Source organism: Mustela putorius, unplaced genomic scaffold (genome assembly GCF_011764305.1).
Source record: "Mustela putorius furo isolate JIRA1106 unplaced genomic scaffold, ASM1176430v1.1 tig00000135_pilon_pilon_pilon, whole genome shotgun sequence".
Lineage (NCBI taxonomy): Eukaryota > Metazoa > Chordata > Mammalia > Carnivora > Mustelidae > Mustela > Mustela putorius.
In genome coordinates this window covers 5261410-5332998 of record NW_025421292.1, presented here as the reverse complement: position 1 = coordinate 5332998, position 71589 = coordinate 5261410, and the positions used below count along the sequence as shown (strand labels likewise).

At 41.2% G+C, this 71589-nt stretch overlaps 2 protein-coding genes, 1 long non-coding RNA gene and 2 pseudogenes across 3 annotated transcripts; 2 read left to right on the top strand and 3 right to left on the bottom strand.

Moving 5' to 3' along the window:
- Positions 1 to 36431: 36431 nt before the first annotated feature.
- LOC101673742 (spermatogenesis-associated protein 31D1-like) lies at positions 36432 to 42626 on the bottom strand. The gene is made up of 5 exons (XM_045074854.1): positions 42435 to 42626; positions 41462 to 41507; positions 40837 to 40897; positions 37880 to 40568; positions 36432 to 37721 (listed from the first exon to the last, which is right to left on the bottom strand). Exons 1-5 carry the CDS (start codon positions 42624 to 42626, stop codon positions 36531 to 36533), a joined length of 4179 nt encoding a protein of 1392 aa, XP_044930789.1. The 3' UTR covers positions 36432 to 36530.
- Positions 42627 to 43818: 1192 nt separating this feature from the next.
- LOC123390658 lies at positions 43819 to 44371 on the top strand (annotated as a pseudogene).
- Positions 44372 to 51267: 6896 nt separating this feature from the next.
- Positions 51268 to 54927, bottom strand: LOC123390657 (spermatogenesis-associated protein 31D1-like). The gene is made up of 3 exons (XM_045074853.1): positions 54896 to 54927; positions 54203 to 54781; positions 51268 to 54153 (listed from the first exon to the last, which is right to left on the bottom strand). Exons 1-3 carry the CDS (start codon positions 54925 to 54927, stop codon positions 52725 to 52727), a joined length of 2040 nt encoding a protein of 679 aa, XP_044930788.1. The 3' UTR covers positions 51268 to 52724.
- Positions 54928 to 55371: 444 nt separating this feature from the next.
- Positions 55372 to 57482, bottom strand: LOC123390648. Its single transcript, XR_006605193.1, has 4 exons — positions 57292 to 57482; positions 56323 to 56368; positions 55698 to 55758; positions 55372 to 55429 (listed from the first exon to the last, which is right to left on the bottom strand). It is a non-coding gene; the product is annotated as an uncharacterized LOC123390648 (long non-coding RNA).
- Positions 57483 to 58675: 1193 nt separating this feature from the next.
- On the top strand, positions 58676 to 59227 carry LOC123390656 (annotated as a pseudogene).
- Positions 59228 to 71589: the final 12362 nt, after the last annotated feature.

The following is a 71589-nucleotide window of genomic DNA, read 5'->3' as shown; positions in this document are numbered from 1 at the left end:
TTTAACCCACTGAGCCATCCAGGCGCCCCAGGTTTTTGAATATTTTAAATATCGTTCTTTCTTTCTGTCCTTACTGAGTCCCTTTGACCTTATGTTCACTTGTATTTTCTCTTTAATTTTACATTTGCTGTGCTGACTCAACTCTTCTCCACCTCATATTTCTATGCCATGCACATCAATTTCACAATATGTAGTTTTGTTGACTGTGTTAATAAACTGACTGTTAATTTATACAGTCTTCCAGGATGATAAATTATGGTTACCCAATTTTTAATTGTTTAGAAAAATATTGGTGTTCTAGCTATCACTAGCTATCACTAGCTATCATAGGGGTGTACCTGGAAACAATTTTTACCTAAGGGCATGACAAATGCATTTGCTTTTTAAAGACAAAAGTTCGGAAACATGGTGGTACTGTCTCAGACAAAGTTTTCAACTAGGTTTCTTTTGGATGAATGCTTTGAAAAATACCACATCTCCATAAAATGCTGGAAAAAAATTCTCACTTCAAAATGCTGAATAATGTTTATAAACCAAAAGACAGAAAGTGTTATGTTCAACAGCCAAACCTCCTGGTGACACAAGGCTAGCTCTGGACCAGGGCTGCACATTTAGCCCAAGGAAGAAATGCCTCTTCGGATGCTGACTCCCCAGCGTGGAATGTCAATGAGGATCATCTACCAGATGTGTGGATTAAGTACTACACAGAAACATTATTAAAAGTATATAATGAAACTTTTGGAACTTTTCTTTTTTTTCCCAGAAAAGTAAAGAGTGCTAAAGTTATAATAACTAAATATTTTTTAGTATATTACAGTTATACTAGAAATTAATACCTTTGTTAAATTCACAGTTTGAAAATAGGTACAGATTAACTGGGGCCATGTGCCTACTTCTGGCCTGTTGAATGTATTTCAAATTGTCGATAGCCTCTGAAACTGGCCCTGAAACTCTCTGCAGGCCATCTCTCTCCCTGCATCTTCTGGCCAGACTCAGAGGAGCAAATAGGGTATTTGGAGCAACCACTACAAGGGTACCTGGATCATCTGGTTGGCTAACTGCCAAGTAGTTAATTGATACAAATAAGAAACAAACTTGATCATGTTAATAAATCAACACACATTCTAGAATATAACTTACAAACACATACAAATAAGTCTATCCATAATATATAAAAATACATTCATAAGATCTATAATAAAATATAAAACTCCTCAAATATCATAAGGTAAAGAAATGTCTTGTCAAATTTGAAGGAAGAAAACCCATCTAGAGTGGCTAAAACTCAAGAGAGGTTTCTTTTCTAGGCAGCAGGCTCTGACAGCTCAGACTTGGTTAGACTTTCTCATTTGACTCTTGTAAAGCTCACGAAGCTTAGGTCTGATCCCCATCGTACAGTCCCTGTGGCAGGACTATATCTTACTTTTGAATTCCTAGTACTCAGTGCCAGAGATGTAGAAGTCTTTCAGTAAATGTGTCTGTAAGGAGTGACAGATGAAAACAAGAACTGCATCACAGTTTGAGAGGGCAGTAAAGGTGAAATTTGTTGGATGATAGAATTTTGATGGGTGGAGACTATAATGAGAAAAATGTTCCAGGCAAAGCAAACAGCATGAGCAAAGGACATAGAAACAGGTTTTTAGCAAGTTTGTATGATACGAGCCAGGCTTGAGGTTTCTGTAGATATAACAGTGAGGGGGTCTTTGGTATTTTATTTTCATATAGAAAGTCACACTCTCTCATGATTACTAGTGCAAGCCTTTGTCTATTCTTACTTACCTCCATCTTTAATGTGAGTGTGGGCTGTTAGTACATGTATGTGAATTTAGACCATAAGCACGGACAGCAAGGATAACATTCTAGAATATAAAATCATGTAAAATTATAATTTAAAAATGACAATGACATCTGTTTGTAGAAAACAAATTTGATGAGCATTTCAGTAACAGTAACTTTCTACTCTGATAACATAACTAAGACAAAGCAAAATAAAGTACCATAAAGGTTTTGTAGATTGCAAAATAACTTACCAGTAAGATTAGCATTTTGTTAAATGGCATGCTTTTTACTAATAAATCATGTGAAATCACAACTTGTACAAAGTGTATTTAGTTATCAAGTGTGTATTATGAATTAGGCACTATTCTGAGAGATACTTATGCACTGTGAATGAAATAAACACAGTCATTGCCCTATTTTGAGATTATTGTGTGCTAGGATAGATGTGTAAGTAAATAAACAAATGGTGTAAAATAATGGACTGTGAGGAGTACTATGAGAAAGAATAAGAGTATGGAAGTATATCATCATTGTAGACAGTTATTTGGACAGAATTATTAGAAAGGTCTTTTATTAAAGTGCCATTTAGGCTAAAACACATGAGGCAGAGCCAGAAAGGTACTCCGGGGAGATGTGTTCTAAGCAGAGTGACTCCCAGATGTCCTTTGTCCTAAAGACTGGTCAAAGTATCTGCCTTTCCTTCTTTCCTTCTCCAAATATTTAGTATGTAGATATAGTAGATAAATCGATGTGCTTGATGTTTAAAGAGATAAAAAGATGGGCCAGACACATTTCTTATCTCCAGGAAGTTCAGAATCAATGAAGGGATTGTAAATTTGAAGTTATGGCTGACAATTGTATGCTGGGGCCAGCATCCTCTGATTTGCCAGACTAGCTTGTTAAATATTCGAGAATTTTGTGGGCTGGTTGTTGTACAGTTAGGAGCTTGAAATCAGCCCTGGCAAGAGTATTTACATTACAATAATTGTCAATCACTACAAATCAGGGTGCTTTCTCCCCCAGAGCCTTGGTGGTTAAATAAATAGTTACCAGCACTTCACAGCTGACTTAGAAGAGGAACTGGGTTGTTCCTTGGCTTTAGGCTCTATTGTATTGTATCAGCTGTTTGAATGGAGTGTGACTTGAACAGAATAAAGGATTGCATTATATCTCTATTTCAATTTCAATGATGGCCTTGATAGAAATGCTTTCAATAGCATTTAGGATTGGAAACTTGAGACTATAAATGTGATAAGATCACAGACAATATGACCTTTATTCTCCACACTGCCTTCAGCATCCACCATACCTGGGGTCATCACTCACCTGTGTTTGCTTTCCCCATCACAAACTCCATCTGTCCAGTCCAGCTGCCTTTCTCACAAGTACTGTATAGTAGGTCCCATCTTTGGTGAAAAGCTCTTCCTTTACTTCATAAGCCCATTCTTCAATAGATCCATTTTTTCTTTCCTCATTTTCATGAGCATGCTTCACTCTTTCCCCAAGTCCTTACTTCATATTCTCTTTTGAATCAGCTGCTGGCAGCTTTTGTCTTCCTCATTTTATTAAATTCTTCCTGTAAAGGGCACCAAATATCAGAGGTGATTTTCAGCTTCAGGTGATTATCTTCCTCAGTTTTGCAATGGCATTTGACACAGATAGTGATTCATCCCTCTTGAAATATGTGCCATAGGTAAGAGGCACATTCTCCCGTTTCTCTTAGCTCACCAGCCGCTCCTGAATGTCCTTGGCTGTAAGTACTTGCTCCACATCCCAAATGCTGGAGATCCCCATGCTTCAGTTGTTAAAAATTTTTCTTCTCTATTTATGTTCACTGGTATCTGTGCATTGATGACTCTAAAACACTTCTCTCCTGACTGACCAATTCAGAGTTCCCAGCATTTGGCATCACAGGAAAAGCCCTTCTATAAACTGGCCTCTGCCTGGCTCTCCATCATCATCTCCCACTTTTCTCCTAACTCTCCATGTAGGACTTATTTTTTCTTAAAGAAATAAAGCTCAGTCTCTCCTCAGGACCTCTCATTTGAAATTTGCTCTATGTGGAACACTCTAGCCCTATTTCTTCTATGACTTACTGCCATATTTCACTCAAGGTTTGTTCAAGGTCACCTCCCTGACCACCACATCTAAAATGGTAGCACCATTACCTTACAGCAATTTAACTTCCTTTATACTACTTATTATAATAATATATCACATTTAATAGTATATATGTTAACATATTTTTAAGGTATCAGTCAATATGGTATTATCTAGTATATTGTATACCTACAGAGATGTGAAATCCTTCATGTATAATATAACCCAATGTAATATAATAAACCACTAGAACGTAAGGTCCTTCAGAACAGACAATTTCCTTCTGTAGTTGTATCACCTATAAACAGTGGCTGATACAGGGTAAGAACCTAAAAAATGCTTTGGGAATAACTGAAAAAAGACTACCTAAAAATCAGTGATGTTCTTCTACTCTTCTTATGTATTTTTTCATCCTTCCTTTGCCCCACCAACTTTTTACCATTGAAGACCCAACACTCACTTCTAGGCCATAGACCACTAATTTATGGGGACCAGGACTTGTGTCCAGATCTTTTCATTATTTTTAAAATTTCAAATATGTATTTTTTTTTCAATTATGATGCCACCTCCAATTATAATCTTTTTTAGAGGAAGCCCAATCATTTATTGTGTAGTTTCCCATTGGCAGTTTCTGGTCACAGGAAGATGCATTAAATATTTGCTATGAGCTGGCCACTCTACTGGTGCTTAATATCCAAAGACAAAGCACTGTTCTTATATCCAAGGAACTCTCTGCTTTACACCAGGATATATGCACAAAAATACTCCAATAATTTCTGACAAACTTTTGAACAACCTGTGCAGCAAAAACCTTATATTGTAACTTTCAAGATTCCATTTATAGGATGAATATCTAAACATCCACATGCAATCATACACACAAGTTTACTTCACACCAAGCTTGGTTGTACGCATACTTGATATTCATTTTTCTATTTTTTTGAGTAAGCTTAAGCCTGGATGGAACCACAGACACACCTGACCTCAGCAGAAAAAAATCTCTTATTGGCTTGTTTGTCAAATTTGAGCTTCAAAATCAGATGCTAGCCTCGGAAATAACCACCTCATTTGGAGGTGTTGCCACACAGCGCTTGCCTTCAAAAGACAGTCACTGGAAATGAAAAAGCAAAGGTCTTTTTAATTATCCATTTTTTCCAATTTGGAAAAAAAACGTTAATCCTTGTCCTGCACTTTGGGTATCAGCTCGTCCTTTCACTGACTTGGTTTATCTTTCCGTATACACATTTTTTCCAAGATTGTAGTTGGCCTGAGATTGACCTCACAGGTAATTTATTTTGCAAGCAGTTCATGTTTAATCTATGTGGCATGACAAATAGCTTTCATATTATTTAGCTGACTAAGATGGAAGTTTGAAAAGGAAACTCTTCGACAGGCCGTGTCCGCGAGCTGCTAGCGCATTTACTGTGTCAGAGTGCGAAGGGCAGAAAATGTCTGCGTGAGTAATACCACCGGCAAGCTCAACGTTTTAAAGGCTACTGAATTCTTTCATCCTCTGATGCTGCTAACTACGTCTCTCTCTCTCTTTCTTCTTTTTCTTTTTTGCTGCTAACTGTATCTTAGTAAGTATGGTGTTACCCTTCAGTATTTCAAAATCTAAGTGTTGATTAAATAATCTCAAGCACTCAGTATTGCTTTGTAAGAATTTACTTCAAAAGAATTAGGGACTCGAAGTCATCTTCATTCAAAAAGCACTAAAAGTTTTGTTATATAATTTAATATCTAACCTCTATAGTCTACGTTATAGTGGATTTTTTGGTTAACATTCTGAATATAAGAACTACACCAGAAATTGAAGGTTTAAAATATTCTCTTCACTTAGAAATGCAAGAAGATGGGGCGCCTAGGTGGCTCAGTCAGTCTGCTCAGTTCCTGGAATTGGGTCCTATGTGGGGTTCCCTGCTCATCTGGGAGCCTGCTTTGCCCTCTCCATCTGCCCCTCCCTCCAGCTTGAGCATGCGCATTCTCTTTCTAATAAATGAATAAAACATTTTTAAAATGCAAGAATAATGCTAAAATAGTAACGGTGATAATATATTTATACATGTATGAGGTACTCTTTCACTATATAAATTGTCTAGAAACTAAGAAATCCTTTGATCAGAGATGTATTTGATAACAATATAAAATTTAACAGAAGTAACCAATATTCCTTAAGTTACACCAGCCAATAAATTTTAAAAAAAGAATTATAATTAGTTTCCCATGGAATTTTGTGAACTTCTCTTTGGATACCAAGAACACTCTCACATTTACCCCCAATAGTTTGGGGCATCTATAAGTGTATCCTACAGATGTGCTCTACAGTGGGGTTCTTGGCCTCTGCTTAGCACCCCCATTTCCCTACTTGCTGATTGTTGCTCACTGTGGTGAAATCTCCTGTCACTGCTGATGCTGGAACAATGCATGTCATCGAAATTCATATCTGCAGCAAAAGTGAGAACCCCAACCTCCAAGTGTAAAAGAAAATTGATGACATCAAGGCAATTCACAGTACAAGCTCAAAGTCCCATAGAGATTTTACTCAAATGTCACCAATTTTTATCTGCCTTTCTTTGCAGCACAACTTGAGCACAAAAATTGGACCATTCTCAGAACCAACTACTTCCTTCAACCTCTCCAACCTCACACTGAAACAAATTTGTGCCCTTAAAATTCATAAAGGGGAAGATATCATGGTTAGATACCATAGTTTTCTAAGAAAACAATAAATAAACCTATTGATTTTTTTGAGGATTTTATTTATTTTAGAGAGAGAGATCAGTGAAGGGGGGCAGAGGAAGAGGGAGAGAGATGACCTCAAGCAAACTCCACGCTCAGAGTGAGGTCCCACATGGGTCCATTCTCACCACCCTGAGACCATGACCTGAGCAGAAATCAAGAGTTGGTCTCTTAACTGACTGAGTCACCCAGGCACCCTTCAATCTACTGCTTTTTAAGGGTTGATGGCTTATTTAAACTTAGTGAATAGTATTTTTACTGTAATACGGAAAAATACCTGGGGTATTGTGATTTACAATAAGAAATATGTATTTTGGTCATTGTCCTTGGTTCCTGACACACAGCTCTTTAAAATTTCCCAAGTGATAAAAGGCACAGAAGCATCTTTTGTTACAGTATTTAATCTTTGTTCCTGCTTCCTGAAATAGCACCAGAGTGATAGGAGTGAAATGGGTGTGTCTTGTTATTCACCATAAGCCTCTTTCAACCACATCAGAGTTTACATTAATGAGGTGATTTCTGGAAAGCTGCTAGATAACCACAGGATGGGCACTTGTTGCCAGGGGAACTGTGTATTAGAGGGTCAGAACTTTCAACTCTACCCTCTGAACTTTGAGGAGCGGAGAGGGGCTGGAGGTTGAATCTATCACCAGTGGCCAATGATTTAATCAAACATGCCTAAATAAAGGGGTTTAGAGAGCTTCCAGGTTGGTGAACACGTGGGGTGCCAGAAAGGTGGCGCCAAGAGAGGAGTCATGGAAGCTCTAGAGGCCCCTTCCTGCTTATCATGCCCATGCATATCTTCCACCTGGCTATTTCTGAGTTCTAATTTTGTATAATCAATTGGTAATCTAGGAGGTAAACTGTTTTCTTGAATTCTGTGAGCTTCTCTAGCAAATGAATGGATCCCAGAGAGGGTATAGTGGGAATCTCTGATCTATAGCCAGGGGATCTTAATAACCTGGACTTGACATCAGCATCTGAAGTGAAGGAGGAGGCCATCTTGTGAGGCTGGGTTCTGAACTTATGGGCTATGATGTACCTCTGGGTAGATAGTGTTAGATCTGATTTGAATTGTAAGACTTAGCTGGCATCACAGAGTTATTTAGTATAGGATAAAAAAGGGAAAACCACAGAGTTGGTGACTGGAATTCTGTGAGTAGAGTCTTGTAATAGAAAGAAATAGTATCTCAATTACTGTGCATTCCAGGTGGAAAGGAGAGATAAGAGATCTATAGAGAAGACTACTTTTAAACTATCTCAGTTCCAGAATATTATTTTATAGTTGCAGGAAAATCTAGAGGAAGGTTATCACAAAAACACATCAAATTCACACTATTTAACTGGTCTCTGGGCTGAATATCTCTCCTCCATTTTCAGTAAATATTCTTGAATGATGTATGGTCAGCTCTAAACTGGGTAACTGGTATGCACATCTTTAGTAGAGACAGGCTTCCAGAAAAACTCCTGAGTGGAATAGAATTTCCTCTCTCCCCCTCCCTTTACCCTAAAGTAAAACAAGAAGTTCTGCCAAGTACAGAAAATGAGGAGGATACAGAAAAATGTCAACACTTCCTCTGTGGTGTAGCATGCCTAACGTGGCCTGCGTGCTAGAAGACTGTAAATAGCATACAGACGTCGGGTAACTGAGCAAGCTGGGTGGGATAATGGTGAAGACGAGGAGTAGCTTGAGGATCCATAGATACCCTGTGATATCCATTGGCCCCACCAAGCCACCTCAAACACATGTATCAAAGGAAACAAGTTCATTTGCTATACAGGTATCATGTAGAAAGAAATCCATAATTTCATGCTAAAAACAAATGAACAAACAAAAACATTGCTGCCTATAGAGTCCCTTTTTAAGCTAACTTTTGAGTTTAAGGGGGAAAGGGTAGGCAGAACAATAGTGCACTGTTACTGTTCAAATCATTATATTCTAGAAGCTATTAGTAAAAGACTTCTCCTTTTAGTTTATTATGAACAGCACGTTTAACCAAAGGAAAGCAAGGAAGTTATCCCAGGCCTCTGGAGTCTTGAGCTAATATAAGAGTACTACAAAGAAAACAAATGAAACTTTTGGATTATGACATAAAGCAGAAAAAAAGGATATTTTATAAGCAAATTAAAGTTTTAAAGTAAGCAACTCAGATTATGGCTAATCACAAGGAATATTTTCTTTTTCTTGACGTGAGAATAGCTTTCTGGCAAGAAAACTCCATTAACACAGGGCTACATCAGATTCCACTCTGGAGTGGAGAAGCCAAGTAGCTTTCCTGGAGTACTGAAGTCCTTGAGGACTCAACAGCCCAGTTCCCATCCTATGAAGTTTAGATTTGAATATGAGGCATCAGTTTAATGCAAGTGTTCATTTACATTGGTTAATGATGAATCAGAATCATTGGTCATTAGTTTTCTTTTTCTTTCTTTTTTTTAAGGCTTTCTGTACATATAAAATTGACTTTGAATTTCATTCCAATTAAACTTTTTTCCTCCAAGAGTTGAAAGAACCCTGTGTGATCACATCAAATTATAATTGGTAACACAAAAACCTCCCCTAGGAATGGGAGGTGAAGTGAATACCCAAAATAGAGTTGAACTGTGAAAAGCTTTGTTCAAAACTCAGAGACAGGAATATAACCTTATTAATTGCCCCACATTATTCAAGTATTTCAGGCTTTCCTGTATTCAACCAAGGTGAGCTCTGCCAAATTTTACATTTAGTAAGAAAGCTTCAAATCCCCAAAGGCTCCTTTGACTGGAAAATTTGTGTAGATTTCAGTTTGCTGTGAAATACCACGTAAACTGATCTTCTGATCCCAGATTTTCCTGATACACCCTAGCATGTGATTTGAATGAGTGATTCCATTTGTAATTTAGTCAACACAAGCAATTAACAGACATAAAATGGTAAATGCCATCTTACACAAAGGAGGACTTGTGAGTTAGAGTGATTTAAAGTTCATGAGGTTTGCCTACCAAACCAGATGTTTGAAAATTATCTGTGGAGATCAATTTACTATGCACGTTAATTCTGGATGTAATTCATGTAAAGAATCTTAGACACATAATTATAAGAATTGTATTTATTTCCTTAAAATTAATCTATTGGCCACTTTATGCCACAGGTGGGCAAACTATACATATGAACCAAATCTGGTGTAGCTACCATTTTTGTAAATTAAGTTTAATTGGCACAAAGCCACACATTCTTCCCCCCCCCCCCTTTTTTGGTTATCTGTGAACTTTTTTGTTACAACAAAGTTGAACAGTTCTGGTAGAAAATGCATGGTTTAAAGTTTTTGTCTCTGTTTTGACATAAACAGATTTTGAATTTTTCACAGAGTTACCTGTTGTTTATTATCTTCCATGCCCTGTGCTAAATACTTCCTATATTTCTTTTATCTCACTACAGTTCTATGAAATATTGTTATTTCCATTGAATATATGAGAAATGAGAAGCTTTACAAGTTTAGGTACTTTGCCCATGTAAACACTGGAGGTAAGATTCAACTTCGAGTCTGATTCAAAACCCATGCTATTCCTTTTTGATCCATCTCTACTCTGTTAAGTCCATGGTCTTCCTCCTTTAGGCAATATGCATGATTGACCCTATGAGAAATAGTGCCAGTGATAAGCGTCTTAACCAACTAGACATGAAGTTAAGTTTCATATAGTGCTCTAAAGGGGAAAAAATAGCTTTAAAAGTTTCCTCAAAGTGTAAAGAGTTGAATTTAAACACTCAGATTAGTCCTGCAAGGTCTTTTTCAATGCTTTCCAGGCAGCCTATGTCTGGGAGTCACAATTTGGTCACGAATTAGCAAGTATCTTTTGGCAAACCATTGATGTGACTTCTCTAACTTGCTGCCTCTTCATCTTTTAAGAAGGAATAGAACTCCAGGGATGTGGAGTTATTGATAGGGAAAAACTGTACTCTGAGATGGCTAACCAAACCAACAAGGGAATTCCAGTCTCTGTCTCAAAGCCCTTCCGGGTTTTTCTTTCCTATCCTGCTTCCTGCACGCACCAAAAGTACCAAGTATGCGGAAGTAGAAGGGTATAAGTCCCACTCCCTGCTTGTGTTTGGGGCTCAGACCTTTGGAGAACAACCTCGTCTGAGCCCGCCGGTGTTAAATAAACCTTCGATTCTCCAAAGTCCCTGAATGCCGCTTGATTCTTCCACCAGGATCCAGTCCAGGTTCTGCAACATTATCACCAGAAAAGCTGCATGAGCGCTTATCCACCTTGTCTTCCCAACCAGTGCCTCTCTAGGGGTTACATCATGTCCACAGTGCTTGGAGGCTGTGATTCCCCTTTGTGGCTGAGATAAATGCCAACACACAAAGGTTCAGGCTGTTTTTCTGGTGATAGCACATTTCATTTAACTGCAGCCTCTAGCCAGTTTGGCCCCCATCTATGTGTTCTGAAAAAAAATTTCTTTCTTTTTTTTTTTTTAACTGAAAGCAGGGAAAAAAAAAACCCATAGAATTTTAAAGGAAAAATAATCTTGGAAAACAGTTAGTCCAACTCCCTAATTTTGTGAATGAATAAATGGAGGACACATCCTAAGGTAAGGATGTAAGGCAGGTTGTCCCTGACTCCAACTTCACTCACATGGAATAGAGCACAGAGATAGCCCCCCCCCCCCCAAAGAATCAGGTTATCCTGAGATCTACTAGTAATTCCAGGAACCCCTTCAGGGTTTTGAAGATTAAGCAAATATTTCTGGCTCACCAAGGATAAAAAGTCTGTAGTAAAATTACTTTGAAAAGTTAAAATCATTATATAACCTGAGATGATATTATTAGTAATAATCTATTCTATCATCCTCTCAAAAATACCATCTTTGTCATTATGACAAAGGGAAATTAAGTTGTGGAATTTTGACATAACTAATCATTAACTTCGTTTTCTTCAGACATGAAATTGACTTTAATACATAGCAAAAATAAAGTAAAATGAAATAAAAATCAATTTCTAGTAATTTTTTGCTTCTTAGTGAAAAGTCTAATTTATAAGGTCTGTTTATGGAAATTTTTATTTTCTTCATCTTTTCATCTTTCTTCACCCCTCCCTCCCACCCCAACCCTTGCTGTTCCTCCCTGTTCCTGGTCCCCTTTGTGTCTCCACCCAAGAGGGAAATATTTTTGAGCATAAAAATGGGGAGACTGGGATCAAGGGATTTCTGGAATTGTTGAGTTTCCATGCTTGAGGATTCTTTGCAACAGTGGCAAAAGTTCAAATACTAAATGATACATTTAAAAGTACATTGACAGAAATCAAGAGCATATTTTCACTAAATGAAAAGCACAGATCTCTTAAGTACATATTTGTCCATTTGGTTCCATTCCTTAGACCAAGTTCACATTGTTTTTTCAGTGTCTAAATGTGCACAGAGCTTCTAGCCAGACTGTGACACCCCACTTCCATGTTTCTTCCACAAATTAAGCCATCAAGGACATTTTCATGTTCATATTCATCATTTATGTCTCCTCGTGGTATTGCATTTGATAGTGGAAAATATTATCAGCACATTATTCTGGTTACTTTGGCAAAGTGAATTCTCCTTAATAGTATTCTATTACATACCCCATGTGAGACTGAGAGACTTGCAAACTTTTTTCCCCTCTTCTCCCTGAGTCATCTTGTCTGGCATTTCACAGTACATTCCAGAAGGCAAGACGGGGAGAGTAACCGCAACAGTAGCAGAGGCAATGCTTTGGGAGGAAACGCCTTTGTTTGAGGGAGGGGAAGAGAAAGACAGATGGGGGGGGGAGGTGGAGAGAGGGGGAATCAACACTGTCAGGAATTAAGAAAATAAGGAATATAGGTTACTCACTATTCATCTCCTTGAAGGGTTGTTCTGACCACTCAAAGAGTGAAACACAAAAAAGTTAAAGAGATTCAAGGGAAAGAAATTAGAAATAAAAACTGAAGGCTTGACCTTGATCTTGGTCTGTGTTCTACCTCATTATACTGGGTTTCTCCTTTGGGGCAGGCTAAGAGGATTAAAAACACTTGGCCTAATGGGTGTGTGTGTGTGTGCATGTGGACATGTGCATAAAATTCCCAGTTTAAGCTTTAGTCTTGGACGTTGTCATAATATTCAGCCTAAGGATTTTCCTACTGTTTTAATGACTGAACCACCCAGGCACCACTGCCACTCTTTTAAAAGGCATTATGCACAAATGCCATTTTCCTTTACAAAGCAATCTCCAAGTAAGGATGGCAGCCTCAACTCTTCTATTAAACTGGGAGCTATTAACCTAGTGTTTTTTTTTTTAAGATTTTTTATTTATTTATATGACAGACAGATCACAAGTAGGCAGAGAGGCAGGCAGAGAAAGAAAGGAGGAAGCAGGTGCTCTGCTGAGCAGAGAGCCTGATGCGGGGCTCAATACCAGGACCCTGGGATCATGACCTGAGCTGAAGGCAGAGGCTTTAACCCACTGAGCCACCCAGGTGCCCCTATTAACCTAGTATTTAAAGGAAAATCAAGAATGACTGTTTTTCTCACCTATCCTGTCACATGAAGCTACCATTGCCTAGTAGCAGAAAGTCTAACGGAAGGCCCATCATAACAGAAGCAAAGGTACACCATCTTTCAACATATTTAAGCTAATTATTGGATTATTTTAGTGGTGGATGGGTATATGGCAGCAGGGACAGGACAGAGAAAGGGCAGTAGAAGGAGCCTGGAGCAAAAACATACTCTCAAGCAGTTCCACGCTCCCAAAAGATGTCCAAGAATTGCACATACTGTCCAAGAAGTTTTTGAAACTATTATTCTGACATCTTTCTGACCTTATATTTCTATATTTTGAGTCTCACAAAGACAGCATTGTTAGAATTTCACCTATTTTATATTAGATACATTTTGTATAAAAGTAACATTACATTGTAGCAAAGCATTCAAAAACCTGGAACAAGTTCCAGGGTAATTGTTTAAATAGTTGCATTGCCTTGGGCTGTAGATCTGGGTCAGGAAGAGGAGGTAACTTTATCCACTGGCTTCATGGCTTCCCACAGTGGAGCGTCAGGTGACTATGGCTAGGCTGCCCCTAGTCATAGTCAAAGAGGTTAGTTATCCTCTAATGATTTTCCAGACATATGGAGCCTGTGGGCAATAGGACCCAGTGACAGTTGAAATGCACTCATGTGGATGGGGGAGGGGGGCAGAAATGTAGACAATGTTCTCGAACTTTCTAGAGTTTATGTTCTTGCTTATACTGCTTAGTGTGGGGCTAAAGAAAGCCTGGCTAATGGTATTTCAACAGGATTTGTGCTGTAAGGACCTATGTAGCCAGAGCAACTCCATCTTGGTTAAAAGCCATGTTGTTGTTTGTGCAGTAAAACTTAAAACTGACCCTGCTCTCCCCTCCGCCCCAACCCCGAGAAACTTACTTAGAAACAAGTCTGGGAAACCAGTAAAATATGGTCGGCCAGTTTCTAATAACAGAGCCCAAAATACAAGGTCAGGTCGGCCAGTTCCTGATAACAGAATACAAGGACGAGTCAGGCCAGGTGGAGACATCCAATCAGTAAAGCACCCGTACTGGCTTCTTAACTGCGAAAGAATGTAAACTCCACCTTTTGGGTTCCAAACTTGAGCGCCAATTCTGACCCGAGTAATAGGTTAGTTCAAACAGCTACTACAGGGTAAATTGTAATTCAATTGGCCACCTGCATGTGACATAACATGACATAACATGCAACTTTCTCTGTATGTTACAATCTCATTGGCCACATATGTGTGGCCAGGCTTTTGCCCTATAAAAAGTAGCCTGTAAGGGAGGGGTCGCTGTCTTCGGAGGCGGCCCTGACAGGTCAGTCAATCAATTCTTGAGGATGTAAAATGGGGAGGGGTCACTCTCTTTGGAGACGGCCCTGGCTGGTCAGTCTGCTTCTAATGCTTGGCATAAAATAAAGCTTTGTGTAACTTTAACTTTGTTTCAGTCTCGTTCCCCTGGCCAATCAGTCTGACTTCTAATACTTGGCATAAAATAAGGATTTAAAGAACTTTTACTTAGTCTCAGTCTCTGTTTTGTTTAATAACGGACCTAACAGTGCCATGCTCTGTCATCCAACGAATAGTTTTCAAAGCATTTGAATTGAATTTTTAAGCAGAACACCCAAATGGCATAGAATTAAGAAGAGGTAAAAATGTAAAAAAAAAAAAAAAAGTAAAAATGGTCTGCAAATGACCATTAGGCTGATTTAATTCCCCCACCCAACCTTCAAAAGGGAAAGGGGGCAGAGGAGAAGGAGAATGTTGTAGCATTAGGGAGTCATTTCTGAGTAAAGTTCCTTACTCTCTGTGGCAGAGCAGAGTTAGGGGTTTTTAACAAGAAAGTTGTAATTCAGCAAGAAGGAGGGGTAAGTGATTAGATGCTCAACTTTGATAGAGCTTTTAAATTATTTATAGCCAAAAGAAAGCAAGGTAACAACTCCCCCAAATCAAACCTCAGTGGTTTAAAATAACAAGCACTGGGGTACCTGGGTGGCTCAGTTGGTTAAGTGACTGTCTTCAGCTCAGGTCATGATTCTGGGATCTTGGAATCGAGTTCCATATGGGCGGGCTCCCTGTGCTCAGTGGGGAGACTGCTTCTCCCTCTCCCTCTGCCTGCCACTCCCCCTACTTGTGTGCTTACTCGCTCTCTCTCTCTCTGTGTCAAATAAATGAATAAAACCTTAAAAAAAAATAAAAAGACTTTAGTTATCATATGACTCCATATATCCTTTAGCAGGCTAACCTGTGTGTATATTGTTATGGTGGTGCCAGAGACATAAGAGGACAAAAGTGGTATCAGATATACACTTTTTAAAAAAAGATTTTATTTATTTTGTTTGACAGAGATCACAAGTAGGCAGAGAGGCAGACAGAGACAGAGGGAGGAGGAAGCAGGCTCCCTGCTGAGCAGAGAGCCCGATGCGGGGCTCAATCATGACCTGAGCCAAAGGCAGAGATTTTAACCCACTGAGCCACCCAGGCGCCCCTCAAATATACACTTTTTAATCCTCTTCTAGTATTAAGTTTGCTAACATCCCATTAGCCAGAAGCCATTACAATGCCAAGCCATAGCAAAGGGCATAGATACAAAGTGGGTTAAAATTGGAGCCCTCGGGATGGCTGCCATTTTGTCTGAGCAGACACCTGGAGGCAGCTTGTGGGCCCTCGGTTTGCCAGATGGGTAGGCTGCTGGCATGAGACAGCAGACTTAAAGAAATGGTTTCAGTTGAATGAGAAGAACTCTTGGCCAAGCAGAAGCAAGCCATGGAGATCTGTGAAATCACCCACTATTATGACTGGGAGGGCACCAGCATTGTGGCTGCTATTTAGGGAGAGAAGGAAACATTTTCTTTCTTTTTACCTACTGTGTGTTTAGAGCCATGTAAGAATGTTAGCTTTTATCATTCAGTTAACCCCTGTCACTTTTTTTTTTTTTTTTAGATTTTATTTATTTACTTGACAGAATGAGAGAGATCACAAGTAGGCAGAGAGGCAGGCAGAGACAGAGAGAAGGAAGCAGACTCCCTGCTGAGCAGAGAGCCTGATGCGGGGCTCGATCCCATGACCCTGAGACCATGACCTGGCCGAAGGCAGAGGTTTAACCCACTGAGCCACCCCGGTGCCCCACCCCTGTCACATTTCTAATGTTGGGGAGAATTATCTTTATTTTTTAAACTCTGAAGATGAATATGGGTTGAAATAATAGTTGAAATAATAGTGCAAGCAAATGGCAGAGTTGCTTTTTTCTGACTTCAAAGCTCATACTCTCTGCACTGTATTTTTTACCCTTTGAACCTGCCTCCTTCTTCAGCCATCATATTCTGTCTCACTTTTCTCTCCCTTGAAATATTTGAAAGATGCACCTCTTCCTATTGTCTATTTCTCATTCACCAGAGAAGAGTAGAGCATTGTAGTTAAGATGGGTTCTGAGCACAAATGGCTTGGTTCAAATCCTAATTCTGCTACTTTTCCTAATCTGTGTGATGTTCAAAAGTTACTGTCTTCTCCCTGCTTCTTTTTCCTCATCAGGAAAATGAAAATGATTGTGATAGTTGCATTCACCTCATAGAGCAGTTGTGAGGATTAAAGGCATTTGTACTCAAAGAAGATGGAGGAAAGCCTTGCCACTCAATAAATATGCAAACTGTATTAACTATTACTATTACTATTGCTAGTCTTCAACCAAGTGGAATCTAGAGTCTGTCAGTCAGACAGAAATGTTTCTGTCAAATGTCCCCCGTGTTCTTGGGGTCACTGAATGCAGTAATATCTTTTCAGGATCTGTCCTCCTTGGCGTCTGTGTCGTGCTTTGCCCAGATTCCCAGATTCACAGCATGAAACCCCTCTATTAGCCTCTCAGCAATTTGTTTTTCTCTGCATGCCCATTAGTGGTTCCTTCTTTGGGAGATGTAGATCAACATATCCAACTGCCTATACATATCTCCACAGATACCTCAGACCCAGCATGTCCCAAACTGAGCCCACTGTGTTCAGTTTCCAGAACTCCACTTTCTCTTTTCACTTGCCCCTTTTTGATGAACAGTCCAGTTAGGTCTGCCGTACCCCAAGTTTACGTCCTCTCTTTCATGCTCCTCATTTACTCTTATATGAAATCCTTTGTAGTTACTGTCATGCCCAGGTCTCAACTAACATCTTTTACTCAATTCCAGGTGTCACTTATTTAGCAAAGGTCTTAATAACTCCTCACTTGTATTCCTGTACTCACCTCCTCGTGGGCCACCTTCCTTCCTCCATTATTTACTCGGAATCTATTCTCTACATCGAAGGCAACATCATCTTTCAAAACTGTGATTTGATAAATATTACTGTCTTGCTACAAGTGCTTCAGCATAAACCCCAAACTCTTTTATTCAGGCATAAAATACGACTTTGGGGCCCACTAACTCCTCTAGTCTGATACCCACCCCTCCCTGTAGTCCAGACAGAAGGAAGGGTTAAATGAAGAGTTGGTTACATTTGGAAATGCAGGGGAAAGAGGCAAGTTAAAGTAATTAATATGTCTTCACCATGGGACACAAAAACCTAGATGATTTGACTTATCTTTATTCATTCATGCATTTCATCAACAAATATTTTTTCTATTGGCCGCCTTATAAAGCATGTTAGGGATCTATTAGTGTAGCAGTTAACCTAGGTGCCAGAGATATATTGTGAAACAAAGCAGACTGCTCTAACAGGGTAAGAATGACAGTAAATATGTAAACCTACAGTATTTAAGATAGCGACACATGGCATAGCAAAAAAAAAAAAAAAAAAAGTTAAAGGGGACAAGGAGTGCTGGCAGAGCTTATTGGGAGTTGCTATTTTATGTGGTAGGGTGACTAAGAATAGCTTCCCTGAAAAGGTGACATTTCAGCAGAGATCTGAAGAAAGCACGTGCGAGAGTAAGCCATGCAGGTATGTGGGGAGGACATATTTGGTGCGGAGAACAGCAAGTACAAAGCCCTGAGGGAGGATTAGGCAAAGGATGTTTGAAGAACAGAGATTAGGACCCTGTAACTACAGCAGAAATAGCAAGAGGAAAATAGTAAAAGGTAGGAATAGGGGTCATAGCAGTGTCTAGAGCCCGACCATGAAATCTTCAAAGCCATTCTAAGGATTTTAGCTTTTATTAAGAGGAAAATGGGGAGCTCTTTGCAGGGATTTGAACAGAGGAGTGATATGAGCTCTCCGGACTTGTCCGTTCATCTCCTTTTCTTCCTGGCACACTAATGACTTGAAGTTCCCCATTCTTACTCTGCCTCTGACTTTCTCTGTGCATGACTACCTGTGCCCAGAACTTCCTTCACACTCATAACTGCCTCTCCATCAATCTCCCACTAGATCTTCAGGTTCCATCATAGATATTAATTCTCCATGAAGGTTGGAGTAGGTGTCCTTTCCAAGCTTCCCCATGACATTTTCTTGGTCAAGATACTTCTGCAGGCAACAAACAGAAAACCAAATTATCAGTGGAGAACATCATAAGAATAGTAAATGCTTGTCTGTGAGATGCTTAGAGCTAGATGGTACCATCATGAGTTCAGCAACTTAGGTGTATTCACAAAGACCCATGTTCTTTCCATTCTTTGGCTTCACCATAATCAGGATATTGGCTTTCATCTTCCATCTTGTCCCTGCTTGTTGTAAGATGGCCCTCTCTTATCCTCACAGGTCTCAGAAGCCAAAGCAGGGACAAAGAAAAGGGATTCAAAATGCTTTCTCTTTTCAATGTCCTTGCCTTCTGTCCAGGGAGATCATCTTTCCCAGAAAGCCCATTAGAAGTTCCTTTGTCTAATTAACTGGGACTGGGCCATATTTATTATAACTGCTGTTCAACTGTATCCCCCCACATTGTATCATAATGCTGAGCCCAGATTTGACATATATTTTCATCAATTAATATTTGTTGACTAAAATAAATATTTAGTGGTTTTTATTCTCTTGGGTAATAGAATGTGAAGGTGAAGGGTAGGAATTTTATGAAAGTAGCACATTTCCCAGATAAGAACTGCTGACTAGAAATGAGTCAAAGAATTGCTAAATCATGTCGTGGTTTCACCTATGCTTGAAAATAGCAAAGTAGTTAAGTTCTAATTTGTATGTTAGAGTTTCCAAATAAAAATCCACAAATTCCCAAAGGATTGTAGTGAAGTTCCCATTATCAAAACCATGGAATTTAAACACGCTTTGAAGATTTTCTCCACCCTGGTTTCTGTTCCTTGATAATGATCTTCAAAAAGTCTCATTTCTGCTGAACTATAGCTGAACCTCATGGGTCTGCTGTAAACCATAATCCCTAAGACATGGGTTAGGCACAAACACAAAATAGCACCCAGAAAGAGAACCCTGGAGAGCCACTTGTTTGTGGTACAGTGGGAAATTTCTATATTGGTACAAGAATGGAAAATATTTGATAGCTTAACAAGGGATGTGGAATAGGATCAGTGACTTTGGCTCAAAAGAAGCATATTTTTGCAAGTATGCTTCTCATTAAGCTGGTGTCCAGTCATGTTCAGGTACCTCGACGTCTCCTTTCTAAACCATGAGTAGACCTACAGGTGTCCTTTGAAAAGGTTTGATGGCTACAGCTCCTTAGAGGCAGTCTCTAGACTCTGCCTTTTTTTCCCCACCCTACACCCCTTGTTCTGTCCCAGTGTCCCCAGTTCCTATCCTGTTCTGTTTTCCATCATCCCATCATGCCTCCACAGAAAAGGCCACTCAGCCTGATCCCGGCTTTAGCTCTAGATTCCCCCACAGTCCTGTGCTCTGGACTCTTGGCCAGAGCAGCTCTACTGAGATGAACCCAAGCTCTAAGAAATGAAATCAAGTTATAATATTCATTTGTCACTTTAAAGTTTTAGAACCAGCTTCTTTATCTTTTAGAAGGACACTTTGGGTCCTGCAGAAAGGGTCACAAATGGCCTTAGACCAAGAAAGAGAGAGACAGAGACAGAGAATGGATGCTGGGCGGGGTTGGACAGCTATGCTAGTCATGCCCCATCCAATAATGATGTACAGAAAGAAGCAAACCTGCTTGAATGCCAGAATTTTAAGAATATGTGTAGTAGCACAATAGAAAGAATAGCAATGAGAACTACCAGTACAAAGTGATGAAGCATCTTAGACCTATGACCATTGCATAATTGTGAACAAATACAGAAATGTGTATAATGAGTTTCTTAACTCTGTTACAAGAAAGTACTTCTAATGTAGATACGAACCAGATGGAGACAGATCAGAGAATCAACTTCTGGACAGACAAGGCATGAAAACCTGTTTCCCTATCCAAAATGAAGAATTTCACCAAATTTTCTACTTGCAAAAATTTGGATTTAGGACTAGGATTATACTCCTTATTATTTGAGCTTTGTGATTATAATATATCTGAGGATGTGTATGTGTGTGTGTGTGTGTGTGTGTGTGCACTTAGTGTTTAATGACTTAAATGTAGTATATTTATTCTCTAGTAATCTTTTCATTGACTCCTAAGTTAAAAATCATCTCCCTATACTGAGCATATACACTTGTTTTCAGGTATTGCTGAAGGGTGATGTCTGAACTTAGCAAGACCCAAACCACCATTAAGTGAAATTTCCGTGGCTCAGAGGGGGCTGCCTTAAAAACCTGCTTTTACAGAATTCTCATTTACCAGACTTTTTTCCTATTCATGTGGGCCTTAAGTTACAATGAAAAATTAACATACCTCATCTTTTGAAATGTAATCTGTGATAGCCCAAGGCATCTTATAAGGTTTCCTCTGATTTGTAAATTAGATTAGTGATTCTTTAATCAACAGGTAGTTCCTGCTTTGAACTAATTCATACTACTTTAAAAAACCTAAATATTTAAAATTATGGGGTTTTTTTTAAAGATTTTATTTATTTGACAGAGATAACAAGTAGGCAGAGAGGCAGGCAGAGAGAGGAGGTAGCAGGCTCTCTGCTGAGCAGAGAGCCTGATGTGGAGCTCAATCCCAGGATCCTGGGATCATGACCTGAGCCAAAGTCAGAGGCCTTAATCAACTGAGCCACCCAGGCGCCAAAATTATGGGGTTTTTTTGCTTGTATTGTTGTTAGACACAGGGTGCTTATACATTTCTTTGATATGGGAAGTCTTCATCACATGAGATCTTATTGAAACAGAAAGATTGTGTATTGTCTTTAAAGGATTTCTCTTAGGATTTTAACTGAAGATTAACAACGGATAGAGTGCATATAATATACACTATGTACCAGAAAAAAAATAATAAAATAAAACTTGACTTATTTAGGTATTTGGATTTTTTTTTTTTGACCTATTAAACACACCACTGCTAACAAAATTTTCATGGTCAGAGAGCTCTAAAAAGTTTTATGACAGCTCTTTTAAAACTGATACATGATAGTTTCTCCCCTTGCCTGCTTTTGTGCTGTGAAACCTGTTTTAAGAACTATTATAAAATATTTTATTGCTGTCATTTATCAAGTACTATCCAAATGTGATCCACATAGCTCAAAAAAGCCTCAATTTAGCTTGTAAAATGTTATGCTTTTCAATACGAATGTTTTCACATTACTATTCTTTTCTTACAGATATCTATTTTTAGCATGCTAACATTAGACTCAATTTTGTGGAACTTCTGATGTACCCCTATCTCCTCCAAATAAATTTATTTTTTTGGTTTTCACTCTAATTTCTGTAAAAATTCTATCATAAAAAATGAACTTTGTAATTGAAATTAACATAATTAAATAATTTTATTCAAACATTACCATGATCTGATTTAAAGCATTGTACAATAAATAAAAGCCAAACCTGCACACAATCCTGGAACACAGCACTCATTAAAAGAGCCAATACGGAGGGTATTATGCTTATCGAAATAAGTCAATCAGAGAAAGACAATTATCGTATGATCTCCCTGATTTGAGGAAGTTGAGAGGCAATGTGGGGGGTTTGGGGGGTGGGAAAGGAATAAATGAAACAAGATGGGATCCAGAGGGAGACAAATATAAGAGACTCTTAATCTCAGGAAACAAACTGAGGGTTGCTGGGGGGAGGGGGATAGGGAGAGAGTGGTGGGTTTATGGACATTGGGGAGGGTATGTGCTATGGTGAGTGCTGTGAAATGTGTAAACCTGGAGATTCACAGACCTGTACCCCTGGGGCAAATAATACATTATATGATAATACAACAAATAAATAAACAAATAGCCAATACAAAGTGAAACTGTCACATATCACTTAGCTCAGAGATGCTTTGTAGTTAACAATTTAAATAAATTGACCTAACTTCCTGGAAAATTTAATATTGATCTGGCATTAGGGAAATTTATTTACCTTTCCAGTTAAGTCATGTATCAACATGTCATAGGTGGTTTTCAGTGAATTCTCCCAGTAATTTGGTGAAGGATAGTTAGCAGTTAATTTTTGTTATTTTAGAAATTGTAGGACTTGAAAGAGTAATACTAGCTCTAACTGCACAGCCAAGTTTTAAAAAAATGGACTAAAACATTGATCTTCTGATATTTTTTATCAAGTTAATTGAAAATATTATTAGTTAAGTTGCATTTCAATTTGGAAAGAAGTAAACTAAAATTTATCTTGCTTTATGAAAAATACACTATTTCCTTTTGCTAAATGATATAGTTTCCAATTGAACTATTAGTAAAAAAGTCTGGGAAGAATATTTTTACTAAAAGTCTATGTGACAGAGTCTAGGGATGTGATTAAATAAAGTAAGTTATATATTTTTATGTTCCCTAAATAAATTGGTCCTAATCTAAGAAACTATAGGCACAAATATAAATTTAGTCAATTTATAGATTGAAAGAGTGAAAGTACTTGGTTTTCTGATTCAATAAATTAATATCTTTGAAGGTTTTTCAAAATGAAAAACTCCTTGCATAATTTCATATCCGTGATAATACAGTTTGAATATCAGATTTATAGATATTCCAGTTATGTAAAAATTATCCAATTGCCAGCCCATTTCTCTATTAGACATATTTTTTGTTACTACATGTGATTGAAAAAATTTCCCACAAAAGCAGTCTAGATTTTCTTTATGTGATATAAAAAATATAGTGTAAATGATGCCGTAAAGCAAGGGATTTGAATGTATCTGTCTGATAAAAAATATGAGCTATTTTTAACCTTGCCAAGTTCAGCCATGATTTTTGACCATATTATTTTGCAATACATATATTGCTTTAGCTTTAATTTAGAAGGACATTTTGTTCAGCATTCTTTCTTGACTTATAATATACCTTTCTTAATTTCAAAAACCTTAATTTTTGCTGTATATTTTTGAAAAAAAATCCTTTGAGTAATTCTAAGTGGTATTACTTTAGTAATGTAGTGGTTAATTCTCTGCACATTTGGAAAGAAACTATAAAAGCATTGTTAATTCTACTAGTTAGGGAGAAGATGTGTTCTAAGTAATGTTATTTTCTGGCAAACACAGGATTCATCAAGGAAATTTTTTATTTCAAAGCAGTGACAAATATACAATATATTTAGCAAAGTATCTTAAAGATATTTTGAATCATGTATTAACAATTGGAAATTTTTTACAGTTGGTTTTTGAACACCTTGTACATCTTCATAGTGAAGGAAGCATAGGAAATTGGTTTAAAAGAAATCTTCATGGGATGCCTGGGTGGCTCAGTTGGGTAAGTGGCTGCCTTCAGCTCAGGTCATGATCCCAGGGTCCTGGGATGGAGCCCCACATTGGGCTCCCTGCTCAGTGGGGAGCCTGCTTCTCCCTCCCTTTCTGTCTGCTGCTCTCCCTGCTTGTGCTCACTCACTCTTTCTCTCTCTCTCTCTGACAAATAAATAAATAAATAATCTTCAAAAAAATCTTTGTTATTTTCTAAATAAGATTTATCTTTATCACTCTCTTTTAACTTTGAACTTCAACAAATAATCCTGTGGACTTGAGATACTTGGGAGATGGGTTCCATTTCCATCAATATTTTACTCTATTATAGGATAGATAATTAGAAGGGATTTCAATTCACAAAAACACTAAATCCACATGCTTTATACCATTGCTAAAAGTATAAACTACTCATTGATTATGAAGCCACCTACCATCTTTCATAGACTAAAGAAAGGAGTAATATTCAGTTACTAAGACACATCCCTCACTGTTCATATTAATTTTTGCCAAATGTAAATACTCAGAACTTTTTATTTATTCTATTTTTCATATGTGCTTCTTCAATTTTTTTAAAGTGTGCTTCCCTTTTGAAAAATTTAAAAAATAATTTTTTGTTATTCCTTAAATTCAATTAGCTGACATATAACACATCATTAGTTTCAGATGTCAAGTTTAATAACTGACCAGTTGTGCAGTGTGGTGAGCACTGGGTGTTATACTCAGAACTTTTTAAAGACAGAAATCAATGATGGGAGGGATGTAGAAGAGGAAGGAAATGAAACAAAGTTTCAAGCAGTGTCTTAAGAGAATGGTAAAATTTTCTCAATAAAGGAGGAAGAAGGAATGATTTTGTTTAAGGGAGAGAAAAGCTATAGCCTCTCAAGGTTGAGATCCCAATCTCAGCAAGCTACTGTGGGTGAGTGTTGCCACGCAAGACGAAGGCTGGCGCTGTCTCTGATTGTGTTCAAGACCCATCTACAATGAGGTCAGAATTCAAGATGAAAGCAAATAGATTCTTTTGATGGGAAACTTAACATATGAGATGCTGTGGAGAGACTCTTGCACCCATGATTTAGGAATCCTATGGAGAAGAGAAGTACACAAACAGGAAGATGACGTTCAGAGATACCGGAAGATGAATGATGCAAGAGTCAAGAGCCCAAGGAGGGAAAGATTTATAGGAGAACAAAGAGGAGGTCCAAGCCAGCGGGGTAGTGGGCTTCACAAATTTGCTGAGATTCCTCCCAAACACTACTGAAAAACTCTGTGCCCTCTCACGTGTTAAACATCTAAAACTTTTCAACATAACCATAAAAAATTAGAGATAATACGATGTACAGCATATTATGAATATTGCCATAAAATAAGTGTTTAATGACTCTTCTGGATCTATGCAGTGGGATATAAAAAGAAGAGCAAGCTGATATCCATTGTTGTCTATTATAAAAACATATGAAATAGCTCTTCCTTAGCAGTTAGATATTTTATCTTTTTTTAAACTGAGTTTACATTTCCATTCTACTTTCTCTCACAGAATTTAATCCTAATGAATATGCCTTTATAACTTTAAAATCTTTTACTGATGATCTTTCCTGCATTTTCATAACAAAAACATATACATATACATAAGCTGAAATATAATTTTTAAATTTTATTTTGAGAGAGAGTGAGCGCACACATATGAGCAGGGGGAGGGACAGGAAGAGACAGAATCCTCAAGCAGATTGCACACTGAGCATGGAGGGGCTGGGTCTTCATCTCACCATCCTGAGATCATGACCTGAATAGAAAAGAGTCTGTCACTTAACTGAGCCACCAGGCACCCTGAAATATTATTTTAAATTACCTGTGACCTGTGAGGTATTTTCCAATTTTCAAAGATTTTATTTATTTATTTGACAGACAGAGTTCACAAGCAGGCAGAGAGGCAGGCAGAGAGAGAAGGGGAAGCAGGCTCCCTGCTGAGCAGAGAGCCTGATGGCGGGGCTGGATCCCAGGACCCTGAGATCATGACCTGAGCCAGAGCAGAGGCTTTAACCCCCTGAGCCACCCAGGCGCCCAATTTTCAAACAAATTTGAAAATCTAACTGAACATCAACTGGATGAAATATATAATGTTGAATCACTAAGATGTACACTTGAAGCTAATATTATCCTGTTAATTAACTGGAATTTAAATTAAAACTGAAAAAATAAATAAAGCATTAATAGATTCTGATGTTATTTTTTGGTATATAACTCAGAAGTGGTTCAGTGAATCGAGTGGCATTGCCATAGCAAACTCTTTGTATTTCTAAGTATTGATGTGAACAAAGTTTCCTACATATCAACCCATTTGTGTATCTATCTACCTAACATCACAGGTAATTAAAAATAATATTTATATTATTTATTAATGTATCTCAAACTCTTAGAATAATGTCTAGCATTTAATTTCTGCTCAATCATTGATTTTTATTAAAAAGCATTGGAACTGCAGATATACTTCATTCAGTTAAGGAAAGTGTCCCTCTAATATCTTGTTGCCATCCACACTTATAGAATGTAAAATCTCAAAAGTCTACCCTAATAGAAATGATGTACTTTGAATACCAGCCATGTGTCAGTGTGGGTTTATCAAGTGTAATACATGTGCTCTTCTGGTGGAGAATGCTGACCATGAGGCCAGTTATGCATGTGTGGGGACACAACACACTCAACTTTACTGGGAACCTAAAACTGCTCTAAAAAATAAAATCTAGGGGTGCCTGGGTGGCTCAGTGGGTTAAAGCCTCTGCTTTTGGCTCAGGTCATGATCCCAGGGTCCTGGGATCAAGTCCCACATCAGGCTCTCTGCTCAGCAGGGAGCCTGCTTCCTCCTCTCTCTCTACCTGTCTCTCAGCTTACTTGTGATCTCTGTCAAATAAATAAATAAATAATCTTAAAACAAAATAATAAAATAAAATAAAGTCTATTGGGAAAAAACGGTCATACAATCCAAATAGTAGGGCATTCTACCAAATACCTGACCAGTGGTCCACGATACTGCCCAGGTAACCAAAAGTAAGAAAAGTTTGAAAAACTATTACAACCAAAAGGAGCCTAAGGAGAAATTATGAGTAAATGTAATGTGATATCCTGGATGAGATCCTGGAACAGAAAAAGAACACCAGCTAAAGACTAAGGAAATCTAAATCAAGTAGGAATTAATAATAATGTATCAATATTTGTTCTTAATTATAACAAATGTACCATATTAATGTAAGATGTTAATAATAGGAAATGTTTATAATAGGAAATTGATGATGATCCTATAGTAACTCTCTTCAATTTTTCTGTAAATCTAAAACTATAATTTAAAAAAGCGTTTGTTTTTAAAAAAAAATCTAATTTTCCCAGCCAGTCCCAATTATCAATCAATCAACGAAATTTGAGTTAACTTCTGTCTGAAAAGGTCTACTTTTACCCTTCTTTTTAAATAATTGTGTTAGTCCTCCTCCTCCTTAAGGCAAGTGTCTTAATTTTGAATTTGAATTTCAGACAGCTGGTTGAGAAGGTTGGGTGTGGGTGGGTCGGTGGGGAGTGGGTGAGGATGGAAATGGCTCACAGGCTTGCCTAGGACTGGTGACCTAGATGGAATTGGCTGCTGCCATCTTTAGTACTTAGTACTGTTTGCTCAGCTTTGCCCATATGAGACCCTGCCGCCAGAGCACTGCATTCTCTGGAGGCAGTCCAAGGATGAAATCAGTGAGACCAAGACTTCTCATTAGTCTAGGCATTCAAAATATTTACATGAAGGACAAGATCCTAAATTTCTGCATCAAATTTTAATCCTAAGGAGATATGTATAAAGCAGAGAAAACCAGCATGTCCTGCTGAGACTTTCATCAATATTTCGAAATTAGTCCTTTATTTGCTGCCAGATGGTTTTACATCCTCTAACTCCTCCCCTCACCAGGACAATGTATTAGGAAGATGGGTAAGTGAAAGGTACAGCTTTCTTTTCTAAAGTGGAAGAAATGCTTTTGGGGAAAGGAGTGGAATTGAAGCCGAGTTAGGGTGAAACCAGAATGCCACCTGAGCTACAGAATTTGTGGGGCCCACAGCAAAATAGAAATGCAGGACCCTTCTTAGAAAATGATTAAGAATTTTTTTTTAAAGTCTACAGTTTCTTTTTATTTTTTTAATTATTTTTTTAATTTTTTATTTTTTATAAACATATATTTTTATCCCCAGGGGTATAGGTCTGTGAATCACCAGGTTTACACACTTCACAGCACTCACCAAAGCACATATCCTCCCCAATGTCCATAATCCCACCCCCTTCTCCCAACCCCTCTCCCCCCAGCAACCCTCAGTTTGTTTTGTGAGATTAAGAGTCACTTATGGTTTGTCTCCCTCCCAATTCCATCTTGTTTCATTGATTCTTCTTCTACCCACTTAAGCCCCCATGTTGCATCACCACTTCCTCATATCAGGGAGATCATATGATAGTTGTCTTTCTCTGCTTGACTTATTTCGCTAAGCATGATACGCTCTAGTTCCATCCATGTTGTCGTAAATGGCAAGATTTCATTTCTTTTGATGGCTGCATAGTATTCCATTGTGTATATATACCACATCTTGATCGAATGGATCAAGAATTTTTTTAAATTAATTTTTTTATTATGTTCAATTAGCTAACATATAGCTCATCATTAGTATCTGATGTAGTGTTCGATGATTCGTTATTTGGGTATAACACCCAGTGCTCATCACAAAATATGCCCTCCTTAATACCCATCACCCAGTTACCCTGTCCTCCAACTCTCTTTCCTCTGTTACCCTCAGTTTGGTTCCCGGAGTCCAGAGTCTCTTATGGTTTGCCTCCCTCTCTGATTTCTTCCCATTCAGTTTTCCCTCCCTTCACCTATGTTCCTCTGTGCTATTCCTTGGAGTGAAAAAGAAGGGGCACATATACTCCAATGTTTTTGGCAGCAATGGTTAAGAATTTTAAGGCCATCATAGCAGAGCATTAAACCAAGGGCAGGCCCTGTGCTCCTGCACTGGTCATACATGCCCATGAAGCCCGCCCTGCCTGAAGGCTTTCAACACAAGATATTTCAGAGGATAGTGAGTTTTCAGGAAGACTGCCTAAGGGGAGGTCTTGGAAATTGATTCCTTTACTATTCTGGGTATTCATTTCTCCCATGGAATGTCTGTGTATCCCCTAGAGGTCTATGAATCCCAGCTTGCAAACATGGTTTTAACCAGTTTTCAAAACCAGTTTTAACCCAGCCTGAGGTTTCCTACTAACTTGAATGACAAATTGAGAATGTTTGTCTAGTAGAAATTTTGGGAATCAAGACTATTTTGAGAAAATATGCTTTTAGTTCATTTGTCATAATTGCTCCCTAACATCAAAAAACTGTAAAAGGTTATTTTAGTTTCTTTTGCAGCCCTTGTGGAAAACACTATGGAGATTCCTGAAAAACTTAACACATAGAAATACTATATGATCCAGTTATTTCACTACTGGGCATTTACCCAAAGAAAACAAAACCACTAATTTGAAAAGATCTATGCTCACCTATGTTTATTACAGCATTATTTTCAATAGTCAAGCTATGGGAAGCAACCCAAGTGTCCATTGACAGGTGAATGGATAAAGAAGATGTGGTGTATATATGTATATATAAACCGTAAAATATAATTCAGCCATGAAAACAACAAAATCTTGCCATTTATGACAACATGGGTGTACCTAGAGAGTATTATGCTAAACGAAATAAGTTAGACAGAGAAAGACAAGTATCATATGACCTTACTGAGAGTAGAATCTAAAAAGAAAACCAACCAACCAACCAACCAGAAAAAAATAAAAAAGTAGAAATGGATCCATAAATACAGAGAACAATTGGTGGGTGTCTGAGGGGTGGGGGATGGGGAGATGGGCAAAATGGATGCAGGGAGGTCTATGCTTCCAGTTGTGGAACAGGTAAGCAATGGGATAAAAGTTTCAGCACAGGGAATATATGTGTTTTAGTAGGTTTCGAATGGTGACAATAGTTACACTTGTGGTGAACATAGCACAGTTTATAAACTTGTTCAATTACTTTATTGTATACCTGATACTAATGTACCCTCTGTATGTCAATTATACTTCAATGTGAGAAAAAAAGATTATTCAGTTTTTGAGTTATTTCTGTTGACAGCATGGAAAAAAATCATAGCTCTGGGCAGTCTAGCATGCATTCCTTACTTTAGATCTATGAAATCTGCAAAATAGGAAGGCCAACGACATCCTAGCAGATACCAAAGAAAATGGAAAAGTAAAAGACCTTGAGAAACCCTGTAAATATGGTACATAAGAAGGTCTTAAAATTTATGACCCTTATTAAAACATTCCAACATTAAACATTGATTTAAAAGCGTATGTTTGAAATATAAAAGAAAAAAAGAAAGCAAAACTAAGCAATAAAATAAAGATAGAGGTATATGAGAGTGAGATCATGGAATAAAACTGCCATTCTAAAGGGTCACTTTGACTGTGACCCAGGATTACTCAAAGAGGGTAGATGGCTCCTGAATAATTACAGGACACTGTTCTGCAGATATCTGAGCTGGTATCACTGGGATATGGATATATACTCGATGTGCTGAGAAGTTGCTGCCCTTTGGACTCTGGGCTTGGTGCAAATTAATTTTTCTCTGTTGGTCTCAATAAATACCCCATGAGTTTCATTTAAATAAAAAAAGCATAGGTTGAATTCTTTGTTGTTTAGTGCTTCAAAACTTAGAACCTCAAAGGATCAGGCACTGAACATTTCATCTGAGCTCTTTTAAAATGGGCTTCTTCTATTTTTCATCATGATCATGAAATTTTTGAACCTTATAATGTATATTTTGTGTGAAAATATTAGAGCTGGTCTAATTGTATCCTGAACTGCTTAGTCACGCTATTTTGACTCAAAAAATTTAGGAAACACCATTAATAGGAAAAATGCCAACTTTTCTTTCTTCTTATTTTACTCTTGAGTACTTAGGATCCAAGAGCTTATATAATTTATAAATAGTTGCTCAACACAATGAACATTTATTTAACATAAAAGCAATGTACCAAAGGAGAGCCTAAATCTTCCCAATCTGGACTCTGTTCTGCTGTCAACTGATGACTTTTCAGTAGGAGAATATGGTCAAAGCTGTTTTATACAAAGACTAATGTTCAGGATGATTTAAAAAGAGGTATTACTGGGGTTATTAAAATCTTCATGGCTATTCATTACTAAGATTTTTTTATTGATGGAATACAGTATAAAATGTTGAAATATTAGAACTGACAGAAACTTTACAGGTTTTCTGTTCCATATTCCTTCTTTTATTACAGCTATTTGGAGAGCTCTGTTCCCAATGCTGACATGGATTATGATTTCTGTGACACTGGATAATCTGGTCCCTAATTACTTTACTACATATATCTCCTCTGTTCTGTAAAACTTTATGTTCCTCCCAAATGGAAAGAAATAACATTACCTGGATGTGGTTCCTGATATCCCACCTCGTGCTTCTGTCCCTGTCATCTGGGGTGTCCTTGCCTTGAACTATACTCATGCAAGTCCTACCAGCTTTCATCTTTTCCATAAACTTATAACCTGTTTTGTTTGTTCATTTGTTTGCTTACTTTGAATATTGACCTTCTCTGAATTTCTCTTCTCTCTCTGATGAATTATTCTGTTCAGTCTTGTTTGGTACACAGAACATAGACTTTGGTATGAAGATCTACATTTAGGGTATAGTTCTGAGTATAACATCTGTAAATCTTAAAAGATTATGTTAAACTTTACAACATTGTTGCTGTGAAACCGAATTAGGTGGGATTTATGAAAACACTTTGTAATGTGAGAAGTTCTACACATATTCTAGCTATAGGAGGCAAACTGAAGACGCAGAGGAGCCAATAGGAGAGCTCCTCTTTGAATCCAAAACCTAGGAACCAGGAATGGTGTAAGTTTCAGACTGAGTCTGAAAATCTGAGAACCGGGAAAGTTGGTGGTAGAAGCTGTGAGTTGGGAGTCTGAAGAAGATTGCTGTTCCAGGTTCAAAACAATTTGATGGCGAGAGATTCCCTCTTACTCTGCCTTTTTGTTCTAGTCAGGCCTTCAGTGGACTGGGTGGCTCACACCCACACTGGAGAGGGCAGTAGGAACACCCTGACGGATGTGTCCAGAATGATGTTTAACTTGGCTCAGGCAAGTTGACACATAAAATGAGCCATCACATCCCATGAATCCAATGACCGATCCTATGGGTCTGTGCATCAGGAGGGAAATTATTTTACTGTAATTTGGCAGTCAGGATTTGGTTTGCCTGGGTGCCAACAGCAGAGGCAAGCCCATCATTTGGGACCTAAGTAAGGGTGTGAAAGGAGAGGCTTGAATTAATCTCACTCACACATAGAGTGCCCCTTTCAGACATAAGAAAGTCCCTTGTTGGGGAGAAAGGGAAAAAATTAGTGCATAATGGTGTCCTCTAAAATGTAATGTAATGTGTACTGAAAAGTAATCTTATAAATGACCTACCTCTCACTGCAAACAGAACTCCCTGTTTGACATCTCAAGCAGGTCAGGAAGCATTCTTGCTTCTTGAGATAAATGTAATAACATTTCCCCCCCACTTTTCTCTTTTTCAAATGTGCGTACATAAAAGTTCCCAGTGAAGATATAAACAAAAAGCCAATTTTCTGTATTTTCCCCATCTTTATGATAGTATGAAACTTTGACTTCATTCAAACAGCTTTAATTATTTCTTTCTCTTAAAAAGTTATTCATTTGTAAACCTGGTGATTCACAGACCTGTACCCCTGGGGATAAAAATATATGTTTATAAAAAATAAAAAATTAAAAAAAAAAAATAAAAAAATAAAAAGTAGATGAAAGACTTAAAAAAAAAAAAAAGTTATTCATTTGAAACAGGCTTTTGCTTGAAAGCTTTTGTCTCAAGGGAGCTATCCTACAGGAGTAAACAAAGAAACGTAAAAAGCTCTGCCTTGAAATGTCTTAGTTTATCTCTTCTCAGATTATTTCTCTTTGTCCTACTCAAATGTAGGGGCTTCCTCTAATCCAAAACACAGGACTGTTTGAAAGGAAACTAATACACAGGGAAGAAATCCTAAAGAAATGAAAATGACTTTACTCAGATATTTCTTTTTTGTGTGTGTCAAACTACCAACTATAGACCAGACATAGACATATTTATCAACCATTAGTGGATGAACAAATAAAATTGCCACTGTTTATGTTATTAATGAAGTACAAAGGTTTCTGTGTATTTTTTTTTCACAATAACACATTTAACATCTATGTAGTTCTCTGCAATTTGCAAAAAACTCTCTGAAAAGTCTCAGATCCCTAACTCATCTGACCCTTATAACAAATTCTTCTTCTGGGCTAATGTTTCTCTTAAGACATATCTTTTTTTTCTGATTAATACCTTGTTTATTATTAAGCTTAAGCAAGACAGACTCTTTAATATTGTCCCCAAAAGTTATTTTACCCAGTATCCTGTGCCCACTCAAAAAGTCAGAACTACTTTTTTGTTTGCTTGTTTCTGGAGAAATGTCCAATTGGATAAGAAAACTTTTGGGAACAATGACCAAGCAATGGCTAAATCTTTCAGTAAGAATCCTCTTAACTTGAATTACTTAAAAAATAATCAGATCCCTAGATTCTGGTTATATGAAACTGATTAATTGTCTGTATGCATTTGTAGGGTATTTGCCTTTCTGTCTTTTGCATTACTTTGCTGAAAGCCAAGTTCTATGAGTAATTAACTGCTAAAAAGTTAAGCAAATGATCTTTAGTGAGATGGTAATTGTTAAAAATTTAAAGCTAAATAATTTGTGTTAAGCATGTGTTTATCAAGCAACAGTTACTTTAAAAACTTTCTAGATTTGTTCCATTGAAATAATTGCCTAGCAGATGGGTTAGGTCTTCTCTGTTTTCCATGCTTTTATTCTTCCCATTTTGTCCAAGTTCCTGAGAAATTCTTAACTAGGTAAGAAAATTATTCACATTCTCAACTTTGCCTTTGATGAGGCTACTGTGTCTCATCTTTAAATCATGTTAATCTAATGCAGTTACATTAATATAGACATAAATAAAATCTGTAATATTTATTAAAATCTAAAATGTTATGAGCAACTATACATTTTCAGGTAACATGCCCCATGTCCTTATAAAAGTATGTGCATCTTAATTTATTTTTAATTTTTTCCATTTTATTTTATTATTTTCATCATCAGTGTACTCTCAATCCTCATCCCCTATTTCTTCCATTCCCCCCACCCATCTCTTTTCTGAAAACTATCAGTTTGTGCTTCTATAGTTAAGAGGCTGTTTCTTGGTTTGTCTCTTTTTTTTTTCTTTGCTCACTTGTTTTGTTTCTTAAATTCCACATATGAGCACAATCATATGGTATTTTCCTTTCTCTGACTTATTTTGCTTATCTTAGTACTCTCTAGCTCCATCCAGGTTGTTGCAAATGGCAAGATTTCATTCTTTTTATGGCTGAATAATATTCCTTAAGATATATTTTTATTGAAAAATTTCTACTCTTCCATTTCAATTTTACTCCTATATATTTTCCATAATAATTTGTTTCATTAAAAAATTTTAATTAGCCTATCAACCAAATTAATACCTACTAACGCTTTTATGTGTAAATCACCTTATTGGTTTTAAAGTAAAAATGGACATGATACAGTCTCAATATATGGTTTCACTTATTTGTGGAGCATAACAAATATCATGGAGGACAAGGGGTGTTAGAGAGACTAACACCAGAGACTATGGACTCTGAAAAACAATCTAAGGTTTTTTTTTTTTTTTTTAGATTTTATTTATTTGACAGAGAGAGATCACAGGTAGGCAGAGAGGCAGGCAGAGAGAGAGAGGAGGAAGCAGGCTCCCCGCTGAGCAGAGAGCCCGATGTGGGACTCGATCCCAGGACCCTGAGATCATGACCTGAGCCGAAGGCAGCGGCTTAACCCACTGAGCCACCCAGGCACCCATAATCTGAGGGGTTTGAAGTGGTGGGGGTGTGGGAGGTTGGGGTACCAGGTGGTGGGTATTATAGAGGGCACGGATTGCATGGAGCACTGGGTGTGGTGAAAAAATAATGAATATTGTTTTTCTGAAAATAAATAAATTGAAAAAAAAAATATAAAGGCGCCTGATCTATTTGACAAAGAAGTAAAATCAGTATTATAAAACTATGACCTATTTAAATAAAAATCTATGATACTCACATAGTGAATGTAAAATACTGAAAGTGTCATATACAAATGAGTTCATCAAATGGTTAAAAAGAGGTTCCAGTTTGATTGCCCTTGGGCTGAGGGTGTGCAATGCACATATTTGATAATTTGAATTTATGAGTGCCGGCACTTACAAATTAGAGATTTTCACATTGACTTTGCAAAATTCTTTTAAAAATCAGAACTCATAGTGACATAAGGCCCACATTCCTTCTGGAACTTCAGTGGGTCCAAAAGGAGGCAGGTCTATTTCAGACACATTTGTGCAACATTGAGACTCCTTGTAAGGCTCTAGATTGTTACATCCAGTCCAGCTCATTCATTGTGATCCTGGCCTCTGTATGCGGCTAAATTTTCAAACGTTGAGTTAAACTAATCACTGCTGTGGACTTTTGGAAGAGAGGGATACCACAGACCTGGATTCTCAGGTCCTAAAGAAGACAAGGAATCATTGGTTTCAGGGAATAGACAATAAGATGAATGAATAAAGCCCAAAGATAAGAAAGCAGAAGGTGTGTGTCCTAAGAAATCCAATTGGCTAAGTCACTCTATTGAATGTAGCACCCAAAGGACCTTGAGGAGGATAGTGACTCTAGTATACTCTTTCATCTAACTAACCTGTCCCTGAAATCATTACAATCTGTCAAGTCAGGACTTGCTTTTCCTGCTAGTCTGCTTAACCTCAAAAGTAATGCTCAGTGATTTCCACTCGAGGTGACTGACCTGCAGCGGGCATGATCTCCCTGGCATGAATGGTGCCTGGCAGTCAGAGCTACTACTAGGTAATATGTATGGGCCTCTATAGGGGATAAGTAAATAAGAATACCTTCTCATGTGGCTATTCCCATAGCGTATAAATAGCTGTCAATCCCTGCGGTTCTAAAGTTCAAAAAGTCTGTTTCTGGATTATGCTAAAGTTGAGAGCATTATAATTTAAATGTCTGAGTTTTTATTTGTTTAAAGAATGCCTTGGGATCACATAGCAGGAAAAATAATATATGGCAAAAAATTTTAAGTTTATACTTTATGGAAAAGTTTTTTTTGTATGTTTGTTTGTTCTTTGATTTTGCTGGCTTAGATCATTTTTCCAAATATTGAAGGATTATAGTGAGTTAAAAAAAGCACAATATCAAAGGACTATTCCTTTTACAAGGAGTGGTCCTTGTAAAATGAAACATTTAAGAACACAACACAAAAGGGGGATTTGGAGGAAACATGATATATATTTCCCAAGAGGTCCTGGAGATTGGTCACCTTTTAGAAGCCAAAGAAAGCAAGCAGTGATAGTGGAACTGATTTACCGAAAACCCATGCTCCCAAGACAGTACACAGAACAGACATCACTTTATTAGAGAAATATTTATTCCTCACAAGGGATTATTTGGAGGTATGAAATGCTCCACAATACCCTCTCATCAGAAATTCTGGAGAAGTTTTATGTCTAACTAGTAGAGACACATCTCTGCACACAGTGCCTTCAGGAGTCATGAGAGTGGCCGGAGGCCACTGGCAGCCTGATGCCCGCAGGTGGCCTTTGGGTGAGGGGCAGGCGTTCTAAGGGGCATGGAAGAGGGGATACTTCTGATGTGGTATCTGGTCCTTAAATGCCACAACGTACTGGGGCTGTCTGTCCTTGTTTCTGAGCTGTCTGTTACTTCCAGGAAGGCCTTGGCCAGCAGAGACAGCTTCTTGCTGGCAGGACCTGGTATTTGTCTCCTTACAGGCAGGAACCCTGTAGTTGAAAGGATACCCTGGGACAGGCTGTGTCTGGGCCTGCACTTGTGCTTTCTTCTGGGTTTTCCCAAACTTGGGTTGGGGAGGGAATGGGATGCTGAGGGCAGGTGCTGCATATTGCATGCCAGATGCCCCATTCTCTCCTCTTGGAACTTCCCAACAGCTGTCATGATTTTCTGAGCTTTGGGCATCCTGGTAAGTGCAGCTCGACCGTTAAGTAGGCCTCTGCTTTTCACAGATGATAGGGGACTGGGCTTCTCCTGGGAGTTTTCGTGCCTTTTGCATTTTACCCCAGGAGTAACCCACTGAAAAAAAAAAATAACCAATAATGCTTTCAGGAGGAGGCTGACCCTTCTGTGAAAGGCTTTTAGGAGACAGTTGACCCTTTTGTGATAGGATCTGGGAAGGCTGCTTCCCAGCTTTACCTTTAATACCGAGTCCTGAGTAGGGAACCTCTTCTTCAGTGCTGCATCTTTAGTAGGGAACCTGTCTGTTCTCAGTTGGGATGTTCCCAGTCCTGTATCACCTCCACCACGCTCTTGGGGCTTGGAAAACGGAGGCCTCGTGCTATCTGTGGCCGGTGGGGGATTCTTATTCTGGCACTTCCTAATGACAAGCTTGGGAACCCAGGGCTCCTGCTGTTGTTCCATAGGAATTCCTGTGTCCTCTGGAGGGACACACAACACCTGGGAACCTCTCTTGTCCCTGAGGGAGACCCTCGGGGCATGTGTCAGTGAGGCCATATAAGTCCAATGATCTGAGGCAGGGGGCAGGCCAGTGTATTGGGCTTGGGCCTGGCTATGCTCCCTGTCCTCCAGCATAAGCTTTAACTCATGCAAGAGCTGTTCTTTGACATTCAATGATTTAGGATCTTGCGGAACTGGTATGCTTGGTGGGATGGTGGTTTTGACTTGATGCTCATTCCCTTTATAATTTGGGAGCTAACTGGCTTGTTGGTTGTCAAGATGCTAGGTTGTGACTGAAGTGTATGAAATTCCTTGGTCCTGAATATCGTTCAGGAGTCTTCATCTTCATGCCTTGTTGCCCTCCTCTGCTACTGTTGGAGTTTGCATCCTTATACTTTGGCTCATTGTCTTGCCGGCGGCTTTGGGGGCCACCTGTTGGCTATGGTGACATGTTTGACAGGTTTAAGAGTCTGTCTCTCATGCTTCATTTTTGGAACATCCTCTACAAGCAGATGGATATTGGAGGATAATTGCCTCGGAATTCTCCGCTCTTCCTTGCCCACAGTTGAGGCCGCAGGGTGAGGATGATCCAGAATGGAGGCTGAATTTGCCGTTCCTGCTTTGTCTGCATGGAGAGATCTCAAGCTTCCTCTAAGGGGGCTGACGCCCCCAGGTTTAGAATTTGCTGCAGGAATCAGTTTGGTGGAGCAGGAAGGGCTACAGGGAGATGTGGCCTTTCTTGACTTAAAGATCTCTATGGATTCAAGGACCCTGGAGGGAAGGCCCCATAGCATCCTCCAACGAAACCTTTTAAGATGGGATTCCAGCATCTGTTGTACACGAGGTTCCACAAAGGGAAGCTCCTGGCAGGTATTCACCTCAAACTCTGATGGTGGCAAACGTCTTTGTGTAATTTCAGCCTGGGATTTCTGAGAAGGAAGTGATGTCTGCTGTATTGTATTCCATGAATGATGCACAGTCTCAGGGAGATGACCCTCACTGACTTCCTCAGATTTTTTGTGCAAATGTATTTTCAGGACATTTTCCAGTTTTGTCTGACCTACAGTCTCCACAGACACTGTGGAGCTGTTCTCTGATGGACTAGTAAGTTTACTCTCAGAATCATGGCCCATGTCCTTATCTGAAGAGCTCTCTAGGTCACTCAACAGATCCTCTTTTGGGCCATTCTCTGGGCTGTGTTCCTGTGTTCCTGACCCCTCTTCAGGTTGTTCACCGTCCTCTAGATGAAGCTTTTCTGAGTCCTCGTCACTGATGCTTTCAGTGTCATTCAATTTGCTCGGACTCTTAGGGATCCATGAGCGTCCACGAAAGCGCTGCGACTCAGGTAGCTGAGAAAGTGTACTGGGACGGCTCATCAGCGCGAGAGACTCATAAATCCTGCGGGGAATGCCCCACCGGTGTTGGATGAGCCTCTTTCGAAGGTGACTCTCAAGTTTTCTCCGAAGCTCTTCATTCAGAGGAAACTGTCCAGGGGGGATAGAGATGACCACTTGGGCCTTGGTGGCCTTGTGGCTGAGAGAAGGGTTAGGAGCTGAAGGACAGTAGTCCTCCTGGGATCGTTGGACGAGAGTGGGTAAACCCCACACACGTTTCTGTACCTTCTGCAACACGTTCCACTCCAGATGTTGCATTTCTGCTGGAGTGAGATTCTCCGGTTCGTTCCGAGGTCTGTGAAGACACACTCCACAGATCTTGATGTCAGGTAGAGGACCAGATGGCAGGATTGGGATTGGGGATTGAAGGTGGGCCTGGGGCTGGACAGGAGGGCTAGGTAAGGGCGGGGTTTGAGGCAGGAGTTGAGGCGGGTTCTCAGGCAAGGATGGAGGAAGTGGATGGGGAACTACTGGGGCTTCCTGCTCTGGGGAGGCATTCCAGATGCGATCTGAGGCATCGGCAGCAGGGAAGAAGGACTCGCTAGGTGGAGTTTGGAGACCCCAGAAGAGCTGGATGGGGGTTTGCTGTAAATGGCCCTCTTCCCAGGTTGTAGGATATGGGCGCTGCTGATGCATATGCAGCTCCTTTGATGTGTTTCTGGTGCTCCAGAAAGGAAGGGACGATGCCAAATCATGGGTATCAACAATTGTTTGTTTTGCAAAAGATCCCTTTGATTGCTTCCACAGGAGGAAGTCACTCCTCTTTTGCCTTTGTTTCTCTAGAAGTGCCAGGGCATCAGGACTGAGAAGTGAGAGGTCACCAGTCTCTACAAGTTTGGCTCCAGGGTCTCCCCTGGAAGAAGCCTCTGAAGAATGGAGGGCCAGGACTTCTTGACGGAAATCACGTGGAGCCAGGGTTGAAGGGAAGAAGCCTTTGGCGTGAGTTTGCCACCAAGGGAGGTCTAAAATTGACAAGTTGGAGGGGTCAATGCCTACGATTTTGGAGACATAAGGAGACAACCCACCAGAGCTATCTGGGGGTGAGCTCTGTGGAACAGGCTTCCTTGAGATGGAAATCGGTTTGGATTGAGGCACAGTTAAATTGCAGTCTGGCGCTGGTGAAGCAGACCGGGTTGGTGGTGTGGGATGACGAGCAAAGGTCTCAGTGGGATTCACCCTCTGAGACAACTCCGGTAAGGGGCTGACATCTTGGGAAAGGGTAGGGTCCAGAGAGAAGGTGGTACTTAGAGACACGGTCTCTGTCTGGACACTACGGCCCACTGTATGGGCGTGATGTGGTTGGACAGAAGGAAAGGCAAGGGGCTGGGGTGGGAAATGATCCCTTGGGAATTTGGAATCCAAGGGAGGAAAAGGCTTTGGTGGCAAAGGATCACCCGGTGGCGAGGGTGCAAAAAAGTCTGCCACAGGGATCACTGGGTTAGGTGAGAAGATGGAAGCAGGTGGTGGGGAAGGCTTAGGAAGAGGAGCTGATATTAGGTCTCCTGGAGGGACTGCTGAGAAGTCAGGGGAGCGAGTGAACGATGAAGTAGTCACAGGAGCTGTGGAAGTCAAGGGAGTCGAATCTTCCAGCGCCTGCAGGAACACCAGCTGATTGATCTCAGCAGTTGCGCTATTACACACCTCACAAGAGGGGTCTGGACATAACAGTTGACGAAAGTGGATGGTATCATGATGCCGGCCGAGGGGGCTGCAGGAGACAGAGGTACAAAGATGCAGCCTGGGCCAGAACCAAGGGAGGAGGACATGCAGGCCTGAAGAGGGAGGGGCCACCTGAAGCCTGCTGTCCCTTCACAGTGCCCCACCATTATGACTTCCCAGAGTACTCAGTAGCCTTCACCCCACTCTCTGTTCCTATGGCAACCCCCTCCCATGGCTATGACAGACTGCAGGGAATCCTGCAATTGCATAAAATGTGCTCTAAGAGGCATCAGGATAGCAGGGGAGAGACTGGTCACCTTCTTAAAACAGAGATCAGCTTCCGGGTGTCTTCCGCTTCTCTTCGGTGCCATCTGTCACCTGGGAAACCAGGAGAATGGGTTATGTAGTGAAAGTAGAAACATAGGCAATACTACAGGAGTCCTCCTATGGGACGGCCTTGGGCTCTTGGGACTCTGGAGGCCCTGATAATCCATAGGTGAGGGCAAATGGCCAGGGATGTGAAGCTGGTTAGTATCGTGCTTCACGTATAAACTATTTTCATGCAATTATCCCATATGATGATCAGACCAGGGGCCTGTGGTTACCTGAGGGAAGACTTCGAGTATCTGTGATGTCACAGAGCTTTCACAAAGTCAGGAGACAGAAGTTCTGACTCTTGACACGTCACACGGCCACCTATTGGGCAGCACTCATTGTCCAGATCCATCACTGCCTCATGCTCAGTAGTGGTCAGAGCAGGGAATCTGAGAAGGGTATTGCACTCTGGCTGCATTTCCATGAGCCTCTCCTCCCAGGCCTCTGCTTTCTGAGAGGGAAATGTACCTAGAGGCTCACATCCCCAGAGCTCATGGACTGGGCCCTCACGGAGAGGACAGCAAGGATCAGTCTTGGAGAGCTCAGGTGGAATAGGCAGAACCTTACCTTCCAGAGTCCCACCTTTCCTTCTCCTCTTGGCTCTGCCCTGACGCTAGAACAAAAATAAAAAGAATGAGGGAGGCTGGACTCCACGTCTTACTCTCCTCTCAGAAATGGAGACATTCTTTATCCAAGGAGGCTGTGACTTTCATTAACAGAACGCTGTGTTCCTTGCTTTTTTCAGTTTTTGAGGTGATAAAATATTTCCAATATTTGCTACTTTGAACAAGTCTGAGGACTTTGTCTGGGAGGTCCACACTTGGTATTCTCAGTCAGAATTCCTTTGTTCAAGGAGGACATAGAAAATGAAGGCTGACAGTCATGTTTGTGCTCCCTTAGGCGGGACCCTGTATCCTAAGTCATAGCTCAGACCCCACTCTCTTCTCAGAGGCTCAGGACTATTCTCCTCCTCAGCCCAGCATGAAGGAAAGCTTAATCGAGTGACGCTTGACCTGGGGAAGGGCCTCATGATCAAGTGCTGGGAAACTGTTTTTTTTTACACAGACCCCATACTCTCAAAGTAACCCAATCCAGGACTATGGATTCCCTGTGTTTGGGATTTTACCCAAAACCTGCCACCAAACCCAGGAGATTGTGAGTTTCAAGTAGAAACCTTAGTCCTTCCTTAACCCGTCCCCTGCCAGGCCTCTTTTCCTAGAGGAATGAATGTCTGTTTTTTTTAAAACGTCCCGTTTTAGGTGTTTCTCTGATTCTACCAGACTCGTTTTAAAATTTGGGATTGGGGGCTTCTGGATAGTTCAGTTGCTTAAGTGTCTGCTTTGGGCTCAGGTCAGGATACCAGGGTCTTGGAATCTATCCCCACATTGCATTCCCTGCTTAGCGCTCTCCGTGCCCCCCCCCACCTCTGCTCACTTGCTTTCTCTTAAACAAAATATTAAAAAACAGATTAATTGGGATTAGAAATGGAAACCGTAATAATCTATGTTGAGGCCTCCCACCCCCCGCAAATATTTCTTACCTTTTGGGTGGTTTTGGTTTTCCGAGTTGGTAATGGAATCCCCACCAGGTAGCACAGGAACAGAAGGAGCAATCCCAACCCACACAGGAAGGTGATGTTGGGATCAATCTCTAGGCATGTTGAGCCAAAGCTCAGACATGGTTTAGTATCGCCATTCAGAAATGGGAGAACACTCCAGTGTTTGAAGTCCATTGTCTGAATCACAAGACAGCCTAGACTGTGCGCACACGCTGAATATATATCCTCCCCAGGCTTACATCACAGAGCAGGGTCACAAAGAGTTTCTGAGGGTGAGGTAGGTGACAATTGAACAAGGTGTGTCCCCAGCCCCTGCCCCACTCACTAGCTTATGAAATTTATGAAATTTTCTGTTTGTTCCATGTATTATGCATATATTACTTGGGTCCCCCTTTAGTGTTTGAGACCTTGACTTGGGTCTTACTAGTTCCATGCCTTGAATGTCTGCAAGGCTACCTGGAATTTTTGCTTGTCCCCTGATATTTATACTCAGGATCCCACAGGTCCTCAGACACATCTTTCATATGTAATGTGTTTGCCTGGGACACCTGGATGGCTCTGTCAGTTAAGTAACTGCCCTCAGCTCAGGACAATATCTCAGGGTGCTGGGATCAAGCTCCACATCTGGCTCCTTGCTCCACAGGGAGCCTGCTTCCCCCACTCCCTCTGCCTGCAGCTTCTCTGCTTGTGTGCTTTCTGTCAAATAAATAAAACCTTTAAAAGAAAATGTTTGCCTTGTATGAACCGAGAGAGAGACCGTAAAGTTCTTTCACATTTAGTTTTTTACATGTTGCACGGCACATTTCAGTTTTTGTTTTATTCAGCCTTTAGTATCTTCAGTCAATGAGGCTGACACAATTAAAATCAATGTGTTATTCAATAATCCCCTAACTAAAATCAATGGAAAATAAATGTAAGGAATTAAAACTTCAAATGGTCTTGGGCGTATCCCTGTAGCACTTGTATTCCTAACGTTAGTGAAGTTAAACTGCATAAAGTTTTTGGGGACTATCTAACACACACACACTCACACACACACCCTTAGACAAAACAATCCAGTATACTTCATATTGAAGAATAAAGTGTTTTCTCCTTTTATTTCATCCTTTCATAAAATGTTGACCCCAGTTGTACTTACTCAAACTAAATTACTGTGTTCTGTACCTCAATACCCTCATAGGTGTACAAATCCCTTCTCAGTGAGTTGCAGCCCTGTAACAAATGCCATAGACGGGGTGGCTTAAATGACACGCATATACTTTTCATAGTTCTGGAGAATGGGACTTCCAAGATCAAGGCATAGCAGATTCCGTGCCTGTTGAGACCTTCCTCCTGGTTCACAGGTGCATCTTCTCCCTGCAACCTGATGTGGCAGAAAAAGTGGGTGAGAGGTTTCTGGGGTCTCTTTTCTAAGGCTACTTAACTCATTCATGAGGGCCCCACCCTCATGACCTAATCACCTCCCAAGAGCAGTGCCATCTTGCAGCAGCGTTATGGCAGGGACATCCCATCTTCAGTGGCAGAGCTGGTGGCACTGCCGTGCGTTGGGCCCAAGGTGGCGCACTTGGCCATGGCGGTGACCTGGGGCGCCATGTCTGGCATTGCGGTGGACACGCATGTGCACAGAATCGCCAACAGACTCGGGTGGGCCAAGACTGTGACCAAGTCCCTGGAGAAGACCCGTGGGGGCGCTGGAGGCCTTGCTGCCCCGGGAGCTTTGGAGTGAGATCAACAGACTGTGGGTGGGATTTGGCCAGCAGACATGTATGCCCGTCTGCCCGCGTTTCCACGCCTGCCTCAACCGAAGCCTGTGCCCAGCCGCACGGAGCCGCGGCGGGCCGTGAAGTCTGGGCCTGGACGCCATGCACCAGCCGACCCTGAGCCTTTGCTGGGGGAGCCACAGCCTGTTTCTAATAAAACTTGGGAATTGTTAAAAAAAAAAAAAAAATGCGATTAGAGTTTCAACATGTGAATTTGGGGGAGGAGCACATACATACAGTTCCTAAACTCCCCAAAGGCCTGGATAGGTGACAGGCTGCTAAGTAAGCCATTGATCCCCTCCTCTGGTGGCAGGGTGGGTCCCAGGAGGGTCACAGCCTTCCTGCAGAATGTAGTCTGGAAGAGCCTTACCTGATTGCCCTTGTGGGCCATGTATATCCTTTCCTAGGATTGCCTTTCCAGGAAAAGTGGTTGAGATGCTCCACCCTATATTATCATCCCCACATATATGCTTGAAAATCAACTCCCTGTGAGAGTTTTTCAAGGTTCCTTTTTGTCAGATTCAAATAATCCTGGTATTTCCCTCCACACTTGCTCCATCTTTTCTAAACACTTTTATCTTCAGGACAGCTCTCCTCTGAACTGCCTCCTAACTTCTCATGTCGTTCTTAAACTGGGATGCCCTTTATTAGACACCCCTGGCCTAGCATTATGAACTTGGTCATCTGTGAAAGGGTAGGACAGCCTTCCGCCTGGCCCAGCAGAGTCTCCTTTCAGTTCTGCACGAACAGGTCACCTGCCTGGAAGATCAGACCTGCCAAGAGGCACCACGTCTTTCTCAACCTGACATGCATTTTCAGCCATATTTTCATTTTATAAATGGTTACATTGAAAGCCAGAGACACAAACACCTGTTAAGTCCTGGTCTCTGTCCTTAAGGAGCTCATGGAGCTGTTCTAGGGAACAGCAGGGGGAGGGTTACACAGGATACAGGACAGGTATCCTGCCACATTTGTGAATTGGCAGGTAATCTCTGGAACACAGGAACAAAGTAACAGGTACAATGGGTCACAAATGCTCACACACACCATGCTCCTTAGAAAGGCCACTCTGCGTGTCTAATCTCTGTGATTATCTGGTAGAAATTATTGACTCTCTGAGAAGATAGTCGAAGAACGGCTTTTCTCTTTTAAAAGGGCATATGTGGGTCAGATATCCTTATGTACATTTATGTGCCTTGAGTTAGAACTTTTCTCAGAACCCAGTAGACGTGCTTTCAAAACTGAAGGAAACAAGACCTGAAAGGTATAACTTTAATTTCACCAAAAATCACCTCTACTGAAGTTCAGTAGGGGAGCTTCCCAGCACTTCTCCTCCTACACTAATAGCAAGTGTAAATGATTTGCTACTTTTTCAAGAAGTTTACTGGGAGGCACCTCACAATCACCCTGTGATGTAAGCAGCTCAGGTATTCCTGGGTCTCTATTATGAAAGAACAAAACTGAAGCTCGGAGAGGGTAAGTGCCTCACTCAGCTGTAACCCGTAGAGCACTGATGATGAAATCCCCAAGTTTCTCAACACCTCTATTTTAAATAATATGGGATATCCTAAAAAGCCATCTTAGTTTTAAAATTAGAGCAGCTGCATGGCTGAGAGTATCCACATTGTCTATACCATGGTGGCAAGTTTTTTTTTTTCTTGTTTTTGAATGACAATTATGTTTATTTCTTCCAAGAAAAGTATTTTTCCCACATGCCTTCTACCTTTTCACCAAAATACCTTATTGTCATCTCTACCAATTTTAAACGATAATGTCATTTTTTGATGGCTATATGTATTTATTTCTTCTCCCCATGCTACGTAGTCATTTAATAGTTGGCACTCTTACAGCTTCATTATTTAGACTATGAACTGTTGAAATCAAGCCCTGTATCATTTCCTTACTTGACTCGCCTACATTCCCTTGCTGATGAGTCTGTTTTGGCCCTAGACACCCAATCCTTTCCCTGCCATTTGAAGAGGGTTTGCCTGTAATGACAGTTCCTATTTTCCCTCCTTTATCCTGCATCTAAAGCTTCACCACTGTCTCTTCCAAAGGAAGGTACACTTTGAGACCACCCCACTTCACATACCCTCCCTTGAGTGCATGATGTACATATGTCTGTTAAGAAAAATGCCTCCACATATCTTTGAGTTTCTGGAATTGTTTTTAAATAGAAAATGTGGTCTTAACTGTCCCTAATGCCCCTAGGACTCACAACTATAAAAACATCCTTTAAAGTCTGAGCAAGGTAAGTTCCACCCCCAAATTTTCCAGGTGAGAAGGAGTTATAAATATGGCACAATGAATTTATTTTCAAACCTGGCCTTGTTCTAAAAGAGGCTGAGAAATTGATCCAGATTAAAGGAAACTAAAGATACACAGCAACAGGATGGAGTATTTCATCCAAGACTCAATCCTCACACACACACATGCAGGACATTACTTAATAAATTGATCAAAATGGAATGTGAGTGGGAAATTAGTTAAAAACTTTATGTGCATATGACAGTTACTGAAGGAGATAACTGTGGTGTCAGAGAATATTCTTTTTCCTAAGAAATACACAATGAAATATTCATGGAGAAAGTGCGTGATGAATGAAATATATTCTACAATATTCATGAATGTATGCACAGTTTTCGTAGGCATATATATGTCTTCCTATATAGAAACAAGGGGAAGGAGGGAAGGCGAGAGAGATTGTAAGCATGTCAAAATCATAACAGGTACATCTGGATAAAGGGTATATGGCTTTACCATCTATACCAACATTTCCACAACTTTATTTTCAAATACATTTTAAAAATGAATTTAACCCAACCTTTGATATTAATGACTTTGATTCCAGAAGCTAGTGCCTCCACCATACTCCGAGCCCAGATGTGTGCAATGCCAACTTTAAAACAGCTGTCTCAGGTTCTGTCCTATGCAGGAAACCTGGGATCCTCTCTGCACACTGGAAACATGCTAACATTTCAACAAGGTTTTACAAAACGGGCAAAGAGTGCCCCCATTAAAAGAAATTATAAATTATATGCAATATAAGCAAACAACAAAGAACAAAAATTCTACATGTTTACGAACACAGAACCCCTAATTTCATTTTTCTCTGGTGCCACCAGGTTGCTCTTCTCCCGGGTTTTGCCATGCCATTGACTTGCCGGCACTTCCTTTGCTCTGCTAGTCAGATTTCCATCTTCCAAAAATGTGTTGACAGCTTTTGTTCTTTATGCTCCCCTTCTTGTCATCCTTAAGCACTTGTTTTTAAACCCTTTACTTGTTTTAACAGCTTTATTGAAATACAGGTCACATACCATACAATCTACCCATTTAATGTGTATAATTCCTTGATTTTCCATAGAGGCATCACCACAGTCAATTTTTAAAACGTTGTCATGACTTAAGAGAAACAAATCTGCAAACATTTGCTCTCATTCTCCTTGCTCTCCTCCCTCGAGCTCGAAGATGAATCTATTTTCTGTTTTGTAGATTTCACTATTCACCATTCCCACTTCATGTGACTGGGGTCCTATGTGGCCGTTAGTGACTGGCTCCTTTCATTTAAGATGTTTTCAAGGTTCATCCCTGTTGTGGCATGGGTTGGTCTTTTATATTCCACAAAATACTATATCATAGGAATATGTTCTATTTAATTTACCCATTTCTCTGTTGATGGATGTTTGAATTGTTTCCGTCCTTTGACCTCATAAATAAGATAGCTATAAACATTTGTTTACAAGTTTTTGTGTAGACCTATGTTTTCATTTCTGGGGAGTATATACCAAGAAGTGGAACTGCTGGGTCATATGTTAACTCTATGGTTAACTTTTTGATCAAGTGCCACACTGTTTCCAAATTAGCTGTGCCATTTTTCATTCCCACCAACAGTGCATGGGGGTTCTAATTTCTCCACATTCCCACCAACATTTGTATTCCTTTTGATTTTAGCCATCGTTGTAGGTGTGAAGTTTGGGTCAGTATTGATATTGATTTGCATTTACCTGATGGTTAATGATATTGAGCAGTTTTCATCTAATCTTTTACTTTTAATGGCATTTTGGGAAAGAGGGAGTGTTTGATCTACTCCATTATAGGTGAAACACAGTAGTTTATTTGAAAAGTAAGAGGACATATTTTTCTTCTAAGTATTTCAAAACACACAATGTCCAGTCTTTGACAACACATATGGTGTTCTTCTGTTCTTTTTGCATCATATTACAGTTACTGAGTGATTCAGGGACAGTGAAATTCTGCCCTGAATTTGCTCCATAAGATGGTTTCTTGTGTGGGGTGGAGGAATTCATTTAAATGGCTCCTCAGGGCAGATTAGAATCAATGAAACAAGATGGGATTGGGAGGGAGACAAACCATAAGTGACTCTTAATCTCACAAAACAAACTGAGGGTTGCTGGGGGGAGGGGGTTTGGGAGAAGGGGGTGGGATTATGGACATTGGGGAGGGTATGTGCTTTGGTGAGTGCTCTGAAGTGTGTAAACCTGGTGATTCACAGACCTGTACCCCTGGGGATAAAAATATATGTTTATAAAAAATAAAAAATTTAAAAAAAAAGTACAGCCAAAAAAAAAAAAAAACCAAAAACGAAGGCAGAACAGAATTGATGGCCAACAGCCTCTAAAGCCCAATGCCTTTTCGACACCAATGCTGCATACACCTGTTGTGAATAAGTGTGCAGCACAGGTGATAAATATCAAAGAAATGTGAGAGCTTTGACGTGGACACAGAGCATATGTCTCAGAGATGGATGGCAAGATGTGTCAAAGGGGCTTTTGGACTTTAATCCCAGTGTATCACACCCGCCCAATGATAATCGTGCAAGTTGGGTGGTGGATATGTGGGACGTTATGTTGTTATATGTGCTCTTGGACATGTTTCTGTAGTAAAAACTTTAAATAAAAAAAGATGTAGTCAAACCATAAAAAAAAAAGAGGTTGGGTGCCTCCTAAGGACAGGGAGGAGGGGTCAGAAGGAGACCTGGCAAGGGTGGATCAGTCCATCAAGACTAGAAGTTAACTCTGTCTCAATAAAGACATTTCAGAAAGTATACTTCCTTTGAGATTGGGAAGGAAACCGCTTTCCCTATAACAGGAAGGAAGAGGAAAAATAACAATGGGGAGATTTTTGGGGCGGGATTTGGGTTTGTTTTGTTTTGTTTTGTGAGAGCCTCGGTCACTGCTTTCTTGGTCCTCTGTGAGCTGTGGTCCAGCACATCTGCTGAGCAAGCGAAGATGGTCTAAGTTTGAGGGAAGTAAAGGAAATCTGAAATAGATCTGAGGGCCACCTGGGTGTCTCAGTCCGTTAAGAATTTGTCTTCAGTTCAGGTGATGACCCTGGTGTCCTGGGATTGAGGCTCCCCAAGCAGGGAGCCTGCTTCTCCCTCTCCCTCTGCCACTCCCTCTGATTGTGCTCCTGCTCTCTGTCAGATAACGTTTAATATAAGATAAATTACATCTGAGTACACTGAGGAGAGAATGTACTAAGGAAATAGTGACCCAACTCCATTTATTTTGTTCAAGCTAGTAAGTCTTGGATAAGTATTGGTGGAGTGAATGAATGATTTCCAGGTAGTGCTGGGGCTGAATTTCATGTGGCATCAGTAGACTCAGGTGTGAGTAGATTCAGTTTTGACATGGGAGATTTAATGCAACAATAATCTTTTACATACAGAAAGGCATTTCTAAAAGAGGCAGAGAGACAAGATTTTGCCAGGCAGGAAGGACTGAACGGGATTAGATGGGGTCATCCACCTGTACTGGAGCCTGTTTTGTTTTGTTTTGTTTTTTGAATTGAAGAGGGGCTGATGCAAGATCACATTAGTGTCAGGTGTAGCGCTCTATGCGGTGCTGTGCTCACCACAACTGCAGCTACCACATGTCATGAGATAACGCTGTTCCAGTGCCATGGACTCTATTTCCTAAGCTGCACTGGTGCTTTTCATATGTTGGTTTCCCAACAAGCCATCAGTTCTACCTTGGAGAGTGAGGGAAGGAAGAAGAAGGCCTTGCTGGAGAGGCAAGAAGTGGAAAGTGGATGATGTGGAGTAGCAAAATGCACAGGGACATATAAGCTGGAAGGACAGGGGCATGAGGCAAAAGGACAGAATGTCAGACTATAGTATTTCTGATTGCAGAAGCACTCCTGGTCATAAGCTCTACAGGGTGGCACGAATTGCACCGGATGGGCCATAAATCTAAATCATCTATAATGAGATGATGTAGGACCCGGCAGGCTGGGTTACTGGCTGGTCTGTCCGCATAGATGTTAGAGCCTGGAGTGGGACAGGTTCTGAGAAGGGGTGATTAGGCATAAAATTTTGTTCTACCAGCAAGTCCCCTCTTTCACCTTTTCATTTCTTCAAAGGTGTCTTACTCTGGAAGGTGGTACCTGCTTTCTCAAAATTTTTACTACTAACAGTTAAATGATGCTATTGTTCTGCAAAAAAACATCAGTCCAGCAGCGTGATGAAACACCCAGGGAGGGAAGCACTTCGGTTGGAACCAGGATGGATTCTTCAGCATCACCTAGGGTATTCTTTGATGCTACCCCAACCAGACCAAGATCAAGCCGAACAAACCCCACCCCCAAAAAACACTCTTATTCAGAGTTCATCCACCTGAGGGATCCTCTGATCACTGACTTCTAAATGATGATTAAGCTACTGTAACACAATAACAGTGAAGAAACAGTGGCTTATTATTTTCTGAAAACTATACCAGTCTTTGATCCTCCTCAGAGAGAGAAGACTTGCTGAAAAGGGTGTAAAACATTCAATGAGAGAGGTGTGAGCTACTATACATTTTCAGTAAGGCTAAGCCATGGGACAGGAGAGAGAGCCCATCTCCTCAAACTTCATCAGAGAGGGAATGGGCTTTGGGGGGCATATGTTACATATTTTCCAAGAGGTCCTGGAGATTGGTCACCTTTTAGAAGCCGAAGGAAGCAAGCAGTGACAGCTGAGCTGATTTACCCAAAACCCATGCTCCCAAGAGAGTACACAGAACAGACATTACTTTATTAGAGAAATATTTATTCCTCACAAGGGATTATTTGGGGGTAAGAAATGCCCCCCCAATACCCTCTCATCGGAAATTCTGGAGAAGTTTTACGTCTAACTAGTAGCGACACATCTCTGCACACAGTGCCTTCAGGAGTCGTGAGAGTGGCCGGAGGTCACTGGGCAGCCTGATGCCCGCAGGTGGCCTTTGGGTGGGGCGCAGGATCCCTGACGGGCATGGAAGAGCGGATACTTCTGATGTGGTATCTGGTCCTTAAATGCCACAACGTACTGGGGCTGTCTGTCCTTGTTTCTGAGCTGTCTGTTACTTCCAGGAAGGCCTTGGCCAGCAGAGACAGCTTCTTGCTGGCAGGACCTGGTATTTGTCTCCTTACAGGCAGGAACCCTGTAGTTGAAAGGAAACCCTGGGACAGGCTGTGTCTGGGCCTGCACTTGTACTTTCTTCTGGGTTTTCCCAAACTTGGGTTGGGGAGGGAATGGGCTTCTGAGGGCAGGTGCTGCCTATTGCATGCCAGATGCCCCATTCTCTCCTTTTGGAACTTCCCAAAAGCTGTCATGATTTCCTGAGCTTTGGGCATCCCGGTAAAGGCAGCTCTACCATGAAGTAGGCCTCTGCTTTCCACAGATGATAGGGGCCTGGGCTTCTCCTGGGAATTTTCTTGCCCTTTGCATTTTACCCCAGGAGTAAGCCATTGCAAAAAAAAAATTTTTTTTTAACCGATAGTGATTTCAGGAGGAGGCTGACCCTTCTGTGAAAGGCTTTCAGGAGGCAGTTGACCCTTCTGTGATAGGATCTGGGAAGGCTGCTTCCCAGCTTTACTTTCAATACCGAGTCCTGAGTAGGGAACCTCTTCTTCAGTGCCTCGGCTTTAGTAGGGAACCTGTCTGTTCTGGGTTGGGATGTTCCCAGTCCTGCATCCCCTTCACCATGCTCTTGGGCCTTGGATCCCGGAGGCCTCATGCTCTCTGTGGCCGGTGGGGGATTCTTATTCTGGAACTTTCTTATGACATGCTTAGAGACCCAGGGCTCCTGCTGTTGTTCCATAGGAATTCCTGTATCCCCTGGAGGGACACACAACACCTGGGAACCTCTCTTGTCCCTGAGGGAGACCCTCGGGGCATGTGTCAGTGAGGCCTTATAAGTCCAATGATCTGAGGCAGGGGGCAGGCCAGTGTATTGGGCTTGGGCCTGGCTATGCTCCCTGTCCTCCAGCATAAGCTTTAACTCATGCAAGAGCTGTTCTTTGACATTCAATGATTTAGGATCTTGCGGAACTGGTATGCTTGGTGGGATGTCAGTTGATGCTCATTCCCCTTTATAATTTGGGAGCTAACTGGCTTGTTGGTTGTCAAGATGCTAGGTTGTGACTGAAGTGTATGAAATTCCTTGGTCCTGAATATCGTTCAGGAGTCTTCATCTTCATGCCTTGTTGCCCTCCTCTGCTACTGTTGGAGTTTGCATCCTTATACTTTGGCTCATTGTCTTGCCGGCGGCTTTGGGGGCCACCTGTTGGCTATGGTGACATGTTTGACAGGTTTAAGAGTCTGTCTCTCATGCTTCATTTTTGGAACATCCTCTACAAGCAGATGGATATTGGAGGATAATTGCCTCGGAATTCTCCGCTCTTCCTTGGCCACAGTTGAGGCCGCAGGGTGAGGATGATCCAGAATGGAGGCTGAATTTGCCGTTCCTGCTTTGTCTGCATGGAGAGATCTCAAGCTTCCTCTAAGGGGGCTGACGCCCCCAGGTTTAGAATTTGCTGCAGGAATCAGTTTGGTGGAGCAGGAAGGGCTACAGGGAGATGTGGCCTTTCTTGACTTAAAGATCTCTATGGATTCAAGGACCCTGGAGGGAAGGCCCCATAGCATCCTCCAACGAAACCTTTTAAGATGGGATTCCAGCATCTGTTGTACACGAGGTTCCACAAAGGGAAGCTCCTGGCAGGTATTCACCTCAAACTCTGATGGTGGCAAACGTCTTTGTGTAATTTCAGCCTGGGATTTCTGAGAAGGAAGTGATGTCTGCTGTATTGTATTCCATGAATGATGCACAGTCTCAGGGAGATGACCCTCACTGACTTCCTCAGATTTTTTGTGCAAATGTATTTTCAGGACATTTTCCAGTTTTGTCTGACCTACAGTCTCCACAGACACTGTGGAGCTGTTCTCTGATGGACTAGTAAGTTTACTCTCAGAATCATGGCCCATGTCCTTATCTGAAGAGCTCTCTAGGTCACTCAACAGATCCTCTTTTGGGCCATTCTCTGGGCTGTGTTCCTGTGTTCCTGACCCCTCTTCAGGTTGTTCACCGTCCTCTAGATGAAGCTTTTCTGAGTCCTCGTCACTGATGCTTTCAGTGTCATTCAATTTGCTCGGACTCTTAGGGATCCATGAGCGTCCACGAAAGCGCTGCGACTCAGGTAGCTGAGAAAGTGTACTGGGACGGCTCATCAGCGCGAGAGACTCATAAATCCTGCGGGGAATGCCCCACCGGTGTTGGATGAGCCTCTTTCGAAGGTGACTCTCAAGTTTTCTCCGAAGCTCTTCATTCAGAGGAAACTGTCCAGGGGGGATAGAGATGACCACTTGGGCCTTGGTGGCCTTGTGGCTGAGAGAAGGGTTAGGAGCTGAAGGACAGTAGTCCTCCTGGGATCGTTGGACGAGAGTGGGTAAACCCCACACACGTTTCTGTACCTTCTGCAACACGTTCCACTCCAGATGTTGCATTTCTGCTGGAGTGAGATTCTCCGGTTCGTTCCGAGGTCTGTGAAGACACACTCCACAGATCTTGATGTCAGGTAGAGGACCAGATGGCAGGATTGGGATTGGGGATTGAAGGTGGGCCTGGGGCTGGACAGGAGGGCTAGGTAAGGGCGGGGTTTTGAGGCAGGAGTTGAGGCGGGTTCTCAGGCAAGGATGGAGGAAGTGGATGGGGAACTACTGGGGCTTCCTGCTCTGGGGAGGCATTCCAGATGCGATCTGAGGCATCGGCAGCAGGGAAGAAGGACTCGCTAGGTGGAGTTTGGAGACCCCAGAAGAGCTGGATGGGGGTTTGCTGTAAATGGCCCTCTTCCCAGGTTGTAGGATATGGGCGCTGCTGATGCATATGCAGCTCCTTTGATGTGTTTCTGGTGCTCCAGAAAGGAAGGGACGATGCCAAATCATGGGTATCAACAATTGTTTGTTTTGCAAAAGATCCCTTTGATTGCTTCCACAGGAGGAAGTCACTCCTCTTTTGCCTTTGTTTCTCTAGAAGTGCCAGGGCATCAGGACTGAGAAGTGAGAGGTCACCAGGCTCTACAAGTTTGGCTCCAGGGTCTCCCCTGGAAGAAGCCTCTGAAGAATGGAGGGCCAGGACTTCTTGACGGAAATCACGTGGAGCCAGGGTTGAAGGGAAGAAGCCTTTGGCGTGAGTTTGCCACCAAGGGAGGTCTAAAATTGACAAGTTGGAGGGGTCAATGCCTACGATTTTGGAGACATAAGGAGACAACCCACCAGAGCTATCTGGGGGTGAGCTCTGTGGAACAGGCTTCCTTGAGATGGAAATCGGTTTGGATTGAGGCACAGTTAAATTGCAGTCTGGCGCTGGTTGAAGCAGACCGGGTTGGTGGTGTGGGATGACGAGCAAAGGTCTCAGTGGGATTCACCCTCTGAGACAACTCCGGTAAGGGGCTGACATCTTGGGAAAGGGTAGGGTCCAGAGAGAAGGTGGTACTTAGAGACACGGTCTCTGTCTGGACACTACGGCCCACTGTATGGGCGTGATGTGGTTGGACAGAAGGAAAGGCAAGGGGCTGGGGTGGGAAATGATCCCTTGGGAATTTGGAATCCAAGGGAGGAAAAGGCTTTGGTGGCAAAGGATCACCCGGTGGCGAGGGTGCAAAAAAGTCTGCCACAGGGATCACTGGGTTAGGTGAGAAGATGGAAGCAGGTGGTGGGGAAGGCTTAGGAAGAGGAGCTGATATTAGGTCTCCTGGAGGGACTGCTGAGAAGTCAGGGGAGCGAGTGAACGATGAAGTAGTCACAGGAGCTGTGGAAGTCAAGGGAGTCGAATCTTCCAGCGCCTGCAGGAACACCAGCTGATTGATCTCAGCAGTTGCGCTATTACACACCTCCTCAAGAGGGGGTCTGGACATAACAGTTGACGAAAGTGGATGGTATCATGATGCCGGCCGAGGGGGCTGCAGGAGACAGAGGTACAAAGATGCAGCCTGGGCCAGAACCAAGGGAGGAGGACATGCAGGCCTGAAGAGGGAGGGGCCACCTGAAGCCTGCTGTCCCTTCACAGTGCCCCACCATTATGACTTCCCAGAGTACTCAGTAGCCTTCACCCCACTCTCTGTTCCTATGGCAACCCCCTCCCATGGCTATGACAGACTGCAGGGAATCCTGCAATTGCATAAAATGTGCTCTAAGAGGCATCAGGATAGCAGGGGAGAGACTGGTCACCTTCTTAAAACAGAGATCAGCTTCCGGGTGTCTTCCGCTTCTCTTCGGTGCCATCTGTCACCTGGGAAACCAGGAGAATGGGTTATGTAGTGAAAGTAGAAACATAGGCAATACTACAGGAGTCCTCCTATGGGACGGCCTTGGGCTCTTGGGACTCTGGAGGCCCTGATAATCCATAGGTGAGGGCAAATGGCCAGGGATGTGAAGCTGGTTAGTATCGTGCTTCACGTATAAACTATTTTCATGCAATTATCCCATATGATGATCAGACCAGGGGCCTGTGGTTACCTGAGGGAAGACTTCGAGTATCTGTGATGTCACAGAGCTTTCACAAAGTCAGGAGACAGAAGTTCTGACTCTTGACACGTCACACGGCCACCTATTGGGCAGCACTCATTGTCCAGATCCATCACTGCCTCATGCTCAGTAGTGGTCAGAGCAGGGAATCTGAGAAGGGTATTGCACTCTGGCTGCATTTCCATGAGCCTCTCCTCCCAGGCCTCTGCTTTCTGAGAGGGAAATGTACCTAGAGGCTCACATCCCCAGAGCTCATGGACTGGGCCCTCACGGAGAGGACAGCAAGGATCAGTCTTGGAGAGCTCAGGTGGAATAGGCAGAACCTTACCTTCCAGAGTCCCACCTTTCCTTCTCCTCTTGGCTCTGCCCTGACGCTAGAACAAAAATAAAAAGAATGAGGGAGGCTGGACTCCACGTCTTACTCTCCTCTCAGAAATGGAGACATTCTTTATCCAAGGAGGCTGTGACTTTCATTAACAGAACGCTGTGTTCCTTGCTTTTTTCAGTTTTTGAGGTGATAAAATATTTCCAATATTTGCTACTTTGAACAAGTCTGAGGACTTTGTCTGGGAGGTCCACACTTGGTATTCTCAGTCAGAATTCCTTTGTTCAAGGAGGACATAGAAAATGAAGGCTGACAGTCATGTTTGTGCTCCCTTAGGCGGGACCCTGTATCCTAAGTCATAGCTCAGACCCCACTCTCTTCTCAGAGGCTCAGGACTATTCTCCTCCTCAGCCCAGCATGAAGGAAAGCTTAATCGAGTGACGCTTGACCTGGGGAAGGGCCTCATGATCAAGTGCTGGGAAACTGTTTTTTTACACAGACCCCATACTCTCAAAGTAACCCAATCCAGGACTATGGATTCCCTGTGTTTGGGATTTTACCCAAAACCTGCCACCAAACCCAGGAGATTGTGAGTTTCAAGTAGAAACCTTAGTCCTTCCTTAACCCGTCCCCTGCCAGGCCTCTTTTCCTAGAGGAATGAATGTCTGTTTTTTAAAACGTCCCGTTTTAGGTGTTTCTCTGATTCTACCAGACTCGTTTTAAAATTTGGGATTGGGGGCTTCTGGATAGTTCAGTTGCTTAAGTGTCTGCTTTGGGCTCAGGTCAGGATACCAGGGTCTTGGAATCTATCCCCACATTGCATTCCCTGCTTAGCGCTCTCCGTGCCCCCCCCCACCTCTGCTCACTTGCTTTCTCTTAAACAAAATATTAAAAAACAGATTAATTGGGATTAGAAATGGAAACCGTAATAATCTATGTTGAGGCCTCCCACCCCCCGCAAATATTTCTTACCTTTTGGGTGGTTTTGGTTTTCCGAGTTGGTAATGGAATCCCCACCAGGTAGCACAGGAACAGAAGGAGCAATCCCAACCCACACAGGAAGGTGATGTTGGGATCAATCTCTAGGCATGTTGAGCCAAAGCTCAGACATGGTTTAGTATCGCCATTCAGAAATGGGAGAACACTCCAGTGTTTGAAGTCCATTGTCTGAATCACAAGACAGCCTAGACTGTGCGCACACGCTGAATATATATCCTCCCCAGGCTTACATCACAGAGCAGGGTCACAAAGAGTTTCTGAGGGTGAGGTAGGTGACAATTGAACAAGGTGTGTCCCCAGCCCCTGCCCCACTCACTAGCTTATGAAATTTATGAAATTTTCTGTTTGTTCCATGTATTATGCATATATTACTTGGGTCCCCCTTTAGTGTTTGAGACCTTGACTTGGGTCTTACTAGTTCCATGCCTTGAATGTCTGCAAGGCTACCTGGAATTTTTGCTTGTCCCCTGATATTTATACTCAGGATCCCACAGGTCCTCAGACACATCTTTCATATGTAATGTGTTTGCCTGGGACACCTGGATGGCTCTGTCAGTTAAGTAACTGCCCTCAGCTCAGGACAATATCTCAGGGTGCTGGGATCAAGCTCCACATCTGGCTCCTTGCTCCACAGGGAGCCTGCTTCCCCCACTCCCTCTGCCTGCAGCTTCTCTGCTTGTGTGCTTTCTGTCAAATAAATAAAACCTTTAAAAGAAAATGTTTGCCTTGTATGAACCGAGAGAGAGACCGTAAAGTTCTTTCACATTTAGTTTTTTACATGTTGCACGGCACATTTCAGTTTTTGTTTTATTCAGCCTTTAGTATCTTCAGTCAATGAGGCTGACACAATTAAAATCAATGTGTTATTCAATAATCCCCTAACTAAAATCAATAGAAAATAAATGTAAGGAATTAAAACTTCAAATGGTCTTGGGGGTATCCCTGTAGCACTTGTATTCCTAACGTTAGTGAAGTTAAACTGCATAAAGTTTTTGGGGACTATCTAACACACACACACTCACACACACACCCTTAGACAAAACAATCCAGTATACTTCATATTGAAGAATAAAGTGTTTTCTCCTTTTATTTCATCCTTTCATAAAATGTTGACCCCAGTTGTACTTACTCAAACTAAATTACTGTGTTCTGTACCTCAATACCCTCATAGGTGTACAAATCCCTTCTCAGTGAGTTGCAGCCCTGTAACAAATGCCATAGACGGGGTGGCTTAAATGACACGCATATACTTTTCATAGTTCTGGAGAATGGGACTTCCAAGATCAAGGCATAGCAGATTCCGTGCCTGTTGAGACCTTCCTCCTGGTACACAGGTGCATCTTCTCCCTGCAACCTGATGTGGCAGAAAAAGTGGGTGAGAGGTTTCTGGGGTCTCTTTTCTAAGGCTACTAACTCATTCATGAGGGCCCCACCCTCATGACCTAATCACCTCCCAAGAGCAGTGCCATCTTGCAGCAGCGTTATGGCAGGGACATCCCATCTTCAGTGGCAGAGCTGGTGGCACTGCCGTGCGTTGGGCCCAAGGTGGCGCACTTGGCCATGGCGGTGACCTGGGGCGCCATGTCTGGCATTGCGGTGGACACGCATGTGCACAGAATCGCCAACAGACTCGGGTGGGCCAAGACTGTGACCAAGTCCCTGGAGAAGACCCGTGGGGGCGCTGGAGGCCTTGCTGCCCCGGGAGCTTTGGAGTGAGATCAACAGACTGTGGGTGGGATTTGGCCAGCAGACATGTATGCCCGTCTGCCCGCGTTTCCACGCCTGCCTCAACCGAAGCCTGTGCCCAGCCGCACGGAGCCGCGGCGGGCCGTGAAGTCTGGGCCTGGACGCCATGCACCAGCCGACCCTGAGCCTTTGCTGGGGGAGCCACAGCCTGTTTCTAATAAAACTTGGGAATTGTTAAAAAAAAAAAAAAAATGCGATTAGAGTTTCAACATGTGAATTTGGGGGAGGAGCACATACATACAGTTCCTAAACTCCCCAAAGGCCTGGATAGGTGACAGGCTGCTAAGTAAGCCATTGATCCCCTCCTCTGGTGGCAGGGTGGGTCCCAGGAGGGTCACAGCCTTCCTGCAGAATGTAGTCTGGAAGAGCCTTACCTGATTGCCCTTGTGGGCCATGTATATCCTTTCCTAGGATTGCCTTTCCAGGAAAAGTGGTTGAGATGCTCCACCCTATATTATCATCCCCACATATATGCTTGAAAATCAACTCCCTGTGAGAGTTTTTCAAGGTTCCTTTTTATCAGATTCAAATAATCCTGGTATTTCCCTCCACACTTGCTCCATCTTTTCTAAACACTTTTATCTTCAGGACAGCTCTCCTCTGAACTGCCTCCTAACTTCTCATGTCGTTCTTAAACTGGGATGCCCTTTATTAGACACCCCTGGCCTAGCATTATGAACTTGGTCATCTGTGAAAGGGTAGGACAGCCTTCCGCCTGGCCCAGCAGAGTCTCCTTTCAGTTCTGCACGAACAGGTCACCTGCCTGGAAGATCAGACCTGCCAAGAGGCACCACGTTTTTCTCAACCTGACATGCATTTTCAGCCATATTTTCATTTTATAAATGGTTACATTGAAAGCCAGAGACACAAACACTGTGTAAAGTCCTGGTCTCTGTCCTTAAGGAGCTCATGGAGCTGTTCTAGGGAACAGCAGGGGGAGGGTTACACAGGATACAGGACAGGTATCCTGCCACATTTGTGAATTGGCAGGTAATCTCTGGAACACAGGAACAAAGTAACAGGTACAATGGGTCACAAATGCTCACACACACCATGCTCCTTAGAAAGGCCACTCTGCGTGTCTAATCTCTGTGATTATCTGGTAGAAATTATTGACTCTCTGAGAAGATAGTCGAAGAACGGCTTTTCTCTTTTAAAAGGGCATATGTGGGTCAGATATCCTTATGTACATTTATGTGCCTTGAGTTAGAACTTTTCTCAGAACCCAGTAGACGTGCTTTCAAAACTGAAGGAAACAAGACCTGAAAGGTATAACTTTAATTTCACCAAAAATCACCTCTACTGAAGTTCAGTAGGGGAGCTTCCCAGCACTTCTCCTCCTACACTAATAGCAAGTGTAAATGATTTGCTACTTTTTCAAGAAGTTTACTGGGAGGCACCTCACAATCACCCTGTGATGTAAGCAGCTCAGGTATTCCTGGGTCTCTATTATGAAAGAACAAAACTGAAGCTCGGAGAGGGTAAGTGCCTCACTCAGCTGTAACCCGTAGAGCACTGATGATGAAATCCCCAAGTTTCTCAACACCTCTATTTTAAATAATATGGGATATCCTAAAAAGCCATCTTAGTTTTAAAATTAGAGCAGCTGCATGGCTGAGAGTATCCACATTGTCTATACCATGGTGGCAAGTTTTTTTTTTTCTTGTTTTTGAATGACAATTATGTTTATTTCTTCCAAGAAAAGTATTTTTCCACATGCCTTCTACCTTTTCACCAAAATACCTTATTGTCATCTCTACCAATTTTAAACGATAATGTCATTTTTTGATGGCTATATGTATTTATTTCTTCTCCCCATGCTACGTAGTCATTTAATAGTTGGCACTCTTACAGCTTCATTATTTAGACTATGAACTGTTGAAATCAAGCCCTGTATCATTTCCTTACTTGACTCGCCTACATTCCCTTGCTGATGAGTCTGTTTTGGCCCTAGACACCCAATCCTTTCCCTGCCATTTGAAGAGGGTTTGCCTGTAATGACAGTTCCTATTTTCCCTCCTTTATCCTGCATCTAAAGCTTCACCACTGTCTCTTCCAAAGGAAGGTACACTTTGAGACCACCCCACTTCACATACCCTCCCTTGAGTGCATGATGTACATATGTCTGTTAAGAAAAATGCCTCCACATATCTTTGAGTTTCTGGAATTGTTTTTAAATAGAAAATGTGGTCTTAACTGTCCCTAATGCCCCTAGGACTCACAACTATAAAAACATCCTTTAAAGTCTGAGCAAGGTAAGTTCCACCCCCAAATTTTCCAGGTGAGAAGGAGTTATAAATATGGCACAATGAATTTATTTTCAAACCTGGCCTTGTTCTAAAAGAGGCTGAGAAATTGATCCAGATTAAAGGAAACTAAAGATACACAGCAACAGGATGGAGTATTTCATCCAAGACTCAATCCTCACACACACACATGCAGGACATTACTTAATAAATTGATCAAAATGGAATGTGAGTGGGAAATTAGTTAAAAACTTTATGTGCATATGACAGTTACTGAAGGAGATAACTGTGGTGTCAGAGAATATTCTTTTTCCTAAGAAATACACAATGAAATATTCATGGAGAAAGTGCGTGATGAATGAAATATATTCTACAATATTCATGAATGTATGCACAGTTTTCGTAGGCATATATATGTCTTCCTATATAGAAACAAGGGGAAGGAGGGAAGGCGAGAGAGATTGTAAGCATGTCAAAATCATAACAGGTACATCTGGATAAAGGGTATATGGCTTTACCATCTATACCAACATTTCCACAACTTTATTTTCAAATACATTTTAAAAATGAATTTAACCCAACCTTTGATATTAATGACTTTGATTCCAGAAGCTAGTGCCTCCACCATACTCCGAGCCCAGATGTGTGCAATGCCAACTTTAAAACAGCTGTCTCAGGTTCTGTCCTATGCAGGAAACCTGGGATCCTCTCTGCACACTGGAAACATGCTAACATTTCAACAAGGTTTTACAAAACGGGCAAAGAGTGCCCCCATTAAAAGAAATTATAAATTATATGCAATATAAGCAAACAACAAAGAACAAAAATTCTACATGTTTACGAACACAGAACCCCTAATTTCATTTTTCTCTGGTGCCACCAGGTTGCTCTTCTCCCGGGTTTTGCCATGCCATTGACTTGCCGGCACTTCCTTTGCTCTGCTAGTCAGATTGCCATCTTCCAAAAATGTGTTGACAGCTTTTGTTCTTTATGCTCCCCTTCTTGTCATCCTTAAGCACTTGTTTTTAAACCCTTTACTTGTTTTAACAGCTTTATTGAAATACAGGTCACATACCATACAATCTACCCATTTAATGTGTATAATTCCTTGATTTTCAATAGAGGCATTGGGGAGGGTATGTGCTTTGGTGAGTGCTCTGAAGTGTGTAAACCTGGTGATTCACAGACCTGTACCCCTGGGGATAAAAATATATGTTTATAAAAAATAAAAAATTTAAAAAAAAAGTACAGCAAAAAAAAAAAAAAACCCAAAAACGAAGGCAGAACAGAATTGATGGCCAACAGCCTCTAAAGCCCAATGCCTTTTCGACACCAATGCTGCATACACCTGTTGTGAATAAGTGTGCAGCACAGGTGATAAATATCAAAGAAATGTGAGAGCTTTGACGTGGACACAGAGCATATGTCTCAGAGATGGATGGCAAGATGTGTCAAAGGGGCTTTTGGACTTTAATCCCAGTGTATCACACCCGCCCAATGATAATCGTGCAAGTTGGGTGGTGGATATGTGGGACGTTATGTTGTTATATGTGCTCTTGGACATGTTTCTGTAGTAAAAACTTTAAATAAAAAAAGATGTAGTCAAACCATAAAAAAAAAAGAGGTTGGGTGCCTCCTAAGGACAGGGAGGAGGGGTCAGAAGGAGACCTGGCAAGGGTGGATCAGTCCATCAAGACTAGAAGTTAACTCTGTCTCTATAAAGACATTTCAGAAAGTATACTTCCTTTGAGATTGGGAAGGAAACCGCTTTCCCTATAACAGGAAGGAAGAGGAAAAATAACAATGGGGAGATTTTTGGGGCGGGATTTGGGTTTGTTTTGTTTTGTTTTGAGAGCCTCGGTCACTGCTTTCTTGGTCCTCTGTGAGCTGTGGTCCAGCACATCTGCTGAGCAAGCGAAGATGGTCTAAGTTTGAGGGAAGTAAAGGAAATCTGAAATAGATCTGAGGGCCACCTGGGTGTCTCAGTCCGTTAAGAATTTGTCTTCAGTTCAGGTGATGACCCTGGTGTCCTGGGATTGAGGCTCCCCAAGCAGGGAGCCTGCTTCTCCCTCTCCCTCTGCCACTCCCTCTGATTGTGCTCCTGCTCTCTGTCAGATAACGTTTAATATAAGATAAATTACATCTGAGTACACTGAGGAGAGAATGTACTAAGGAAATAGTGACCCAACTCCATTTATTTTGTTCAAGCTAGTAAGTCTTGGATAAGTATTGGTGGAGTGAATGAATGATTTCCAGGTAGTGCTGGGGCTGAATTTCATGTGGCATCAGTAGACTCAGGTGTGAGTAGATTCAGTTTTGACATGGGAGATTTAATGCAACAATAATCTTTTACATACAGAAAGGCATTTCTAAAAGAGGCAGAGAGACAAGATTTTGCCAGGCAGGAAGGACTGAACGGGATTAGATGGGGTCATCCACCTGTACTGGAGCCTGTTTTGTTTTGTTTTGTTTTTTGAATTGAAGAGGGGCTGATGCAAGATCACATTAGTGTCAGGTGTAGCGCTCTATGCGGTGCTGTGCTCACCACAACTGCAGCTACCACATGTCATGAGATAACGCTGTTCCAGTGCCATGGACTCTATTTCCTAAGCTGCACTGGTGCTTTTCATATGTTGGTTTCCCAACAAGCCATCAGTTCTACCTTGGAGAGTGAGGGAAGGAAGAAGAAGGCCTTGCTGGAGAGGCAAGAAGTGGAAAGTGGATGATGTGGAGTAGCAAAATGCACAGGGACATATAAGCTGGAAGGACAGGGGCATGAGGCAAAAGGACAGAATGTCAGACTATAGTATTTCTGATTGCAGAAGCATTTCCAGTAATAAGCTCTACAGGGTGGCACGTAGTGCCCTGGATTTGCCATAATGGACTCTAAAATGAGATGATGTAGGACCCGTCAGGCTGGGTTACTGGCTGGTCTGTCCGCATAGATGTTCGAGTCTCCTGTACCCCCTCCTCACCTCTTCCGGGTTCTTGCCCGGGTCTCCTTTCCACCTAAGGCCTCAGGGCCTCCACAGCATCAAGTCTGCATTCTTTCTGTGGCCCCAACATTCAGATAATGTAGGTTCAATGATAACCTGGACCAGAAGCTACAAGTATGGTAGCAAGAGAGGTCATGGACATCTGGTTTTTTGTTTTAGCACTGAGCAGTCCTGAGACTGTCCAGAAGACTACCTCAGGTGTTCTCTAGCACACTCACCCCATTTTGAGTCGCAATCTGAGGTGGAGTTGCCTTCCCTCTAGAGCCTAATTTAAGTGTGGGAATGTGTGCCGTCATGGCCCCCCTCCCCCCAAAAAAAGCATCCCATGGAGTTCCATGGTAAGCCCCCAAACATCTGTATGCTGGTACACAGTCTAGAACTCACCTCTTGTTCATAAGTTGCATGTCTTCTGATTATTATTAATTTTTCCCCAAATATGTAATGATATCAATCTGTAAAAATGAATTGCTTCACTTTTGAGGTAATCCAGTGTGTAAGTTTGGTGAATACGATGTCTTTATTATTGACATTATTTTTGTGGAAAAAAGTTTAGTGTGCACTTTGGAATGTCCTGCGTCTCTTCCCTTTGAAATTTCATCTGGTCCCAATTACCATCTGCTCCTAATTTGATTCAGTGGCAGAGAACGAGCGGAGCTTCTGTACTCAAGCTGAAGCAGACACATTTCATTAGGCCTCATTCTGGTGGTGTTCTTTATGTATCGGCTAAAGTTTATAGGGAACTTTATATATTCGCAGCAACTTTATGAAGTCCTGTTAAAAGACAGAGACCTGCCTCTACATAATGTACTTTTGACCTCTTAGTGAGCTGTCAAAGTCACTCAGAGCTGTTATGTGTTTTTAGCTAGTTAAGTAAATAAGCAGCCATGTCTGCCACAGCTCTTATTTTGTTTTTTTCTTTCCACATCAGAATCATTATCATACAGCAGCTGAATTGATGCATTTGGAATATTTTGGGCCCTCCATGGGTCCCTTTGAAGTCCCTGTTCAGTTAAGTTCATCTAATATGTAAGGATAGTTACTATGTGCCCAGCAGATCTAAGCATTGGCAGAGAGCAGTGAATGTGATTGACAGAGCCCTGGGCTTCCTGAGTTTCCAGGCTTTGGGGAAAGACAGGCATTGACTATGAAGACCTACACAACAAACCAGTCTTCAGACTTTAGAAGAGTTGTGTTTTCACTGCTTGCCACTATGCAGTACCCACAGTGTCCCTGAGTCCTGGTCCAAACAGAACTGGTTGTGATCTGCCCAGGTGGTGTCTGCCACAGGCATTGAGATGTGCCATGTGGGTGCTCCCCAGGTCATGTCTGTTCAAAGCCTTCTTTTTCCATCCAGACAAGAAACCATCCATTCATTTAATGCAACCATGGTTGGCAACCACGGCCTATAGGCCCAAACTGGCCTGCTGCCTGTTTGTTTGTTTTTTTTTTTTTAAGATTTTTTTAAAATTATTTTTTATTTATTTTCAGCATAACAGTATTCATTATTTTTGCACCACACCCAGTGCTCCATGCAGTCCGTGCCCTCTCTAATACCCACCACCTGGTTCCCCCAACCTCCCACCCCCCTGCCCCTTCAAAACCCTCAGAGTGTTTTTCAGAGTCCATAGTCTCTCATGGTTCACCTTCCCTTCCAATTTCCCCAAACTCCCTTCTCCTCTCTATGTTTTTGCGTGGTCCACAGACTAAGAATGGTTTTACAATTTTAAGTAGTCAAAGACAAGTCAAAAGAAGAATATTTAATGCACAAGAAAGTGATATAAAGGTTAAATTTCAATGTCCATAAATGAAGTTATATTAGAATAAAGTCATGTTTATTCATTTACATATTGTCTATGTCTGCTTTCTTGCTATGTGGCAGAGTTGAGTAGTTACAAGGGAAACTGTGATGACCCACAGCACCAAAAATATTCTCTGTCTGGCCCTATACAGGGAAGGTTGCTGACCCCTGATCAAAGGGGCCATGTTATGTCTTTTCTGATTTTTCTCACCTGTCTAGTCAGTGTATAAGGCAGACCATGATATATGCCAGCCCCTTATCTATCCTTCTAGTTCTGAATTTCTCCTCCAACAACTACATGACAACCTCACCTTACAAAAACTCCCTAACTCATCTTTCTAAATAGGGAAGAGAGATGATTGACCCCCGTGCATCTGCACTTAGGGTGTTTCAATTTTAAGGAAAAAACCTGCATCCTTCTAAGTAGGTTTTCCATGCCACTCTTTTGAATAGGCTGACTCCATAGTATAGTTTAATAAGACATTTGGCTTTTAATTTTCAGAAGTCATCGGGGGTTATGTTACATTATTTTAAATACATTTGGCTACCTGGTTTCTTTTCTTTTTTTTTTTATAATTTTTTACTTTTTATAAACATATATTTTTATCCCCAGGGGTACAGGTCTGTGAATCACCAGGTTTACACACTTCACAGCACTCACCAAAGCACATACCCTCCCCAATGTCCATAATCCCACCCCCTTCTCCCAAACCCCCTCCCCCCAGCAATCCTCAGTTTGTTTTGTGAGATTAAGAATCACTTATGGTTTGTCTCCCTCCCAATCCCATTTTCTTTCATTTATTCTTCTCGTACCCACTTAGGCCCCCATGTTGCATTACCACTTCCTCATATCAGGGAGATCATATGATAGTTGTCTTTCTCCGCTTGACTTATTTCGCTAAGCATGATACGCTCTAGTTCCATCCATGTTGTTGCAAATGGCAAGATTTCATTTCTTTTGAGGGCTGCATAGTATTCCATTGTGTATATACACCACATCTTCTTGATCCATTCATCTGTTGATGGACATCTAGGTTCTTTCCATAGTTTGGCTATTGTGGACATTGCTGCTATAAACATTCGGGTGCACGTGCCACTTTGGATCACTACGTTTGTATCTTTAGGGTAAATACCCAATAGTGCAATTGCTGGGTAATAGGGCAGTTCTATTTTCAACATTTTGAGGAACCTCCATGCTGTTTTCCAGAGAGGTTGCACCAGCTTGCATTCCCACCAACAGTGTAGGAGGGTTCCCCTTTCTCCGCATCCTCGCCAGCATCTGTCATTTCCTGACTTGTTGATTTTAGCCATTCTGACTGGTGTGAGGTGATATCGCATTGTGGTTTTGATTTGTATTTCCCTGATGCCAAGTGATATGGAGCACTTTTTCATGTGTCTGTTGGCCATCTGGATGTCTTCTTTGCAGAAATGTCTGTTCATGTCCTCTGCCCATTTCTTGATTGGATTATTTGTTCTTTGGGTGTTGAGTTTGCTAAGTTCTTTATAGATTCTGGACACTAGTCCTTTATCTGATATGTCGTTTGCAAATATCTTCTCCCATTCTGTCAGTTGTCTTTTGATTTTGTTAACTGTTTCCTTTGCTGTGCAGAAGCTTTTGATCTTGATGAAATCCCAATAGTTCATTTTTGCCCTTGCTTCCCTTGCCTTTGGCAATGTTCCTAGGAAGATGTTGCTGCGGCTGAGGTCGAAGAGGTTGCTGCCTGTGTTCTCCTCAAGGATTTTGATGGATTCCTTTCGCACATTGAGGTCCTTCATCCATTTTGAGTCTATTTTTGTGTGTGGTGTAAGGAAATGGTCCAATTTCATTTTTCTGCATGTGGCTGTCCAATTTTCCCAGCACCATTTATTGAAGAGACTGTCTTTTTTCCATTGGACATTCTTTCCTGCTTTGTCGAAGATGAGTTGACCATAGAGTTGAGGGTCTATTTCTGGGCTCTCTATTCTGTTCCATTGATCTATGGGTCTGTTTTTGTGCCAGTACCATGCTGTCTTGATGATGACAGCTTTGTAATAGAGCTTGAAGTCCGCAATTGTGATGCCACCAACGTTGGCTTTTTTTTTTAATATCCCTTTGGCTATTCGAGGTATTTTCTGGTTCCATATAAATTTTAGGATTATTTGTTCTATTTCTTTGAAAAAGATGGATGGTACTTTGATAGGAATTGCATTAAATGTGTAGATTGCTTTAGGTAGCATAGACATTTTCACAATATTTATTCTTCCAATCCAGGAACATGGAACATTTTTCCATTTCTTTGTGTATTCCTCAATTTCTTTCATGAGAACTTTATAGTTTTCTGAGTATAGATTCTGTGTCTCTTTGGTTAGGTTTATTCCTAGGTATCTTATGGTTTTGGGTGTAATTGTAAATGGGACTGACTCCTTAATTTCCCTTTCTTCTGTCTTGCTGTTGGTGTAGAGAAATGCAACTGATTTCTGTGCATTGATTTTATATCCCGACACTTTACTGAATTCCTGTATAAGTTCTAGCAGTTTTGGAGTGGAGTCTTTTGGGTTTTCCACATATAGTATCATATCATCTGCGAAGAGTGATAATTTGACTTCTTCTTTGCCGATTTGGATGCCTTTAATTTCCTTTTGTTGTCTGATTGCTGAGGCTAGGACCTCTAGTACTATGTTGAATAGCAGTGGTGATAATGGACATCCCTGCCGTGTTCCTGACCTTAGCGGAAAAGCTTTCAGTTTTTCTCCATTGAGAATGATATTTGCGGTGGGTTTTTCATAGATGGCTTTGATGATATTGAGGTATGTGCCCTCTATCCCTACACTTTGAAGAGTTTTGATCAGGAAGGGATGCTGTACTTTGTCAAATGCTTTTTCAGCATCTATTGAGAGTATCATATGGTTCTTGTTCTTTCTTTTATTGATGTGTTGTATCACATTGACTGATTTGCGGATGTTGAACCAACCTTGCAGCCCTGGAATAAATCCCACTTGGTCGTGGTGAATAATCTTTTTAATGTACTGTTGAATCCTATTGGCTAGTATTTTGTTGAGTATTTATGCATCTGTGTTCATCAAGGATATTGGTCTATAGCTCTCTTTTTGGTGGGATCCTTGTCTGGTTTTGGGATCAAGGTGATGCTGGCCTCATAAAATGAGTTTGGAAGTTTTCCTTCCATTACTATTTTTTGGAACAGTTTTAGGAGAATAGGAAATAGTTCTTCTTTAAATGTTTGGTAGAATTCCCGCGGGAAGCCGTCTGGCCCTGGGCTTTTGTTTGTTTGGAGATTTTTAATGACTGTTTCAATCTCCTTACAGGTTATGGGTCTGTTCAGGCTTTCTATTTCTTCCTGGTTCAGTTGTGGTAGTTTATATGTTTCTAGGAATGCATCCATTTCTTCCAGATTGTCAAATTTATTGCTGTAAAGTTGCTCATAGTATGTTCTTATAATAGTTTGTATTTCTTTGGTGTTAGTTGTGATCTCTCCTCTTTAATTCATGATTTTATTTATTTGGGTCCTTTCTCTTTTCTTTTTGATAAGTCGGGCCAGGGGATTATCAATTTTATTAATTCTTTCAAAGAACCAGATCCTACTTTCGTTGATTTGTTCTATTGTTTTTTTGGTTTCTATTTCATTGATTTCTGCTCTGATCTTTATGATTTCTCTTCTCCTGCTGGGCTTAGGGTTTCTTTCTTGTTGTTTCTCCAGCTCCTTTAGGTGTAGGGTTAGGTTGTGTACCTGAGACCTTTCTTGTTTCTTGTTTCTTGTTCCTCTCAGGACTGCCTTTGTTGTGTCCCACAGATTTTGAACCATTGTATTTTCATTATCATTTGTTTCCATGATTTTTTTCAATTCTTCTTTAATTTCCCGGTTGACCCATTCATTCTTTAGAAGGATGCTGTTTAGTCTCCATGTATTTTGGTTCTTTCCAAACTTCCTTTTGTGGTTGAGTTCTAGCTTTAGAGCATTGTGGTCTGAAAATATGCAGGGAACGATCCCAATCTTTTGATACCGGTTGAGTCCTGATATAGGACCGAGGATGTGATCTATTCTGGAGAATGTTCCATGTGCACTAGAGAATAATGTGTATTCTGTTGCTTTGGGATGAAATGTTCTGAATATATCTGTGATGTCCATCTGGTCCAGTGTGTCGTTTAAGGCCTTTATTTCCTTGCTGATCTTTTGCTTGGATGATCTCTCCATTTCAGTGAGGGGAGTGTTAAAGTCCCCTAGTATTTTTGTATTATTGTTGATGTGTTTCTTTGATTTTGTTATTAATTGCTTTATATAGTTGGCTGCTCCCACGTTGGGGGCATAGATATTTAAAATTGTTAGATGTTCTTGTTGGACAGACCCTTTGAGTATGATATAGTGTCCTACCTCATCTCTTATTATAGTCTTTGGCTTAAAATCTAATTGATCTGATATTAGGATTGCCACTCCTGCTTTCTTCTGATGTCCATTAGCATGGTAAATTCTTTTCCACCCCCTCACTTTAAATCTGGAGGTGTCTTCGTGCTTAAAATGTGTTTCTTGGAGGCAACATATAGATGGGTTTTGTTTTTTTATCCATTGTGATACCCTGTGTCTTTTGACAGGGGCATTTAGCCCATTAACATTCAGGGTAACTATTGCGAGATATGAATTTAGGGCCACTGTATTGCCTGTAAGGTGGCTGTTACTGTATATGGTCTCTGTTCCTTTCTGATCTACCACTTGTAGGCTCTCTCTTTGCTTAGAGGACCCCTTTCAAGATTTCCTGTAGAGCTGGTTTGGTGTTTGCAAATTCTTTCAGTTGTTGTTTGTCCTGGAAGCTTTTAATCTCTCCTTCTATTTTCAATGATAGCCTAGCTGGGCTGCATGTTTTTCTCATTTAGTGCTCTGAAAATATCATGCCAGCTCTTTCTGGCCTGCCAGGTCTCTGTGGATAAGTCAGCTGCCAATCTAATATTTTTACCATTGTATGTTACAGAATTCTTTTCCCGGGCTGCTTTCAGGATTTTCTCTTTGTCACTGAGACTTGTAAATTTTACTATTAGGTGACAGGGTGTGGGCCTATTCTTATTGATTTTGAGGGGCGTTCTCTGAACCTCCTGAATTTTGATGCTTGTTCCCTTTGCCATATTGGGGAAATTCTCCCCAATAATTCTCTCTAGTATACCTTCTGCTCCCCTCTTCTTTCTTCTTCTTCTGGAATCCCAATTATTCTAATGTTGTTTCGTCTTATGGTGTCCCTTATCTCTCGAATTCTCCCCTCGTGGTCTAGTAGCTGTTTGTCCCTCTTTTGCTCAGCTTCTTTATTCTCTGTCATTTTTTCTTCTATATCACTAATTCTTTCTTATGCCTCATTTATCCTAGCAGTGAGAGCCTCCATTTTTGATTGCACCTCATTAATAGCTTTTTTGATTTCAACTTGGTTAGACTTTAGTTCTTTTATTTCTCCAGAAAAGGCTTTTATATCTCTCAAGAGGGTTTCTCTAATATCTTCCATGCCTTTT

Excerpts from the sequence above, each read along its gene's own strand:
- LOC123390657 (XM_045074853.1), bottom strand. The coding sequence starts at position 54,927 with ATGTCAGCCCCTTACCGGAGTTGTCTCAGAGG. Across the intron at positions 54,782-54,895 it reads TACCGGAGTTGTCTCAGAGG|GAAGCCTGTTCCACAGAGCT; the intron begins GTGAATCCCACT and ends TTCCATCTCAAG. Across the intron at positions 54,154-54,202 it reads ATCTGGAATGCCTCCCCAGA|AACCCGCCTCAACTCCTGCC; the intron begins GCAGGAAGCCCC and ends TCCTTGCCTGAG.
- LOC101673742 (XM_045074854.1), bottom strand. The coding sequence starts at position 42,626 with ATGGACTTCAAACACTGGAGTGTTCTCCCATTTCTGAATGGCGATACT. Across the intron at positions 41,508-42,434 it reads AAACCAAAACCACCCAAAAG|CGTCAGGGCAGAGCCAAGAG; the intron begins GTAAGAAATATT and ends TTTTTGTTCTAG. Across the intron at positions 37,722-37,879 it reads GGTGGCCCCCAAAGCCGCCG|CTCCCAAATTATAAAGGGAA; the intron begins GCAAGACAATGA and ends CAAGCCAGTTAG.